This window comes from Salvia hispanica, chromosome 6, assembly GCF_029641045.1.
Source record: "Salvia hispanica isolate PSC_SH4W2 chromosome 6, Shi_PSC_v1, whole genome shotgun sequence".
NCBI classification, from domain to species: Eukaryota; Viridiplantae; Streptophyta; class Magnoliopsida; order Lamiales; family Lamiaceae; genus Salvia; species Salvia hispanica.
Genome location: NC_142697.1, coordinates 15,557,344 through 15,627,868, shown reverse-complemented (window position 1 = coordinate 15,627,868; position 70,525 = coordinate 15,557,344). Strand labels below are relative to the sequence as shown.

General features: G+C 36.5%; 10 protein-coding genes across 11 annotated transcripts in view; 6 read left to right on the top strand and 4 right to left on the bottom strand.

Annotated features, from left to right (window-relative positions):
* Positions 1 to 4,036, top strand: part of LOC125207582 (homeobox-leucine zipper protein ANTHOCYANINLESS 2-like) — a 4,774-nt gene extending 738 nt beyond the window's left edge. The window contains exons 2-9 of one of the 2 annotated variants that reach the window (XM_048106983.2): positions 53 to 234; positions 307 to 424; positions 505 to 1,053; positions 1,131 to 1,232; positions 1,330 to 1,533; positions 2,526 to 2,700; positions 2,787 to 3,157; positions 3,499 to 4,036. In XM_048106983.2, the coding sequence (XP_047962940.1) occupies positions 53 to 234; positions 307 to 424; positions 505 to 1,053; positions 1,131 to 1,232; positions 1,330 to 1,533; positions 2,526 to 2,700; positions 2,787 to 3,157; positions 3,499 to 3,825 (2,028 nt within the window). In that variant the 3' untranslated portion in view covers positions 3,826 to 4,036. Of the gene's footprint in view, positions 1 to 49; positions 235 to 306; positions 425 to 504; positions 1,054 to 1,130; positions 1,233 to 1,329; positions 1,534 to 2,525; positions 2,701 to 2,786; positions 3,158 to 3,498 lie in introns of both variants that reach the window. The other variant, XM_048106982.2, reaches the window with a different exon arrangement.
* A 9,630-nt stretch (positions 4,037 to 13,666) lies between these two features.
* Positions 13,667 to 14,854, bottom strand: LOC148923278 (protein FAR1-RELATED SEQUENCE 5-like). The gene has a single exon (XM_089061450.1). The coding sequence runs from the start codon at positions 14,852 to 14,854 to the stop codon at positions 13,667 to 13,669; it is 1,188 nt and encodes a 395-aa protein (XP_088917576.1).
* A 34-nt stretch (positions 14,855 to 14,888) lies between these two features.
* LOC148923277 (protein FAR-RED IMPAIRED RESPONSE 1-like) lies at positions 14,889 to 15,977 on the bottom strand. Its single transcript, XM_089061449.1, has one exon. The coding sequence runs from the start codon at positions 15,975 to 15,977 to the stop codon at positions 14,889 to 14,891; it is 1,089 nt and encodes a 362-aa protein (XP_088917575.1).
* Positions 15,978 to 19,710: 3,733 nt separating this feature from the next.
* LOC125203153 (E3 ubiquitin-protein ligase At1g63170-like) lies at positions 19,711 to 23,033 on the top strand. The gene is made up of 5 exons (XM_048101452.2): positions 19,711 to 20,374; positions 21,207 to 21,326; positions 21,415 to 21,547; positions 22,041 to 22,205; positions 22,496 to 23,033. Exons 1-5 carry the CDS (start codon positions 19,860 to 19,862, stop codon positions 22,670 to 22,672), a joined length of 1,110 nt encoding a protein of 369 aa, XP_047957409.1. The 5' UTR covers positions 19,711 to 19,859; the 3' UTR covers positions 22,673 to 23,033.
* A 17,211-nt stretch (positions 23,034 to 40,244) lies between these two features.
* Positions 40,245 to 41,107, bottom strand: LOC125206276 (BON1-associated protein 2-like). The gene has a single exon (XM_089060606.1). It carries the CDS (start codon positions 41,029 to 41,031, stop codon positions 40,513 to 40,515), a length of 519 nt encoding a protein of 172 aa, XP_088916732.1. The 5' UTR covers positions 41,032 to 41,107; the 3' UTR covers positions 40,245 to 40,512.
* Positions 41,108 to 55,845: 14,738 nt separating this feature from the next.
* LOC125205586 (NAD-dependent malic enzyme 59 kDa isoform, mitochondrial) lies at positions 55,846 to 61,839 on the top strand. Its single transcript, XM_048104619.2, has 20 exons — positions 55,846 to 55,993; positions 56,199 to 56,340; positions 56,832 to 56,928; positions 57,486 to 57,604; positions 57,687 to 57,854; positions 57,930 to 58,058; positions 58,425 to 58,485; positions 58,703 to 58,806; positions 58,887 to 58,970; positions 59,078 to 59,184; positions 59,300 to 59,393; positions 59,598 to 59,711; positions 59,873 to 59,938; positions 60,480 to 60,552; positions 60,644 to 60,730; positions 60,890 to 60,944; positions 61,037 to 61,108; positions 61,233 to 61,295; positions 61,451 to 61,565; positions 61,651 to 61,839. The coding sequence occupies exons 2-20, from the start codon at positions 56,209 to 56,211 to the stop codon at positions 61,720 to 61,722; spliced, it is 1,812 nt and encodes a 603-aa protein (XP_047960576.1). The 5' UTR covers positions 55,846 to 55,993; positions 56,199 to 56,208; the 3' UTR covers positions 61,723 to 61,839.
* A 110-nt stretch (positions 61,840 to 61,949) lies between these two features.
* Positions 61,950 to 63,683, top strand: LOC125205587 ((+)-neomenthol dehydrogenase-like). The gene is made up of 5 exons (XM_048104620.2): positions 61,950 to 62,112; positions 62,185 to 62,431; positions 62,756 to 62,830; positions 62,905 to 63,078; positions 63,165 to 63,683. Exons 1-5 carry the CDS (start codon positions 62,093 to 62,095, stop codon positions 63,546 to 63,548), a joined length of 900 nt encoding a protein of 299 aa, XP_047960577.1. The 5' UTR covers positions 61,950 to 62,092; the 3' UTR covers positions 63,549 to 63,683.
* A 634-nt stretch (positions 63,684 to 64,317) lies between these two features.
* LOC148923276 (uncharacterized) lies at positions 64,318 to 64,782 on the bottom strand. The gene has a single exon (XM_089061448.1). It carries the CDS (start codon positions 64,780 to 64,782, stop codon positions 64,318 to 64,320), a length of 465 nt encoding a protein of 154 aa, XP_088917574.1.
* Positions 64,783 to 66,106: 1,324 nt separating this feature from the next.
* Positions 66,107 to 67,575, top strand: LOC125204032 ((-)-isopiperitenone reductase-like). Its single transcript, XM_048102569.2, has 5 exons — positions 66,107 to 66,326; positions 66,391 to 66,628; positions 66,697 to 66,798; positions 66,870 to 67,049; positions 67,129 to 67,575. Exons 1-5 carry the CDS (start codon positions 66,307 to 66,309, stop codon positions 67,504 to 67,506), a joined length of 918 nt encoding a protein of 305 aa, XP_047958526.1. The 5' UTR covers positions 66,107 to 66,306; the 3' UTR covers positions 67,507 to 67,575.
* Positions 67,576 to 67,689: 114 nt separating this feature from the next.
* LOC125204031 ((-)-isopiperitenone reductase-like) lies at positions 67,690 to 69,361 on the top strand. The gene is made up of 3 exons (XM_048102568.2): positions 67,690 to 68,443; positions 68,534 to 68,713; positions 68,780 to 69,361. Exons 1-3 carry the CDS (start codon positions 68,069 to 68,071, stop codon positions 69,155 to 69,157), a joined length of 933 nt encoding a protein of 310 aa, XP_047958525.1. The 5' UTR covers positions 67,690 to 68,068; the 3' UTR covers positions 69,158 to 69,361.
* Positions 69,362 to 70,525: the final 1,164 nt, after the last annotated feature.

Genomic DNA, 70,525 nt, shown 5'->3' with positions numbered 1-70,525 from the left:
TTTATCTCTCTCTTTCTCTAGCATGCTTATGCTTATGTGGTGATGGCAGCAGACGAGCATGGAGGGGCAAGGAGAGATTGCGAACAATGTTGGTGGGAGAAGGAGCAGAGACGAAGAGCCCGAGAGCAGATCTGGCAGCGACGCATCTGGTGATGATCAAGACGCCGCCGACAAACCGCTGAGGAAGAAGAGATACCACCGACACACTCCTCAACAAATCCAACAGCTCGAGTCGTACGTTTCCTTTTTTTTTTTTTTTTTTTTTCTTTTTTTTTGGATTTGGTTTTGATGATTCCTTGTTTTTAGACTGTTCAAGGAGTGCCCTCACCCTGACGAAAAGCAAAGATTGGAGCTTAGCAAACGCCTCTCTCTCGATATCAAACAGGTCAAGTTCTGGTTCCAAAATCGAAGAACCCAGATGAAGGTAGTCATCTCACTGTGTGTCTGTGTTTTTTTGCTTTTTTTGAGGGAGAAGAGAATTTGAGGCCAATGCGCTCATTGCAGACGCAACTCGAGCGGCACGAGAACTCGATTCTCCGGCAAGAAAACGACAAGCTCCGAGCAGAAAACATGTCGATTAGGGAGGCGATGCGCAACCCCATGTGCACCAGCTGCGGCGGCCCCGCCGTGATCGGCGATGTTTCCCTGGAGGAGCAGCACATCAGGATCGAGAATGCCCGCCTCAAGGACGAGCTCGACCGCGTCTGCGCCCTCGCCGGGAAGTTCCTTGGCCGCCCCATGCCCAACTCCACCTTGGACCTCGGGGTCATCCCCAGCCCGCTGCCCAAGCCCGTGAATCCGGTGGAGAAGTCCATGTACTTGGAGCTGGCGTTGGCAGCAATGGATGAGTTGGTGAAGATGGCTCAAAGTGAGGAGCCGCTTTGGATTAGGGGATTGGATGGTGGGAGAGAGATGTTGAATCAAGAAGAGTACTTGAGAGCTTCCTCTCCCTGCATCGGCATGAAGCCCAGCGGCTTCGTCACCGAGGCCTCTCGGGAGATCGGGATGGTCATCATCAACAGCTTAGCTCTCGTTGAGACATTGATGGACTCTGTGAGTCAAATAAAAATTGAATCTTGATCAATCTGATTGAGCCTTGGTTTGATTTCATTTTGTGTGTTTTTTGACAGAACAAATGGGCCGAGATGTTTCCTTGTTTAATTGCAAGAACCTCAACTACACAAGTCATCTCTAGTGGCGTGGGTGGAACAAGGAATGGTGCACTTCAACTGGTAATTGATAACTACATAAAATCAATCACACGTCATTTATTTAATTAATCAAATCCACATTAGGCCTTATATATGTAAAACTATGTATGTTGTTTAGATGAATGCTGCACTTCAAGTTCTGTCGCCGTTGGTGCCGGTGAGGGAGGTGAACTTCCTCCGGTTCTGCAAGCAGCATGCGGAGGGCGTTTGGGCTGTCGTGGACGTGTCAGTCGACAACATCCGGGAGGCTCACGCGTTCCCCAGCTGCCGGAGGCTCCCCTCTGGCTGCTTGGTGCAAGATATGCCTAATGGCTATTCCAAGGTGAATAGTACTCCACTTTTTTTGCTCTCTCCCCCATTATTTTGCTCCTTGTCACTTATTGCAATTTACATAACTCCGTGCTTGTTTTAAAATTAAATCTTGCACATTTATTGAGTCTCTCAAGAGTTGGTGCATAATGTGTGATATTTGTTGGAGGCTTGGAGCAACTTACTTCAATACATTCAACCAACACCACCACCTACACACACATTGTGTGTGAATTGTTGAAGAATCTAAGCTTATTTGTTTGTTTGTTTAAGAGTGTAGAAAATGTAATGACTTGAATTCGATAAGGAACCTTCCTAAAGTGTGATAAAATAATGGTAGACAAGATGCTTCTCGTGAGACTAATAGTATGAGGCAGTCGAGGGTGCTTAAAATAATGGATGGAAGCCTCTTTTTGCGCCTTGGGACACATTAATTTTCTTATGATTTTAGCAGTAAATGCGTGTGATCAAAGGTTGGTAGAATAAAACTAAGCATTTGATGTTTCTAATTACGATTTCAGATGCTGTCTCGATCCCCGCCATCTTTTAACTACTGTATATTATTATTAATAATAATACTAATATTATTAGATACGATAAGACTATATATTACTCGGTTCCAGCCTCATCATGTCTTCATTTTTCTACATGGCCACTATTTAGTCAAATTTCAACACTCATATTCTTGTTTGCATGTGACACGTAGCATCTAATCTAGACCTATAGTCCAATAATCTAAACCCCAATTTATTATGAAACTAATAGTAGTATGTCCACATTTCACTAAATATTTTCTACCCGTTTTTCTTCACAAAGTCAAACAATTTTTTAAATCCACACCGGTCAAATATGAGAAATTTAATGGGGACTATAGGGAGTAACTAATACTACTATACTAGTAACTACTCCTATTTGTCTCTAATTATTATACTTGCAAGCAAAAAATTATTTTGTGGGGTTACATTTTGTTTTGAACATGGAGCCTTGAACTTTGACATATACTAGGTCACATGGGTGGAGCATATCGAGTATGATGAGAGCGTTGTCCACCAGCTCTACCGGCCACTGGTCAGCTCCGGCATGGGCTTCGGTGCCCAACGGTGGGTTGCCACCCTCCAACGCCAGTGCGAGTGCCTCGCCATCCTCATGTCCTCCACAGTGCCCGCCCGGGATCATTCATGTAGACGCCCCTCCATATCTTTGTAATTATGCATGCATTTTTATATAAAAATATGTTTCAAATGAGTTGATCTCTGTGGCATGCAGCTGCGATCACGGCAGGCGGCAGGCGGAGCATGCTGAAGCTGGCCCAGCGCATGACCAACAACTTCTGCGCTGGCGTGTGCGCGTCGTCGGTGCATAAGTGGAACAAGCTGCAGACGGAGAACGTGGACGAGGACGTGCAGGTCATGACCCGCAAGAGCATTGACGACCCTGGGGAGCCACCCGGGATCGTGCTCAGCGCGGCCACCTCCGTGTGGCTGCCCGTGTCTCCTCAGAGGCTGTTCGACTTCCTCCGCGATGAGCAACTGAGGAGCGAGTGGGATATACTCTCCAACGGTGGGCCCATGCAGGAGATGGCTCACATTGCCAAGGGCCAAGACCATGGCAATTGTGTCTCGCTGCTACGTGCTAGTGTAAGTCCTGTTTTTTTTATTAATCGATTTAAGTAGTAGGACAAAACACATTTCATGTAGTGGTCCAATGTGTTTGTTGTATGCATAATGCGTAGGTGAAAATAATAGAGAGCCCGAAATAGGTAAAATGACGCATGTACCCATGAGATCATGGCGAATCAGGACTGTGTTTTATAGAAAAGGGTATGATTAGGTGGGACAATTTGTCCTATTTTTCAGCATCTAGTTATTATGATCGAGTAAAAGTCAAAATATTTATATTTGACTTGTGAATCTTGGAATTGTGAATTTATGCGTTGACAGTGACATGAACTTTTTACAATGACGTATGTTGTTGGCAGGCGGTGAACACGAACCAGAGCAGTATGCTGATAGTGCAGGAAACGTGCATCGACGCGGCGGGTTCGCTTGTGGTGTACGCGCCGGTGGACATCCCAGCGATGCACGTGGTGATGAACGGCGGAGATTCGGCATACGTGGCGCTGCTGCCGTCGGGATTCGCGATCGTACCCGATGGTGTAAGCGGGTCGCTGCTGACGGTGGCGTTCCAGATTTTAGTGAACAGCCTCCCGACGGCAAAGCTGACGGTGGAGTCGGTGGAAACGGTGAATAACCTAATCACGTGCACCGTTCAAAAGATCAAGGCCGCCCTCCAATGCGAGAGCTGATGATTTCAATTTTTCGCTTTTCTTTTGAGAGTAGTACTACATTTTAACGTGTTGTATTAGTGAGTTGTTCGATTGTGTGATTGAGGGGATGAGTCAAGAACGAACCGTGGTGGTGCGGCACAATGCTGCTGGTTCGGGTATTGACTCTACCCACTTTCTGTAAACTTGATTCATTCTTCCTTTTTCACTCATTAACAATTTTTTTCAATTACGTACCAAGTTTGTTGGATGTTGTTTATAGTTGAATAAGAATTTTGACATACTCTCAAATAACACAATTTGATAAGCTTTTGTAATTTAATTAAGAACATAATTTATCTAACTGTGTGAATTTGATAAAAATTCTTACATTCGTCGGTTACTAAAACTATTTAGTTGGTCTTTCATAAAATGGATTTAATTATACGCGCGCATTCTCTAAATAACAGAGCCAAAAATGTTTTGAGATCATACACATATGTACTACCCTTTCAAAAAATAAGTTTATATTCAAAGTATCTAAAAAAGATCAAGATATTTTTTAAAAAAAGCTGAATTATTTAAACTACAGAACTTAACTTACTTAAGTATAGTAAATTATTAATTGACTTAATTAGTGTAGCATGTAGTAATTGACACCGTCTCCCTAAATGGTAGTAATAATTAACATAAAAAAAAAATTGAAATAGAGGGGCAATTTTTGAAAATATGTTCCATAATCATGCACCTATAAATTATATCCCAATTATATCTATTGAAATAATTAATGTTATGGAGTATACGAGTAAATTATATTGCACAAAATAAAGGCGAATCATCGACCACAGGGTAAATTTGAACAAAGTTGCAAACCACGACCCAGCCTGGAAAATAAACACAGACCTACTCTGATTACCAAGGCTTTTGGATAAACGTAGTATTATTTGATGTGTTAAATAAAAAAAAAAGAAAGAGAAATTGAATACTCCCTATATTAATATAAAATTTGTAATTAAAAATTGTTTTATTATTGTTGGCCGTTGGGTGATGGGAACCAAAATGCATGCTTTCATTTAATGTGTCCACACTACACTCTCATTTTCTGAGCAGCGAGTCTTCCGTGCAAATCTAATTATGCTTATTCACTCAACATTTAATTTTATTTCAATCTTTAACAATTAAGAGTATTGACGATTAGTGTCATTTTTTGGCAAAACAGCAGGGATCCACGTTCGATTATTTCATTCTCACACGTAATATTCTTATAAATTTTCTGACGAGAAAACTCGAATTAAATGCAAGTATGAATATTGCAATTTGTTACGCATTGAAAGTGTAGTATAGTGTTGTGTAATTGTGATGCGGCCACATCATTTTCAAATTATGCTAATTAGTTTGAAAAATACACTCTTCCGTTTATTCATTCTCGCAAAAAATAGCTTCAAGTATCTATGGTCAATTCCATTGTGTGGCATTCGTTGGCAATGTTTGACAGTGTGAATGCGAAAATGGAGTAAAATTTAAAGACGACAAATAGGTGTGGGATAGAATTGGCCTTTTATATTTATGAATCAAAATTCCTTTAAATTTGTTCATACACTTGGACCTTTCCTTTACCATTATTCTTCTTCTATTTCCATTATCTCATTGTCATTTCGTCCAACACATGGTATGGTAGAAGATTGTATGAGTGAGGGAGGGACCATTGTTTGGTTGAGTGTTTTTCACACACTCACTGTGTGTACTTTTCGTCATCTTCTGTGTGTGAACTATATAACCTTCCTTTATTGCTTAAAAGTTAAAACTATCAATCAATCACTGCCTCTCAATGATGAAGTTTCATATTGTATACTTGGAAATATGGAATGGGTGAATATTTCAAGTTTGAAATCTAACTCTGTTATCAGCAATTCAACCTCCAATTTTAACATCAAGATTATAAAATCTATCATTATAATCCAAGTTAAAGCTCTAAAGTACTCCCCCCGTCCCATTAAATATACAACATTTGCTTTTTGGCACGAGATTTTATGTAGTGTTGTTTTGTGAGTTAGTGAAAAGAGTGTAAAGTAAGAGAGAAGATAAAGTAGAGAGAGTATTGTTACCATTTTTAGAAACGTTTAATTTTTAATGGGACTGACTAAAAAGAAAAACATTTCATTTCTAATGGGACAAATGAAGTATTTATTTTTATATATTTGAACCCTAAGAGCACTCCCAATGGAGTTCCCTAAAAACTCCCTTATTTCTCCCTAACTCCTGCCACATCAGCGCCACATCAGCACCAAAATTTATCCCCAGTTTTTAGCCAAGTGCTACATTGGTTTCTCCCTTATTTCTCCCTTATTTCTCCCTAACTCAACATTTCATTTTTACATCATTATTTTTTATATTATTTAATTTTCCCTACAAATGTATTTAATAAATAGACTAATAATGAACAATTCATCGTTGTATTAATCATTGGAAAATATAATACAACGAGAAAAAAAAAACTACAAATAAAAAACGCAAATAAACAAAGATTTAAAAAAAAAAAATCTAAGACGGAGGGGCCGGAGGGGCGTCGGGATCGAGCCCCAGCGTACTCTGCAGGTGTTGGATGCATTTCCAGAGGGCCGCCTTTTCTTCAGGGGTCCCGCCGCCGGTGAAGTACAGCGTGTACATCTGGGTCAGATTGGCGACATTGCTCGAATAAGTGGCTTTTTCTAAGTCGATGACGGATTCCGACGCGACTTCCGACGTTGCGCCCTTCCCCTTCCGCCTCCCCTTCGCCTTCTTCACTCCCTCCGGGCGCTCGTGCGGACCATCCCCACTCAAGTCGATGTGGGCCGCGCTCCCCTCGCTCTCCGAAACGCTAAGTCGCGAGCGCACCGATTTCCCGTGCAGCGCGTCGTGCATTCCCGTCCGGAATTTGGGGAGATCCTTCAGCTTATCGTAGATGTTCCAATACTTGAAGCCCTTCGTCGACAAGTACTGGCTACTATACATCCGGATGGCCTCATCTCGGACCATGTGCTCGTTCTGGCCACTCGTCATGTGAGTCATCAAGTTAGAATAAATACCGTTGAAGTGCCCGCAGTCCCTCATGAGGCGCTCCCAATGCCGACGGATCGCCTCGCTGCCATGGTCCTTCATTGAGGCAGTCTTGTGGCTCCTGTACTTCGCGGCAATCCGCTCCCAGAATATGATCTCAGTCTGGTAGTTGCTGCGCTCCGCGTCCTGTGACGTGTCCGCCCAGCAGTCGGCTATCAGCTCGGACTCTTGCAGAGTGTAAGTAGTCCTTACCCGCTTCGGCCTCTCATCGGAACCCGTATCAGTCGCAGCCGACGACGCCGGCGCCTTCCCCCTCCCGCTCCTAGAAGGCGGCTCGGTGGGCGTTTCTTCCACCTCGAAGTCCTCCGCGCTCAGTGTCGCGGCCTGAGATTCTTGGTCGCCTGGGGTTGATCCGGGGGTGTCGAACTGGGGCCGATACACATCGTCGGCTGGAAAGGGCATTCTGCCGGCAGAGTTGAAGTACGGAGAAAGTCTCCGCGCCGGAGGAGTCTGCAAAGGAGACGGACCCCCGTATGGAAGTTGGCCGGGAGGAGAACCCATCGCCAACAACGACTGCATCCACTGCTCGTTTGCTTCATCCGTGTTGGGAATTTGTGAACTCGACTCTTTCCCCTTACCCTTATCCTTACCCGATCGGGAACTTTTCTTCCAAAAGCTCATAATTTTGATGAAAATTGAAGATTGGGAGAAGAGATTGAAAATGGAGAGAATGAAGATTGTGGGTGATGAATGGAGGAAGTGGAGGAAATATTTATAGGGGTGGAATGTAAAATAGCCGTTGGGTTCAAAAAAAAAAAAAAAAAATTTTAATTATCGCCGATTATCGCCGAGCGTCGCCACAGTGGCCGGCGATCGCTCGGCGATAATCCGGCGTTAGAACGCCACTCGGCGAAGCAACGGCAACATTATCGCCGAATTATCGCCGACTTCGCCACAATGGCCGGCGATAATTCGGCGATAACCGGCGATTTATCGCCGAGAATTCGCCACCTCCATTGGGAATGCTCTAAAACACTTAATTTACATATTGAAATTTGTATTGCTTGGTGAAGTACTCCGTATATTGGGATTTGGGATATACTAAGAATTACTCCCTCCGTTCCATAGTAATAGAGTCATTTTGGCATTTTGGTACGTTCCATAGTAATAGAGTCATTTCCCTTTTTAGTAAAAGTCAGAACATTTTTCCACACCTATTTTACTCTCTCTTATTTTTTTCTCTTTTCATCTTTCTATCTTTTTCATTTTCCACTTTATTCTCCATTTACTTAACTCACCTAACACAATTTTTCTTAATCTCCTTTCCGAAAAGAAACGCCCCCGTTACTATGGAACGGAGGGAGTATATTGAACCATTTGTTAAAACTAAAACAATAAAAAGGAGACGTGGAAAGTTTAGTATTATAGCTAAAGGGTCTTCATGTTCTCATAGGTGAAAGCTACAGTTCGAGTTTAGTGATCAAATTCTCCCAAAACAATTTGGAATTTTCATAAAAAATCCAAGTCTCAAGGATAGACTTTTTTGCTGTTTCTTTATAAAAGGTCAAATTTGGACAGTTATATGCATCTTTTCTTCGTCTTAAAATGGGAGTCAGACCACTAGAATATTGTAACTACAATTTTTGTTTGGTTTATTTATTTATTTGTTTTTATATCTTATTTACAAATATTTCCAGCATAGGTAATACTGTTTTGATTTTGACTAAAGTTTTTAGAATCTACGATCAACTTATGACATGGAGATTTAGTAATTAATGTTTATACTCATAAGTAGATCTAGTATATATGTAGAACTAAAAATATAATCTTCATAGCGAACCACTGATATGGAAACTGCATAGCAATTAAAAAAAGGAAAATGTTTTAGAGACATAATGTCTCCAAGCCATAATGCCATATTGAGGCTAAAATAGTCATTTTATATTTTTATTTAAATTTATGTTTTATACATATACCATACTACCCTTATGCATATAAAATATTTATTTATATTTAAGAATTAATTATTTAGGGAAATTGTATGTATATTTATGGAAGGCTTGATTTAAGCAAATATTGTGATTGTGATTTCTCCCTCCTCCACATTCCATCGCCCATCTTTCTTTCTCATACTCTAACTTCATTATTTCTCTCTCATCTCTACCATTTCTCTTTACAAAATTGATGCTCTAGATCTCATTCTTTTCTTTTTTCCATCTCTATCATATTTTGCAGCTTTTGAATTCGGATTTCAATGGAGACATGGAGTAGAGGGGGTGAGGGGCTTAAGCCCCTCCCAAACTTTTTTTTAATAAGATTCTACTATAAAAATTTTCAACATTCTTATAAACTATCTTTAGCCCTTCCCAAGTTAATATCTTTGGGGTTTAATGAGAAGGAGATTTAATGGGAAGGAGGGGCTGAAAAATAAAATTACAGAGAAAACTTCTTTGAATAATGGCAGCGGCATAGAGTGAGACGAGGAAGAAGATAGAAATAAATAAAAGTGTTAAATTTAAATGAATATAATAATTATAATAATAGTTGAAAAAGTCAATTCCTATTCCCTAAAACGGTGGCACGATTTTGCTTTACACAATTATGAAAACATTGAAAACTGTAACTACATTTTAACGTTATTACTTATACTAACACTTCTAAAATTGCAAACGAGATTAAACTTGCTTTTTTACTAGTATATAACTTTTAATGGGTTAGGCCTTTTTTACTTTTCTTTTGTCATAGTTCACAACTTCAAATTCATTAGTATTTTTTAATTAATATAACCATATGTGTATAGTTTTGATTGGCACATATTTTACTTTGCCACCTATGTTTTAATTTTAGATCTAGGGAAAAAATGAGAAAAATCAAAAATTCATATATTTATATTCAAATTTTAAAGTTTTAGGGAAAAAATAAAAGTAAAACTTAAAGTTAATGTATTTACATGAAAATTATCCTTCACAACTATATTAGATAATTACGCATTTTTATGTATTAGATATTTATTATTTTAGCAAAACAAATACAATAATTTTATTATTCTTTTTGTTAATATATTATATTCATTCAAGAATAAATGTCCCATTGTTGACCGTCTCTGATTTTAGAGCAAAATTGGTAAAATAAGAGAGATAAGAAGAAAAATATGTTATTGGAAAATGAATCTCACCTCGTTCGAGAGAAAGAAATTTCCTAAAATGGAAAGTTTCTATTTTCATGGAACACCAAAAACAAAAGAATTTCTATTTTTTGAGGATGACGAGAGTATGAAACATTTTTAGTGAAGCTCCTGCCAAAATTTATTTCTGCGTCCGCCATTGGCTTAAGCCCCTCCCAAGAACTTTTTTTGTGTTTTTTTCCTACTTCAATTTTTTGAAAAAAATTCGCAAACACTCTTTAGCCCTTCCCAAGTTGATATTATTGAAGAGTAAATCATCAGAATTAGAATGGTAGAAGGGGCTGAACTTTGGAATAAAAAAATTGCAGAGGTGAAATTACAGAAAAAAAAAATAGCTGCTTGTTTGAAGGAAGGAGAAGACGCTCTTTTTAAATAAAATTAATAATATAATATTATTTTAATGTAAAAGTTTCCTCTGTGAATAGTGTTGAATATGTGGACTAGATGAGCTTTAAGTAACTACCGTGTCAATATATGCATTCAAATTCAAAGTACAATTAATTTAAGTAAATATATACTCAAATCTTCAAACAAAAATATTGACTTTAATTTTAATTTTTATTTATGAAGTGTACAGAAATTTCAAAATTTTAATTACTCCAATAATGCTAAATTTTGAATTATCTTTATTTTTTGTCTAGGAAGTGTACATAGACTTCAATCATGTAATATTAGTTTATTTAAATATAATTTAATATAATGAATTAACCTTTATTTAAATAATACTATACAATATTTTTAAAATTCTAAACTTATAGTTGATTTAATAGTCAATCCTAATTTTATATTTACAAAATATTATTGAATCTGGAATTTATATTTATAAAAGTAACAAATCAATTTAATTGCATGAGTTCTTAGAGCATCAAAATTAAGATTTGACTTTAACGATTTAGAACTTTAACGATTATTTAAGAATAAAATAATTGGATGCGAACAAATACTACTATTTAATTGGGTAATAACACTAAAAATAATTTAGAATGATAACAAGTACGATATTTTACAATTTAGAATTTTAAATATTATTTAATAAAAAAATAATTTGATGTGAATAACTATACTATTTTGTTTGACGATAACACTAAGAAATTAAGTATATAAATGCATGTATTCGTTTTTTTGACTTAGAAGATTAATCATTATTTAATACTAATAAAATAATTTGATGCGAATGACTATAACTATTCCGTTGGACAATAACACTAAGAAATTAAGTATGTATTTGCATGTAGTCATTTTTATGACTTAGAATTTTAATAAATTTTTAATACTAATAAAACAATTAGATGCGAATGACTATTAGTATTTGTTAGACAATAACACTAAGAAATTAAGTATGTATACACATGTAGTTGTTTTTATGACTTTGAATTTTAATAATTACTAATAAAATAATTTGATGCAAATGACTATTATCCTTTCATTAGATGATACAAGTAGAAATTAAGTACTCCATATAACATATGTATACTACTGGAGTACTATTTTACAATTTAGAATTTTAAATTAAACATTATTATAGAAAAAAAATTGATCTGAGTAACTATTACTATTTTGTTGAACGATAACACTAAGAAATTAAGTGTATATGTACATGCAATAATTTTTACTTATGATTTTGAATTTTAGTAATTACTAATAAAATAATTTGATGCAAATGACTATTATCCTTTCATTAGATGATACAAGTAGAAATTAAGTACTCCATATAACATATGTATACTACTGGAGTACTATTTTACAATTTAGAATTTTAAATTAAACATTATTATAGAAAAAAAATTGATCTGAGTAATTTTTGTGATTCATTTTTATGACTTATAATTTTAATAATTATTTAAAAATAATACTACAATAATTTGATGCTAATGCTATTACTATTTCGTTGGACGATAACACTTAGAAATTAAGTATATATATATACATATTATTGTTTTTATGACTTATGATTTTAATAATTTTTTAATACTACTAAGAAATAATTTATGATATGGAGTATCTTTCTAAATTATTGCAAAATTAGTGCATTTATTTGAAAAGTTCACATCTTTATAAATCTTACCATCCGAAAATTTTCATATCTTTATAAATCTTACCATCCGAAAAATGGTGAATAAAATCATAGACCTTTATCAATCTTTACGGTAATAGCGCGTAAATTTGAGTAAAGTTAAATTAATTTTCCTTATTTTAAAACTTTTAACTACTATATATATGACACTTTGACATTTCATTTTTCCACACAACAGCCAAACACATTATGTCTCCGAAGTCTCCAATGTCTAGCACCACCACTCCTACCCCACAGTCGAAAAACCAGCCACTGCGGCGAAGGCTATCCTTGGGGATGCATTCCCCTTCTAAACATAAATTAGAAAATCTGTACCTATGTGAGAGGGTCGAAACTAATGACCTAAAAAAAGAGGTACGAGAAATGTTCGTGAGAATGGCGGGACTTATGGAGCCTCGTGACATACAATCTATGTTGCTTGATAACCAGCCTCTCAAGAAACTATATGCCATGTTCTGTGACTCAAAGATAGGTGATGAAGGGCCACATGGAGATGGGGACCAAGTTCGAAAAGTGGAACTAATTACCATAGATTGAACTAGTGTTCATCTTAGATATGACGATTTTCTGCTTATCGTTTGTTTTATTTCTATGTTTTTGTTGGTTTAAGTTAATGTTTTGTTGTTGACCAAGATATAGTATTATTTTGGTCTTTATCTTTATTTGAATGAAATTTTTATAACAGCTTTTATTTATTCCTTTTGATTCGCTATTTCTGCGACTTCGCATAACCTCTCCTTAACCTTAACAAGTGACTAATAGTTTAATTTTTGACAAAAAACAGTAATATTATTCCGTTCTTAATCTTTACACAAAAGAGTATCGCCGCCCATATTGATTCAATATAAACGTCAGCGTTGTTAACGACAGCAATTTGTCGAACAATTGGTGGGCAGACTATTTGTCAAACAATTGGTGGGCAGACTACTTGTCAAACAAGTTGAGATTGATCACTCACAATAATCCTCCAAGAATAGATTGATCACTCACAATAATCCTCCAGGAATAGATTGATTCAATAATCCTCCAGGAATAGATTGATTGATCACTCACAATAATCCTCCAGGAATAGATTGATTCAATTAAGAAATAGATTGATACCATCATAATTAGATTGATATCATTCCATGTATTATTGATCAATACAAAACACTATCTACCCATACTCATACAAAACACATTAATTTGATAGCTTAAGAGTTTAGAAAATAAACTGTTAAATTAGTAACTAAAATATAAATACGATAATACACCACAATACCAAGATTCAATACATTAGCTGCAGTATTGGTATTCTTGAAACTTTTAAACATATATAGAAGAAATATTAATATAATTCTCTCACGAATTTTAAAAGGTAATACTATCATAATTGTATTCTTGGAAATGAGAAGAATTGAAGAAAACTCTAAACTTTTAAATGTATTAGTAATGCACAATTCAACACACACAAAACTAATAAAAATTAAAACGTGATCTCCCTTGCCAATGTAATTAAGTTTAACAGTAATTCCAATAAAACTCAAGATCCACAAACGTTTTATTACGAAAAGAGAGAAATTCCAATAAACATAAACCAGATCACATGATCAAGCAACTCCTTGACCACGATTCGTACCTCGTCCACGAGCACCTGTTCGTCCACCACCACGCCTATTACGAGTTGTGTTAATATCAAAATTTGATCGAAGCCTCGTGTCTGCTCTCGGCCGTCCGCGAGGAATACTCACCAGCGGATCTAGTATAGCAGGCGGATCAATAGAAATGCGTGCATTCTCACCATTGGGACTTGGATTCGAAATTAACCCACCACGAATATTCATTATATCCACCAATAACTTTTCGTGGGCTTCTTTCACCATCTTTATCGCACGTGGGTCAGTTATAGCTGCATCCGCACATTTTACAAAGCTTCTTTCCATATCTTGAAACGCTTTGAACTCTTCACTCATGTGAGGATAACCACCTGCAAAAACAATACTAGAGTGCGGTCTATACTCTCTTGCCCGCCATCTTTTCATGATATAACGATCGTGTACAAGATTGATATCTTTGTACACCAAGACTTTCAAGATATGAACACAAAATATGCCTTTAAATTCATACCTACGGCAGTTGCAGCTTATATATTCCTCAAAAGGACGATACTCGACGGTGTAAGTGTATTCCTTGTGAAAAACATTCTGCACTAATCGCATCTCCTTTATCTTGCAACGATGCACACCATCTTCACCAATTGCGACATCTTCCACATTACAACTGCTAATTTTCTTGATTTCCACTTGCAACAAGAGGCCGATGTTATAAGTGTATTCACCTAGCAATTGTTTTTCCCATTGAAAAGTTGTCACAGGTAGCAACATCACGCACTTTGACTTGTAATCAGCGTTCATCTCCTTCTGAAGTTTGTCTTGAATAGCGACCTCGTATTGTTCCACAAATAGTTTCAATGTGCTCCTTGAGTTCACAAAACCATCAAAGAATGCGTGCATAGATTCACTTCGTTGGGTCGATACCATACCAGCCCAAAAAGTATGATTCAAATAGATGGGTGCCCAATTCTCCTTTTCATCAAACAAATCTTTCAGCCACCTATTGTTATGAAGACTGTGTTTAGATAGAAAATCTGTCCACCTTGACTCGAATTCCGCAATACTGAGACTGTCATATATCGTTGAGTAGAAATCAGACGAACAGCTACGAAAGTCAGCAACACCTTTGAACTTTTGTGGAATTTTACAGGCAATATGCCATAGACAAAGTCTATGTATAGTCATTGGAAAAACTGCCTTCACGGCAATCTTTATACTCTCACATTGATCTGTCAGCATTGACACCTTTCATGGCCAGTAACCAGTTGCTAAAGAACCATTTAAATGATTCGGACTGCTCATGACTTAATAGACCACATCCCAATAATATTGATTGGTTATGTTGGTTAACTCCGACAACCGTCGCCAACGGCATCTTGTATTTGTTTACAAGGTAAGTTGTATCGAAACTCACAACATCGTGGAACTCTTCGTACGCAGCTATACTACGAGGATGTACCCACATCACATTACGTAGACGTCCTTCATCGTCAACATCCATAATGTGAAAAAAGTTTTTATCTTGCAATTGCATCCTCAAAAACAGCCTGTGTATAGCTTCAGCATCCCCCTCTCCAAGTCTCAACCTTCTCCTTTTATCTATGTAGTTCCTACAGTCTCGTTGATTAACACCTAAATTCTGAGGACCTCCGGCCATAACTTCTAGAGTCCTCACGTTTTTACAAGTCCTATAGCCTGCAATATCTCGATTTTCCAGTAGGCGTTTCATGTGCAAAGTTAACTCTCGATTACCCGCCATAAACATTGACAATTCCGGCTCAAGACTGTGATTGTGATTCAACTTAACATTCGACACAATCACTTTACCATTAGTCTTTACAATGCAACTAAGACGAGCTGGACATTGCGTTTGTCTGGTAAACTTCTTAATTGCATCCTTAGGCTTTCGCCCTTTGGAGCATGCAAGCATGTAATACTTAGACGACGAGTTACGTGTTGCAATAGAAAACCCTGCTAGCTTCGCATAATCTCGATAGGCTGTCTTAAGGCTCTCTTTTGAATCATATTCCATTCCCTTCATAGGAGCCATATTGGCTATACGATCTTCACCCGAAACATCATTATCATCGTCGCCGTCTACACCATTAGAATCTAGGATCTCATTAGCTGTTTCCTCTCTGTTGTTATTTTCATCCTCCTCTTCTTCTATCCAATCATCTCCTTCTTCATCATTGTTGTTATCTTCCTCTTCCACTGTCACATCATATACTTCTTCACCATTGTTGTTACTCTCTTCCGATAACTCATGATTGTCGCCAAAAACTTCCTCAAATATCTCGTTCATCATAGACGTATGTGTATTCATCATACACGAACACAGGATGGAAATGTAACTAAAAATAATTGCAGAAAAATGGGACTTAATTAGTTTTCAGCTAATTGCAGAAAAATGAGAATGTAACTAAAAATAATTGCATTCGCGAAATTCAAAAATTCAATGGAAGCAAGGACAATATGATAGTTGACTGAAAAGTATGGATCTAAAAATTCAACTCCCACAGCCAATTGTTTAAAGCATTACAGCTATCTTCCATTTGGAATTAATAGTGCCTAATTGTCTAATTCATTATTCAGTATTTGCATAGTTAAACGGCCTCAGTTTTAAATCCATCATCGTACCTAACACGGTCTAACATTGGATACTACTACGATCCCTTATTTAATCATATTTCATATTTGCTCTCATAAATTTTTGTTTGGAGTATTCAAATAAATTAACATACACTCGTTTGAGACCAATTCTTTATTCACAGTTTCTCCAGATATTTACATTTTTTTTATGCATGACCCACCATTTTTAAGTTTCCACACACCATACCTAATAAAAAAGTTTTCAGATATTTACAAATTTATTATGCACGACACTTTCAACACACTATACCTAACAAAATGGACATTTTCTCCACTTGCAATATAATTTGCTTAATATCTATGTAGTCCCAAAATGCAAAAATCTTGAGATGTGATAATCTAGTTATATGTGAAAAATGTACAACATCCCAAAAATCTCACAAAAACCCCATGTATATTTTAATGAACATGTATAGGAGGCCTAAAACACATATAAATAAGAGAAAAGAGTGGTACCTTTGATGTTTTTTATATCGTGGCAGCAATGATTTGGATGAACGAGGCTGAAGATGCCGCAACCTGTGACGCGGAGGGCCGGACGGTGGAGGCTGGTCGACGGAGGCGGCGGAGGCTGGTCGACGGAGGGAGGAATGAAGATATTCTGCCGTGGCAATATTATTTGTGATTGCATACATTTAAAGAAAAAGATTGTAATTTGATATGTGTTTGACTTTTATATTTAGATAAAAGATATTAATTTGATATGATTATCTTTCCTTTTATATTAATTGATATAATATTCATTTATTTAATTATTATTTAATTTAAAATAAGGGTATAATAGTCCATATAATAATTTAGATTATGGCAAAGTGACATAATACCCTTATGGCTTGGAGACATTATGTCTCTAAATCACTACCCAAAAAAGAATTGTGTGAATTTTGCTGCCAAATAATGAATACAAATTATATAATATGATGGATTTGTATTTTCAGGGTTCAATATCTTGTATAATTAATATTCTGCGGTTGTTACATAAAATATAACAGAAGAATATAGAAAATAAAACAGAGAAAGGATATAGAGTGGGCCGTGCAATAGAATGGACGATATCTTGCCAACCCATCACATAGAACCGAGCCCACAAATAGTCCGAAGTCCATTATGGGTTCCGCACATCTCCATGCAAAATCAAATTTGACAATAGTTACAAAATTTAATCTCTCATTAACCGACTTTTTGTCTAAAAAAAATAATAATTTAGACATTTACTCTGTCTGATAATAGCAGGATAAATAATAATAATAATAATAATAATAATATAAAATAATGACAATATTGACAATAGAGCCTATTTTACAAATTGAATTGAGAATATTTAGCTATTCAAAAGATAAAGTAGTTTATTATTTATACCATAATAGTAAATTTATGATTTAAAAAATATATATATTAAGGAATTATGTCTACTGAACATGTTCTACCATTAATAGAAAATTTAAAATTTATATTCACTTTGAATTGAGACCTAGGTTTCTTTCTTCAATTTCAATTAAAAAAGAAAAAGAAAAAGAAAAATGCTTAATGTGGTCTCTAACCTATATTATGGTTGGCCAGGCCCAGGTGGCCTAATGAGACGAAGGAGTCTTGTAAATCGATTTTTTAATTACTTTTTTACTCACAAATGAGGTTGTGTCACTCGTCACAATCTCATTAGTCAATAAATATTTTTACTATTAAAAAAATATACTATAAATTATTGTACTAAATTTTCGTCCCTTACAACCAAATCTGCTGCTCCATAATTCTACATATAAAAGAGATCTCTTTTCTTCTCCACGTATAATCCTTTTTTTTTTTATCTCTCTTTATTCATTATAAATGATGAGAATGATAGCACTTCATTTTTTTTTTGTTAATTTATTTCCAAAATTTCAATCCTTGTCGAGAATTCCTTGATTTTAAAATTTTTCTAAATTCAAACAAATATCATATCGTATTTCAAATTAACTCTCAAAACTCACTTTAAAATAGGCTACAAACCAATATAAATTCTTCACACTCCACAAGGTTCGAGTGAGCAAGAGAAATAGCATTGATATCACAATGTACATTTTAATATTAAAAGATACTACTATGTACTCCTATAATGTGATTGGATGGTCAATGATAAACCATAAAAGAAAGAGTGAACTATATAAATGGTACTTTATCTTTCACTTTCACACATAAAATGATATCTGATCTTTATTTTATGGAGTATCATTTTTTTACTTATAAATCACATTTTTGGTATCTGATGCAATTTTCACCCCAAAATACCTTCTAAAAAAATCATTTTTCCATTTGTGTCATAAAGGGTATTTTGGAAATTGACAAAACTAGTACCAAAAATAATATTATAATATCTTCTCTCATTCTCCTCACTCTTTATACTATTATTATTAATCAATACTAATATATTTATTTTGATGTTATAAATTAAAAATTAATTTATTTTTATATATCATTTAAATATACTTAAATTATAATTATAGTTATAATCATATTTAATTATTATAATAATAATATTGTTATAATAGTAAAAACTAGTAGTAATTAATAACTAATAATTATTATTTTATATTATGTTAATAACTAATCAATATAGTCTTAATCATAAATTAAAATTGTGAATTGTATTCATAATGATAAATAGTTGAATATTTTTAGTCAGGTGTTTCAACCCTAAAATGAGTATAAATAATTTAAATAAAAATATTTAATTACTTTAAATAATTAATTTAATTATGTATTTTGTTATTGATTTATATTATGAATGCAATTAGATGTATGTATAAAACACTAAAAAGAAAGAAGAAAAAGAAGAAAAAAGAAAAGAGATGAAACATAAATTAAGGAGAAAAAAGAAAGGAAGGTAAAATACTAAAAAGGAAGAAGAATAAACTAAAGAAGAAAAAAATAAATAAGAAAGGAAGAATTTTTTTTTACATATTTGGTTCTATTTAATTGAAATTTTTAGTATGTTAATATTTGAATTTAGTATGTTATTTGACTTGGATTACGAGTTACGAATTACAATGACTTCCTAGGAAATTAGCATTATAAATTACTCTTTCTGTCTCATAAGAGTATACATTCTTTCTTTTTTAATCCATCTCATAAAAATATGCAGTTTTTAGTTCTGGAAACTATTTTCTCTCTTATGATGTGAAACACATTTTTCACTAAAAATATTTCAATTTTTTATTTTTTTTATTTATCTTTTACTCTATTAATTTCTATAGGAGGGATGAAGTAACAAGTTCCAAGTATTAGCAAGTAGCAAGGTATTTGGATTTCTTTTTGCTCAAGAAACCAACGTGGAGTATAACAAAAATCCATTTTGAAGGAGTCGAATTTATTACAAACCTTATCGCGAAAAGAAGAAATTATTAGCAACCTAATCCATCGTCAAAATTGGACCGTGCGATGAACCCCCAATTGGAAAGGGAGAGATCAGAACTTTGGAACAAAAAACAAATGGATTAATGAATCATCACTGACACCCAACCCAGAGAAACCAGAGACTCGAAATTCTCCTCCGTCCGCGACGATGTCGTCAAACAACGACAGCCCGTCTTCCCCCTCAGCCGACACTACACCGTTGCTGAGCGACCAGAGCCCCAGCAATCTCTCCCGCTTCCTCGGCCGCACGCCCAGCATCCGCGGCGCCGCCCGCTTCCTCCGCCGCGGCCGCTCCATGCGCGAGCCCTCCGTCCGCGTCCGCGAAGCTGCGGCCGAGCAAATCGAGGAGCGCCAGAGCGATTGGGCCTACTCCAAGCCCATAGTCGTATTGGACCTCGTCTGGAACCTCGCCTTCGTCGTCGTCTCCATTTCCGTTCTCATCATGAGCCGCGATGAAACCCCCTCGATGCCGCTGCGCCTTTGGATTGTCGGCTACGCGCTGCAGTGCGTCCTTCACATGATCTGCGTCTGCGCCGAGTACAGGAAGAGGTATTCCCACCGCAATTCTCAGAATTACTCGAATTCCAGCTCCGGAACCGGAAGTGATGACGTGGAATCCGGCGGTTATGCTTCCGAGCGCCAGCAGAGTGATGATGAAACTAGGTAAACTTCATGTTTTCCGATTTCAATTTTCAGTTGACTTTTTCTGCCCCTACTTTGGTTTTTCTCTGTTGCTAACATAAATGCTAATCTTGCAGCTGATAGGTTATAATCAGATTTAAACAATGTTGCTTTAATGCTTGATTTAATTGCTGTTATCATTAAAGTGAAACTGATCAACTGATTCTTATTGCATTTATTTGTCTAAGAAAAATGGAAACAAGCTATTTTCTCGTCTTTCAAAGCTGGCTATACAGAGGATGATTGTGTATAGGAATTGAAAGCTGCTATATTACTGTTTTCCCTACTTAAACCCTGGTGATTTTAAACTCACTGGAAATTCATGGGGCTGGCATTTGAGTTCTTTATGTTACATGATATTTTTGTCTGGTAGAACTGTTTTTGCATTTGCTTCGAAAGGGTGATAATCTAATCTTTGTTTTTTTTTCAAGAAAAAAAATCTGATCTTTGTTTTTTTTTTTTTTTTTTTTAATTTCAATTCCGAACTTGTTTTAAGGTGCTCTACTGATAGTCACTGTTAATACTTATCTTTTTTGAATGTTCTTCTGAATATAGATTCTTTGAGTTGTTGATGATGGACTTGCATAATTGACACAACGTAATGTTTTTTGTTATCTATATTACCAACTTACAATCACATTTTATCTCATTTCTTATGTTATACGTTTTTTTCATCGTAGTATAATTTTGGTTCTCCTTGCTTTGACTCCTAAGCATGTCACCTGTGCGCATAGAGGAGAAAATGGAATCTGTAGGTCATGTTTAGAGATAAGAAATTGATAATGGGGATAATATATTGCTTTCTTTTTGGCAGTGTTGCTAAACACCTGGAGTCTGCAAATACAATGTTCTCGTTCATTTGGTGGATAATTGGGTTCTATTGGGTATCTTCTGGTGGCCCGGATTTGACTGCTGAATCGCCACAGCTTTACTGGTGTGGACAAGTTATTTTTGTTGATTCTGCTAGGATCATGGCATGCTTTTTAGTTCTTTTTATGTATTATCAATGATGTATTTTGCAGGCTTTCCATTGCATTCTTGGCATTCGATGTTTTCTTCGTTGTGGTTTGTGTTGCTGTGGCATGTATAATTGGAATTGCTGTTTGCTGCTGTCTACCATGTATCATTGCAATCTTATATGCAGTTGCAGATCAGGTAAATTTAACATAGAATCTAGGGCTCACGCTTGCCTATGGTGATTGCTAGTTGTTTGTTTCAATGATGACTTTAATACAAAAATAAAGCAAAAAAGCTGTGAAAGCAAAGGGAAAGAACAATAGATTAAGTGTGCCTTTGGTAATTCACTGGTGATTGCCCCTCGGTTCTTAGTTTTTACTCCCTCTACTGAAAATCTCATTATTCACTTTGTTTCATTATTACTCCTATTAAGTAAAGATGCTGTATATGTATTATGTAATAATTTAAACCGTGAAAATTTTGTAGAGTTACTGTGTGTGTCACACAATTGGATGCCCCTAATCTTCTAATGTTTGTATGTGTACTTCTGCCTTCTTGGTAATAACTAATAAGTCATCGTCTTCGAAACCAAAATTTCTTATCTGACATTTCTTATCTAACTAATGTTTGCCCTTATCTGACATTTCTTATCATTGCCACTCTTTATTCATTTCTTCAACGCTATGTACAGGAAGGAGCTACTAAGGAAGATATTGAGAGACTACCAAAATTCAGATTTCGGAAAATTGGTGACTTTGAGAAGCAAAATGGTGACACTCAAGAATCATTTGGAGGAATAATAACTGAATGCGATACTGATTCTCCCACAGAGCATGTTCTACCACTTGACGATGCTGTATGTCTTTCTAGACTACTGATACATATACAAGTTCTGTAGATGTGCATTATCTAGACCATTAAGTTGCATCTGATAGACACCATAAGACAGGGTCAGGCACTGATACTTGGATAATGTTTCTTTATCTTTTAAGCTTTGATTTTATTCTAGATGTTAAGGGGGTGCATTGGTTTTCGTAAGCTATTTATCTTCGGTTCGCTAGTGTCTGGTGGGCATATCCTTGACCATGCATGATAAACCTCAGAACCTAGTTTGTTGATTACATTTAAATGTTCATCTGATTATAGGAATGTTGTATTTGCCTTTGTGCCTACGATGATGGAGCTGAGCTGCGCGAACTCCCCTGTCGGCATCATTTTCACTCAGCCTGCATAGACAAGTGGCTGCACATAAATGCAATTTGTCCACTCTGCAAATTCAACATACTGAAAACTGACAGTCACATTGACAGCGAAGAAGCATAATCGAGAAATGTATAAACAATCAACCAGGAGACTTGTTTAACTTTGATGTTGGATGACCAAAGCTTTCCTGCTTCAGGTAACGCCTTGAGAGCTGCTTGTGCTTGTTGTGTAACTTTGATGGCCTTTTGGTGCTTTCTTTACTCTGATTGTATATTTTCTCTTATAAATAGTTTTTGTGGAACTTCTTGTTTCTGCAAGACTAGAAAAAGGGAGTTGTAACTCGAAACTAAACTGCTTCATGTAACATTCCAACATATTTAGAATTAAGCTGTATGTAGTAAGTACTCATTTGCAGAAAAAGCTAAAATCATATATTGGCACCTCGGTCAAATCTGCAGGTTATATAATTCGTTTTTTCTCAGATTGATCCAGTTTGTGTTATTCAATATGTTAAATGCTTTATGTCATTGTCGCATTATTGAGGTCCACAAAGGAGTTCCGGTAATATATGGGACTGTATATTCTAATGCTTTATGACTAATTATATTCCATCATTTGAATAAGTAGTACTCTCCCAAGAAAGTTATTTTGAAAAAATCGTAAAAAATAGTTAAATTGGGGAGTATATAAATGTAGATAATACTCTTCTCTACATTATTCTTGCTTTTACTTTACTATATATCTACTTTAACTATTTATTACTTCCTCCGTCCCACAGTAAGGGTCCTGTTTTGTCATTTTCGGTCCGTCCCACAATAAAAATCCTATTTCGTTTTTACAATAAATAGTAAATAGGTCTCACATTCCGCCAACTTATTTCATTCATATTTTGTTATAAAACTAATACTCCCTTCGTCTCACATTACTTGAGTCACTTCTTTTTTGCACTCGTTTTGAAAAAATAATAATAAATAGTTAAAGTAGAGAGAAAATAAAGTAAGAAAGATAATAATATAGTTAAGATTCTTCCCTACATGGAAGTGATCAATTGCTAACTAATTAGCAATCTCAAACTAAGACTAAATCTTACCCACTAGATTAGAAGATCTAGTGGTTGAAATTAGGGCTGACAATATTTGGCACGACACGAACCCGCACGAAATTAATGTGTATGTGTCAAAGCTTATTGGGTTCGTGTCCTTATCGTGTTGACACGATAACGACACGAAAATTTCGTGTTGTGTTCGTGTCGGGTACGTATTACACGTTAATCGTGTCGTGTTCGTGTTACACGTTAAGAAATAATATTAATATATTATAATAATATTATTTTTTATTTATTTTAAAATTTTAATTATGTTTAGTCTAATCGAGCAACTTGATATTAGCGTGAAAAATATATTTTTCATTTTTTTTAGTGTCGTTATCGTGTCGTGTCATATATGTATTGTTATCGTGTCGTGTTGATCCGAAGTGGTTCGTGTCGTTAATGGGTTCGTGTCTGAGGGTAGCGGGTCGTGTTCGTGTTTGGAGTTTTCTTAATGGGTCGTGTTCGTGTCGACACGATAAAGACACAACATGCACGATTTGCCACCCCTAGTTGAAATAATGCCACATGGATTATATTTTTAATTAAGAAAATTAATAAATAAAATTAGAGGGTATTAATGTCAATTTCCTCTCATTAAAATCATCTTAAAACTTTAAATTTACGTAACTCTCTCGATTTAAATTATTTTTTCGCAAAAAATATATCAAATTAAAGATAATTTTATAAGGATTCCAACGAGATCTCAATTGCATATGTTCCGACGACGTTCGGATGATGAAATTTGATATTTTTATTTTAGTTTTCGTAAATATTGATAACCAGATTTTTATCAACAAATATATCAAAAATATCAATAAAACCATGTAAAAATGTAACACCCGTTACCCGGTAGGTAAACCCGCCGAATAAGTGATGTCACGTTTCAGTATCGACAACTCGTGCTGAATTTTTTTTTCCTTTTTCTTTTTCTTTAGATTAAACCACAATTACAAACTATTTTATCTAAAAACTTCGTAGCGGAAGATCAAAAATTAAACTATTATACACCATGCCAGGACTCTTAACCATGTTGACCACCAGTGACTTGCCAAGGATGCAAAGCTGCGCAACCACGCTGACATACTATCAACTCTAACCTGCACCTGGGGAAAGGAGAGAGGGGTGAGCTTTCCCCAGCTCAGTAGACATATCCAAATTATGAAAATTAATTCTCTAATCTAAACTATATTGAGACTTCTACAATGTTTATCTTTTACTTATAATCGTTTATTCGTAGCACTTCCCACTTTCATAAATTTTGGGTATTAATCTTTTACGCACTTCACAACATCTTTACTTCCCTTTTTAACCTCCATTGTATGGTCAGATATTTCATTTCATTACCTTCCCTCATTTTACTTTATGTCATTATCCCTTTTTCCTTTATCTATTTGTTTCATCATACGTTTCATCTTTTATCATTTCATATTATGTCTTTACAGTATCCTACCTTTATTTCATTTTACTCATCAAAATAAATTAAATTCCTGTATCACCTTCCACATATTGTCATTTCTTAAGGCATCATATATCATCATTCTTTTCTTGTATTACCACTTATCATTTCATCATGTCTTCCAAATAATATCTCATATCATTACTGCCACATCGCACCATAATTCTTTATATGCTTCCTTACCAAATACATATTTCCATGTAATCTTTAACTTTATTCAATTTGCTAATTATTATTTATCCATACTTATTCTTATTTTATAAGCATATAACTTCCCATAATCTGTCTTACGTCCTATTTCCATATCCAAAGTTATACAGTCATTTATAACTTATGTCACATTCTTATCCACACACCAAGGCAAACAAATCACCAATGTTATCACATTTCAAGCACATATAACGATCACCAAGATACTCATATACCAAAACACATATAATCATAAATAATATACAACATATATCATAAACAATTCCATATCCATATTCATATGCATATGTTTCTCTGTTCCTTTTTATTATTCTGTGACGAATCAAGCCTGATATCTGCCCGGAATTTCCAATATGCCAATATGATTTGACCCGTAGGTCCCACTATGATTTGACCCGAAGGTCCCAATATGATTTGGCCCGTAGGTCCCAACATGTTCACTATGATTTCAGATCCATGGCAAAACCATTACATATCCTATTTAATCCAATGATTCAAATATTCCAATACCATATGTCAAACATATCCATATTAAACATATCCATATTAGGTTCCCACCATATTAATCCAAATATTCACCACAATTCAACATATAACAATCAATCACATAATATATGTAAAATCAAAAGTGTGATTTGTACACACCTCCACACATATGATCACCTTTCACAACATATTATTTATATCATCATCATATAATCATATTTATATCATTTCTTTATGGAACATTCATATCAGATTTATAAACATCATATAAATCCTTATAAATTCAATTATTTTCACGTATTAACATGCATTGTCATACATTTAGTTCACATAGTTCAAACCAGAGAATAAAAGTTCATAGTAAGGATATCCTACCTCTTAGGCTTATGAACATAAGCCTATTTCACCTTGATACTTCTCTACCTTCTAGGTTCACTCCTTTGTGTTCAAATCGCAATATAGGCTTCTTCGCTTGAATTATCGGAGAATTCACAATCGGATTAACTAAACGACGAAGAATCGATGGATAGGAGCAAGCATGAAGCTCACGGCTTCATCTTCTCCATGGGTGTCGTGCTCCCTCTTCTAATGAGAGAGAAGAAGACATGTTGGCTTTTAAATGATGTCATGAAACTTCTAGAGAAGTTTAATATATATCTAGTTATTTTATTTATTTAATTTCCTTAAATTAAAATCATTTTTTTTTTGCTAATTGTCTTTATGATTTATATATATACCATCTTGTAGCAAATAAGTTCTAGTTTATTAATAAATTAGAGTCGAAGCATAATTTTTAATCGATTAAACGTTCAGTTTATCAAAAACATCACTTTGATTTCTAAAATCCCTTCACATAATTTTCTTATCGTTTCAAACCTTACATTATACTTATTTTAGCTTCTAGATTCCATATAAATTATTACTTGATGAACATTTCTAATTATTCCCGAGGAAACCATCAAAAATCTCTAATCAATGACGTTTCTCGAACACGTAATAATTCTTTCTAAAACTCAAATCTTAACTTATATAACATGTATAGCATTATTTATGACTAATTTAATCATACGATAATTTTATGCACTTATTTTAATTTATTTCATTACTATTTCCACAAAGAACTGTCGAAAACCATAGTTTTGACGATTTTCGTACCGTAAAAATTATTTTCGATCTAGTGTCATTTTTGGGATGTTACAAAAAATCTCAATAAAACCATGTAAAAATCTCAATAAATATGTGTTGATATTTTCTTGTACTAGTGTTGACATTCTTATGTCATATTGTTGATATTTGTAATACACTATGTTGATATAAAAAAACATTCATGAAAATTATCATATGATAACATAAATGACGATATTACCTTTTTGTTGATATTTTGTCTACTATTTATTGAGATTCATAAGATTTAATCTCATCCACTCATTTTAAAATCTAAGGGTGGAGATTTGGTCTTGATTTTGGATTAGGTGCTATAAGAGCATCCGCAATGGTCGGCTAATGATGTGAATCAAATTGTAGTCCTTTATTGTATTGTTTTAACACACATTTTTAGGTGAAAAATAGACTCATTTTGATATATTGTAGGACAAAAGACCAATCCATAAGAGAGAGGAGGAAGAAAACAAAGGTCCAAATCTGATCAGTAATCAGCCCTGCAAGATTAACTTAAAATGCTTCTACAAGTCCACCATTCCATTCACCTTCGAAAGAGCTTCGCGTGGATACCTCGCACGCCTCAATCGGAGTCCGGATGAAGAAGATACGACTGTTTTACGAAGACTGCGCAATGCAGTGCAAAACGCGCGACCGGGCGTTAAAACGCGCGACCTGATCGAGAGTATGACAAAACGCCCGATCGGGCGTTTTTTCAAGATGCAAATCGCCCGACCGGGCAAATGCTACTGGGCCTGTTTTTCGGGCCCTAACTATTTAAATAGCTAGGGCACGACTTCCAATGCATCTTTTGGCGGCTGGAGGCGATTCTTAGAGAGAGAAAGAGGCTTGGAGTCCATTTTTCGGAGGAAGAAGAAGAAGCTTGAGGCTAATTCTTCCCTAATCTTGCCCATATGGTAGCATTTACTTGTTTTCTTGTATTGTTGCCCACCATGAGTGGCTAGATTTTAGGGATTACTCCTAGTTTGTTAGGGAAGCTTGTAAATACTCCCTCCGTCCCGTTTAAGATGACACGTTTTCCTTTTTAGTTTGTCCCAACTAAGACGACACATTTCCTTTTTTGGTAACTTTCTCTCTCCAATTAATACACTCAACCACTTTTTCTCACTCCTATTAAAATATCCATCTTTCTTTATCTCTCTACTTTAATACTTACACCCACCTTCTCTCTCTCCAATTAAACACTTTAACCAATAACTTCTAAAACCCCGTGCCGGCTAAGCAATGTGTCATCTTAGCCGGGACGGAGGGAGTATGAATCTATGATTGTGTTTTGATAGATTTCCATGTTTTGGTTCTTGTCTATGTGTTTATTTCAATCCGTGTTGGGTTTTGGTAGCAAACTTAATCCAGTAAAGGCCTTAACTTCAATGTCTCTTTAACTTGGAGTAGGGAGCTAACATAGATAAGGAACCAAAACTGATCAGGGGATAGTCCGGGGTGGATCTTATGTGTTGAACGTTTGTAGAAGCCAATCTCGAGCTTACTATGCGACTGTAGGAGTGAGGGGTTGGTGAGTAGAGCCTAGGAGACGTGATCAGCTTATCCTAGGTGTAAAATTCCACGATCAGTGATCAGCTGCGTGAGAGCGTAAAATCAACACGATCCCGATAAATATTGGAAAGTAATTAGACTTTAGGATTCATGTGAACAAGCAACCCGAAACAAGCTAGGAATAGTCTTCCCTCTTTATCGTGATTCCCTTGTTCTTTTTCCTTCTCGTTTCGTTCTTCACTCGCCTCTAGATCAAAAAAACCCAAAATTAAATTATTTTACTGCTTTTTAGTTAGATTTACTAGTTTTAGCAATTAATCTCCTCCCTGTGGGTTCGACACCTTTTATACTGCATTGCACGTCTGTATACTTGCAGAGGTAGTATTTTTAGGGATTTATTACTTGTTTTGTGTACTTAAATTGCACCCTAAAAATCACAACAGCTAGCGACCGGCTAGCCGATTCGTCGCGCTGGCCGATCGGCTAGCCGAACCATTGCAGTCGGCGAGAGCGAAATCGGCGAGCCGATCGCTCGGCGCTGGCCGATGCGCTGGCCGCCATTGTGGCGACCCGATCGGCCAGCGCCGAATTTTGTTTTTTTTTTTAATTCTTTTTAAAAAAAAAATTCAATTTTTTTTTAAAATTTTTGAAAAAACTATATAAACGCGATTTTCTCTATCTCTAAATTTCTGTACAAGAGCAACATCTAGCGATGGACAACAACAACTAGCCCAATACAAAATTAAGACCTAAAACCCCCGTTCGGCTAGCGGCAAACTATAACAGATTCAAGGTGGCTCGTATGTGGAAGCCCGGATTTTTTTTTATTATGTTATTTTTATGATTTTTAGTTAATGTACTTTTTTTTTATTTAAATAAAATTAATGAATTTTCCCGTATATGTGTCGAAAATTTAATTCCGTAATTTAATTGTAATTTTAATTCCGTAAATGTAGTATATTTCGAATTATTTTTATTGCGGCTGGCCTATGGCTGGCCTAAATCTGACGTGGCAGGTGGATTTTTTAGTGTTGCTGACGTGGCAGGGAAGAGAATGGCTGGCATATTGCTGGCCTATGGCTGGCCTAAGCACCATTAGGCCAGCCATAGGCCAGCCATTCTCTCCTCTGCCACGTCAGCAACACTAAAAAAACCACCTGCCACGTCAGATTTAGGCCAGCCATAGGCCAGCCGCAATAAAAACAATTCAAAATATACTACATTTACGGAATTAAAATTGCGATATACGGAATTAAATTTACGACACATATACGGGAAAAATAATCCATTCCATTAAAAAAAAAGTACAAAGATTTTAAAAAAAAAGTACATGATTTTTTTTTTAAAAAAAAAGGGCTTCAACACCCGAGCCCCGCCACTCTCTACTCCTCATCGCCGTCGCCGTCGCCCTCCTCGTCGCCGCCGCCGCTGCCGCCACCCGTGGTATCTGAGCCCACGTCGGAACCCCCCAGCCGTGACCTCGCGATCTCTAAATCAGCACGCATGCTCTCGAGCATCTCGAAATGAATCCTCTTCTCCGTGGGGTCAGTGGCGTTCTTCCACTCTCGGAAGACCTGTAACATCTGAGCCCGCGTTTGGTTACGCGAATGGAGAGTGTACTCGAGTGGGGCGGCTGGGAGGGCGGAGGACTGGACCTCGCGGGGCGATAGGGGGGGATCCGCCCCTTGCAGCCCGCTGCGCCCGCTTCTGTCCAACCGGGCGGGGGCGACCAGTAAATGAAGGAGGGGATGAAAACTCCTCAGCATCCGGGGGGAGGTCATGGGATCCGCCGCTGCTGCCGCTGTAGTCGCCGCTATAGTTAAGTCGCTGCTTCTTCGGCCACCCAGCGTCGCACCCCGCCCGGAACTTCTCCGAGCCCTTCAGCAACAAGAAGCACTCCCAGAAGGTGAACTCCTTATACTTCCCCTCCAAGGGGAACTGACTCGCGGCTATCCTCCGGGCATCGTCCTCAGTCTGCCCACTTTTGAGCTGACGGAGGGCGTTGGCGTACAAATTCGCAAAACGGCCCACTGCGGCCCTGATGCGCTCCCACCCCTTCCGGACCTCCTCGTTGCTGAAGTCCTTCCCGTGCGGGCAGTGGTTCTTATAGGCAGCCCTGATCTTCGCCCACATGTTGACGACCCGCTGGTTGTTCGCAACCAGTGGATCGTCGCACACCTCCAACCACCCCTTGGCCACCGCGGCGTACTCATCCTCCGTCCACTTCCTCCGGCCGGTGGCAGTGGGCTGCGATGACTCGCCGACCGCCTTGCCCTTCCCCTTCCCCCTCGTCTTCTTCCTCGGCGCGGCCGGCGTCGCTCGAACGGGAGTATCATCGTCCCCGAGATCGATCCCCACATCATGCAATGACAGAAGGTCATCGCCAGAGAACTGCGTCTCCACCGGGGTCGACGTGTGAGACGAAGCCGTCAAAAAATCAAGCTATGGCCGATATACCGCGTCCCCTCCCGGTGACCCCTGCACCCCCCCCGGCATCCCGGGATACATGCCGTGCAGCATCCCCCCCGGCATCCCCCCCTGCCACATCATCCCCATCATCTGCTGCAACATCATCTGCTGCTGCATCTGGGGCATACCCCCCCACCCGGGCGCTGACTGCCCGCCGCTCCCCTGCCCGCCGCCCGGCATACCCCCCGGCATACCCCCCTGGTTCCCCCCCATCGCCCCCCCCCGGCGCACCAGCCATCATCCCCATCATCTGATTCCAAGGGATGTTAAATCCCGGGCCCATCTGCCCCCATCCAGATCCCACGGGTACTGTGGGAGTCTGAGAGCCGCTCGTCGCCGGACTGGACTCGTTGTTGTGATCCATCACTCGATGATGCTCTTGAACAGAAAGTTAGAGAGAGAGAAAACTCGTTAAAACAAGTGGTGCAAATGAAAATGAAACGAAAATCGCGTTTATATATGATTTAAAAAAAAAAAAAAAAAAAAAAATCGAAAATCGGCTCTGGCCGATCGCTGGCCGATCGGGCCTCCACAATGGCGGCTAGCCGATCGGCTAGCGTTTCGGCCAGCGACGAGCGATCGGCGAGCCCACGCCGATCCGCTCGCCGATTTTGCGCTGGCCGATTGCAATGGTTCGGCTAGCCGATCGGCCAACGCGAAGAATCGGCTAGCCGGTCGCTAGCCGGCCGTTGCGGATGCTCTAAGCATTAGAATATGACCCCTTCTCTACATTATCATCGTTCTTACTTTTCTTTCTCTCCACTTTAGCTATTTATTACTCCCTCCGTCCCACAAAAGATGTCACACTTTCCTTTTCAGTTTGACCCACAAAAGATGTCACTTTTTTTGAAAAAAAGTTCTCTTTCACATGAATATAAAAATTATATTTTCTCTCTCCATTTAACACACAAAACAAAATCTCCTAAAATCTTGTGCCGTCCCACAAGTGTGACATTTTTTGTGGGATGGAGAGTATTATATTTTCAAACGAGTACAAAAAAGAAATGACTCAAGTAACATGAGATAGAGGGAGTATTTATAAGTGAGATCCATATTCCACTAACTTATTCAACCCACTTTTTTTTACATTTCTTAAAACTCGTGTCATAACTAAATATGACTCTTTTTTCGAAATGAAAGGGGTATGATTTTTTCAAAACGAGTGCAAAAAAAAGTTGTTTAATTTAGTTGGAACAAAGAGAGTATACTGTAGGAAAATTTAATAGTAGAAATCAGAATACACCAGTAAACCAATTGGACATTCCAAATTTTTATATGAAATGCGTTGTCCCTCCTTGATATAATATCTTGTTTTGATTCCATGTGAATTTAAAATTTTGAAAAAAAATTAATATGCAAATTTTTATATTTTAGGATTAATAATTTTAAATTATAAATTTTGATAATTTTCGTTTTAATTGGGATATTAAATTATGAAGCTTGAGTTTTTATTCAATTATCTTATTGTCTTTTGATGATATTTCCAACTATACATTCCATTATAAGTATTTTTACTTTTACTTTCTTTCTTTTGTTTGAAGAGCCTTAGATTCAATAGAGGTTTATTATAGCTTAGCACGAAGTGATTAAGGAAAGAGCTAGTTATTTCCTTGTGTGGACTACTAAAATAAAACTCCTTCTTTCAAACGATTGACCGGGTCATAGCTCTATTCATGGCGTAGCTGGTGTTCTCCTTCGCTTCGGGAATGCATTCATATTGGTTTCTAACTGTCTTGAATACCTGAATGCGGTTAGGAAGAGTTCAATGCAACATAACATATTGAAGAAGACACTCTAGTACGTTTGGGAATATCCTAAAGAATTCTACTTTTATTTCAATAAAATATCGTCCTTTATAATTTTGTGATTTAATATTCTTATTTCAATGTAATATTGAAATATGGACTGAAATTTGATCGTGTGGAAATGTGAGTTTAATGATTTAATGAAATATGTAATTTAATTATTTAAAATTGAAAGAAGTAAACAAGATTTTTAATTGCAGACAAATGGCAAGATAGAGTTTTAATTTTCTAACTCTCCCTAAACTGTAACTACAATATATTAAAAACGGTAAGATTTTAGAGATCTAAGAATATTCACAACCCATGGCTCCTCCTGTGTCATAGCTCTCGGACACATCATCTTTCCTTTCATTTTCTGCATCAAACCACAACTTCGACAATGGAAAACCTCTTGCCACACCCTTTCCCACGCCTCTCACATTAATTTACACTATTCATTCCAAATATATATAATAACAATAACATTTATTGCTAAATTTAATAAATAATATATCAATATTATTCTCAAATCATTAATCTCATTAAATTATTAACATAATTATTCCATTGATCACGCGTCAATTACAACAATCACAAAGTAACTATTAATTGTGTTTGGGAATACAAAAAAAATCAAAATATATTCATTCATTACTTAAAGAACTAATTAAGGAATTCCACCAATTTTCATTAATTAATGGATAGTAATTAGCACTATTATTACATTAAATACAAATATTAAAGAAAAAATTATCTAGGAACCCTTGTTACCGTCCTCCACAGTGGGCGATGCTTGCTACGCCCCTCACTCAGCTTTGCACTCGTCGCCCCATCTCCACAACGCATCGCACCTCTGGCCGTGAGCTCCTTCATGCGTTGTGAGTGCTGTAATGTCAACCCTCCCTCCCCCTCATTCATGCGTTGTGACTTATGAGTGCTATATAATGTCTCTAATAGTAATATGAGTACTTTTAATTTTTATTATTTAATATTAAAAATATAATTAGCAATTATCGAATTTAGGCTATAGGATTGATATCAATATAATATATTAAAAATATCAATATAACTCGATATTGACATTATACAAGTATTATATTAAAATATTATGATCAAATATATTGACATTCAATTATCGAAATATATAAAATCCATGATACATATTTTAAAAAATGTAAAAAAAAAAGTGTAAAAAAAATTGTTGATTTCTGGATTTACAAGAGATAAACTAGCCGGGCGTAATACAACCCAAGAAGAAATACAAATGGAAAACTGAAATTAAAATTTGAAAAATCGAAACAAATAAACCGTGAAAGAATTAGTCGAGTCGAGGAGGTCTCTTTCCGCAAGACGAGATACGCCCCAGTAGTGCTCTTCGGATTGACGTTTCGTCCCCAAAGATAAAACGGCTACGTCTCTAGTGAAGCAGCACCGCTATCAGCAGAGCTCCGGCGAACTGGATGGAGGAGAGGGCAGAGCTTTCGACAGAAAAACAATGCAGAGAGAGAAGAGAGTGTATGATGCAGAGTGCTATGCGGATTCTAGTTTCTGGTGTGTAGAATGCTAGAATGACTAGCCTATTTACACGCTCAGTCCACTGCAGGGGTCATCACAGCCTTGATGGCTGTCATCAATGCTAGACAGTAACGATCGTCGGTTACGAAGCGTTACAAGCCGTGAGGCTGAATGTAGAAGCTTCTAGATGCGATCATGACGTGGACTATCACGTGTCAGCCACGTTGGCATACCGCGTCATACTGACGAGGTGTCATCTCGCTTGGCTCGCTGACGTGGAAACAGTGGTGGTCTAAAAAGAACTAGACCCACTAGCCTTGGGCCAAGCCCAAAGAACAGCCCAAAGACCAATTGCCAAGATCCAAGATCCAAGTCCAAGTCCAAGGACACGGGCACGAGCACGTGCTCGGGCTCAAGGCTCGCGGCGCGCGCACACGCGCGCGTGTGGGCTCTTACAGCCCATCTTAGTCCACTATAATTATTACATGTAATAATCCTTCTTATTAAACACTAGTTTAATAAGGTTGTAACTTCCAATGTGGGATAATTAACTCTCTTCATTATTCCATAAGCTTCTTTCATAGCTCATTAAGTTTGCAATTTTGCACAACTTTAATCCATTATTTCTCACTTATCAGGAATCGGATTTGAGAAAATGAATATACCACGGTCATCTGCTCCGAACGTAGATCGATGCTATATCATTTAATTTCACAAAATTAAGTGTCTCGTTGAAATTATAATTGGTCAAAGTCCATTGATCGGCATAGATTCCAACAAAAATTACTTCATCTATCCTCGATTATAAGGCAAGTTTTGTCGGGCATGAAATGTAATATAGTGAACTACAAAAATAGTCTCTGGTATGCGTTTATCTCACCAATGAACTCTGGACTTTAAAAATATCCTCAGACAAACCTGGACTAAGCGTTTATCTAAAAAATGGTCCTTTTTCACTGTTTCGTACCGAAAATACCCTTTTAAGGGTATGGGCAATTCGTCATTTCCAAAATTTGACTTTTTCACCATGTCAACACATGAATTGATTGTGCAGGTTGTCTGATTTTTTATATTACTCTCTCTCTCATACTTCTCCCATCTATTAAATACTCCTCTCATTCTCTCTCTCACCTTCTCTCCTCCATCTCTCTTCCCTTCTTCTTCCTCCCCTTCCTTCCTTCAGAAAAGTCGACGCAAAATCTCGACTCATTTCTTTGCCTTCATGTCTTCGCTGTCTGTTACAAAATCGGGTGATGGAGGAGGCGGGACTGGTTGTAGGTGGCTCCGATTTGAGTACGAAAATTATTTGTGCCGACAAAGAGCGATTCGCAAAATCGTTATCGACCCAAGAAAGGAATCAAATGGAATGTTGTATTTCTTTTGCGAGCAAAAGGGTAAGGTTGGAGGTTGCAAGTATTTTCGGTGGTGTTATCCCAAGTGTGTGGATTTTAAAGGCTGCGATTACTTGGTTGGGCACGGTGGGCGTGAAGACGAAGTTGGAAGAGAAGACGAAGTTGATTCCGAAGTATATCCAAATCGTTTTGAAGGTAGAAGTAAAGTGAAAGATTGTATTTTTTGGTGTTATTTGTTGGGTTTTTGTTGTTAGTTTCATTTGTAGCCATTATGGTGAGTTTGATGAAGTTGGTTTTGACAAGTACTAGATTGCAGTTTGTGGGAAAAAAATTGGTGAAGAATTGTAGTAGTGCATGAACTTGGCGAAGAATTGTAGTGTTCAAATCAATGTACTTTGATTTTGATTTATGTGTTCTAAGTACGGAGTATTAATTTTTTGAAGTTTCAAGTTTGTTTCAGATATTGTGATTTGAATAATTTATTTCTAAATCTGACAAAGAAATTAACCATGGCTGAATGAGTTTTCTTCGATGGGTATGAAATGGGTATGAAATGAGTCTTGTTGAAATAAGGAGTACTAGGAAAAGTTACTGAAATAATAACATATCTAGTATGTGGCGAAATAAACTTAAAATAATATCGTATTGGATACCTATACTTGATAGTAATATCAGATGTAGTCCAAAAAATAATATCATATCGAGTTTAAAAGAAATATCAGATGTAGTCCCTGGCAGAGTACTGTACATTTTAGACTTTTGAAAATGGCCGATTTAATTTATGTAGTCTTGGTAATTTCATTAACCCATTGTTGTTTTCATTTTGAAATATACTACTAATACTTATGAAAATATTAAAATTTTACTAAAAATTATTACCAAGTACCAGCTTACAAATTTGAGAATTCATCCAAAAAAAAGGCACTGTCTTGATATTAATGGAATCAAATCCACCGACTCACATCTTACAAGGGTGACAGATGAAAAAGCACGAAAAACAGACAATGGGTTTATTTGAAATAATCAAATAAAATTCAAGCGAATCACAAATTTTCCCAAAACTCACGAACTGCAATCTATCTATCAAACCTACTTGCTCAAATCCACGATAATGACTACAAATGAAACAAACAACTTCGTCCTCTCCTCCAACCCACCAAATGAAGGGGATGAGAGATGGAGGAGAGAAGGTGGGAGAGAGAATGAGATGAGTATTTAATAGAGGAGACAACCTGCACAATCAATTAATGTGCTATCTGAAAAAGTCAAATTTTCGAACTTCCGAAATTGCCCAAACCCCTAAAAGGGTAGTTTCAGGATGAAACAGTGAAAAAGGATCAATTTGAGATAAACGCTTAGTCCAATGTTGTCTGGGGATGTTTTTAAAGTCCAGAGTTATCTGGCGAGACGCATATTCCATGGACTATTTTTGTAGTTCACTCAATGCAATATAAAGTGAATAGAAAAAAAAATAGTGAAAGGTGGGTCCTGCTTTATATATTAATTTTATAATAAAAGGTGGGTCGGTTCATTATCAAAAGTAGTAAAAAAATAAATAAGACATTTATTGGTATATAGAAGAAAATAGCAAAATGAGAGGATTATTAGTGGACAACGGAGTAACGTAATATGTGATTGTGAGTGAATTAATGGAATGTGTGATCCATTATAAAAATAAAATAAAAAATTGGATATATAATGGAGGACAATTTATATGAACATATACAATTAGAATTATCTTATATTCTTATAAATTTATATTTAAATCAAGATAGTTAAATAAAATCAAAATTTTAGATATATTTAGTAAAAAAAATAACTTATGGGTTGGTAGTTGACATTAACGTTTTTTTTTGGGGGGGGGGGGGGGGATCATCTTGAGCGATTTTAACAATATATACTATCAATGTCCTCATCTTGAGATTTTAAAGCATATATATCTCTCCCAAAAATATCATTCATTAAAAATCACACGAAATATCTTTCACCAGAAAGAATTGAGGCGTGATTAAAGTTGGTTCATTAAGAATCACACGAAATATCTTTCATAAGAAAGAGTTAATTAAGCCGTGAATGAAGTTTGGAATATTATTTTTTGGCAAAACTAAACAAATCTTAAATAGATTATTAAATAAATAAAAACGTTCTATATCAGAAAAGAATCGATAAATTAAGTTAAAAAAAAGAAAAAAGAAACCTAAAAAATCAATACTTATGCGAAACGGGGATACCCATAACGACACCAGCAGCGCAAGGCTTTCCCTCCGCCGCCAAGGGCTTTGAGAAGCTGGCGGCGAATGGCTTTCCCTCCTTCAAGGGCTTCGAACTCTGGGCGCCGCCTCCCTTGACCCTAATGGACAGATTAATAATCCCATTCTTGTCCCCATTGGCACCCCTCATCCTGTAACTCACGAAGCTCAGGTGACCCTCGGGCAGGCATCCGCCGCAGAAATCCGTGACCGGAATGGCGGCGCCTCCACGGTTATGGAACGCGCTTGCTCGGGCAGGTCCATAGAGAACCTCTCGTTCCATGACGGGAAGCTCCGCCCTTCCGGGTCGACTCCCGTGGAATAGGAGAGGAAGGGCCCGGTCTTCACGTTCACGTACACGCTGTTCTTGCCGGCTGCCTTCTTCTTCATCACCAGATCCTCGCCGGAGATTACGGTCACCTCGATAGGTCGTGACGCCGGAGTCTTGCCATTTTCCATATATTATTACTCTCTTACTATTATGGAACGTCTTGAGTTTTTATTTTTGTTTTTGTTTTATTCTGAGATTGTGTTGTTAGTTTGTGCGTTTTATGGAATGGGAAAATATGAAGGCAGAAGGAAGGGCGGCGGAAAGTGATGCGATGTTTCTATGCGTTTTTTAATTCGTTCACTGCTGACGTGTCCCCGCGAGAGCGCATGCTGTTTATTTTATTCCTATATTTAAGGAATCCTATCCTACCTTATTCAACCTAGTATATTTGTCTCATTATAATTTATATACGACTACTAGTATTTGATTTGATTGGGTAAAGTAATCTGATTTTAAAATTTATTTTTTTGATTAAATAATGTAATTTGATTTCCAATTTATTAAATGATTATATATTTGATTTGATTAAATTAAGTAATTGAGTTTTAAATTGTCGTAATTGATTTAGTTATACGAATGCGATACTAAAAAAAAATATTATTTCCTGACTTAGAGAAAACTACCGTTAGAGTTATGATTCTTTCTCTCTCCCCAATCTAGGTAATTTTTCCCCCTATAATGAAGAATTGTAGAAATTACTCGTCTATTTTTTTGCTATTCCTCTCTTTTAATTTCTTTGTTCTCAAAGTTTTCCTTCTGTGCACACTTTTCCTCTGTTGGGTGTTGGCGATTTGTCTTTATCACATCATATTGCAGATGTAACCACACGTCTTATGTGTTTCTGTCTATCTAGTGTTTGACTCCTTAGAACTTAGATTGTTTCTTCCAATTTCCTTTCTATTTTCTCTGTGTTTTTCTTATATTGTTGTCTACTTTGTTTACCTTTTTTTTCTTCGTATTTCACTATTTCTACTGTTTTTTACAGTACAATCAACTTATTTCAGAGCTTTATGGTTTTTCTTAGTTTTCCTAATTTTTTATATTCTAGGAACAAAATTATAGTACTCTTTTTGCATTAGTAATTAATTAACTTATTTCAAAAAATGACAACATCTCTTAAAATGACATTGTGACACCACGCTACACTGCAATATCCAATACATTAGACTGCAATCTATAGATTGCAGTCCAGCGTATTGGATATTGCAGGCGGGAAAAATTGCAGTCTAGCATATTAGATATTGCAGTCGGAGAAAATTTGTCATTGAACATTTTTTTTGATTGCCACATGGCAGCTGATTATTCGTCCATGTATACAAATGATTGGCTAGCAATGGTGGTATTGTGTTACTTTAAGAGGTGTTGTCATTTTAACACAAATCTAAGGTTAAATATATAAACATACGGATATGGAACATCATATAATTAATATTGAATTTTATTTTCTGTTTTTCTGTGTTATTCTTATAGTAATATTAATTTCCTAATTTTCTTTCAGTTTTTCTTTAATTATTTGATACCCCACTAATTAATTAACTTATTTCATATAGAAGTCATTATTGATAATGTCAAATGTATAGGGGATGATCCAAACAAGAATCCATTAAAGCCATCATGAAAATATCATTATAATTTAAAAAATGTAGCTATCTTTGATTCATGTCACCTGGTTATCTTTGATTCATTTCACCTGGTTCGCGATTCACGATCAAACTGGCTGATTTTACCATTTCAAACGAATAAGAAATTACTAATTTAATGTGCGAACCAGACTGGACCAAACACAGATTGGTGGCCGAACTGACTAAATCGATCGGATTTTTCCATAATAGGCGTGACACTCAATAATATGATTAATATATGAGAATGACATTATGATTGCATTCTCAACGAGGAGACTAAATTAAATTAATAGCATTGCAAGGAATTTTCCTAGTCCAGTTACAATAGCACTCAATGTAGAGAAATTACTTTGAAACAGTCTTCTTTTTCTCCCTCCTCTGAAGATATATTTATTAGTATTATACACCATTAAATTCAAAGACATGGTAAAACGTCTACCTAATTGATCATGCTGTTTGCAACTCAAAATCAATATCTGTATTCCATTCCACGAGAAGACATACTAATACTATTAGTAAGATTTGTGCAATTCATGATTTGGAAATTTACAATATCCATCATCAAAATAAAAATAAACCACCATCGGCCTACTGAATAATCACAATATTAAAGAATTATGATCTAGTTACGCCCAAATTAAATTCAAATATTCTTGATATATATACACAAGATTAATTAAATCACTTCACAAACTTGAATTTTATGAAAATGAAGTAGTATAATTAATATCTATAGGAAACTGGAATCCCAGTTACAATCCCATGACCGGCGACGTTTCCATCGACCACCGGAACTCCTGACCATGGGCCGCCAGAACAACTGGCGGCGCAGCCTATGGCGGGGGCGGGGCGGCCTATGACCTTGACGGAGAGGTTGAGTATCCCATTCTTGGCGCCATGAGCGTCCCTCAACCTATAACTCAAGAAGCTCAAATAGTTAACGGGCAGGAAGCCGGCCGCGAAGTCGGAGACGGGTATGCTTGCTGCCCCGACGAGCCTACTGCCCGAATGGGCCTCGACCGTTAGGAAACGAGCGTTGGCGGGCAGCTCCATGAGCAGCTTCTCGTTCCATGCAGGGTAGCTCCCGCCCTCGCGATCCGTACCCGTTGTCCGGGAGTTAAACGGGTCGGATCTTAGGACGACGTAGGAGTTCTTCTTTACGGGCTGATTTTTGGTCAGCCGCAAACCCTCGGCGGAAATAACGGTGATCTCGATCACGTAGGGCGAACCCTTTCTTTCCATGCTGCACTTCTTCTTTATTTAATTTATTTTTTAAAACTAGCTGGTATTGGTTAATGTTGTGTGTGAGAGATTTGGAATATTTGCTCATTTATTTAATAGGATTTTGGAGAGAGAGAGACGCGGTCAGAGAAGGTGGAGAGAAATGTGGGGGAAGGAGGAAGGCTATTTCGGCGAATTTGAAACGGTAATAAATTGGTAAGCGTTAGTTGTGAGTATATTTTCTGTTTGATTTTTATGGTAGGAATTTTCTACTTTGGCGTGTTCCTGATTTAGTGTCTATCTTAGTCGTAACTCGTAACCATTCAAAATATTTTGAAATTTCTACAATGTGTTTTTTTCAGGATGTATAATTTTGATTTGACTTGTCAATTTTCTTATTTTGGACTCAATAATATTTTTTCGTAAATATACCTAATAACAATTTTAAAAGTGATGTACAGCTTTCAGCCTTTCACAAATAATGTCACTAGCAGTTGAACAAAAATATTTCTTCTTTCACAGGATTATTATTTATGTTGGCTATGTATTCTAGTTTTATGGTTGACGCCACAAATATATTGAAACTATTTCCAAACTGACGTAGGACTCTTATATAGTAAATGCATGCTACCTCCGGTCTCTTAAGCTCATTTTCAATGGACGGACTTTCCAAATACACCTTCTGTCACGTCATAAGGACTTCCCACCCTCCTGCCACGTCATAAGAACTTCCCACTGCACAATCCGCTCTTTCCATCGCTCTTCCCGCACGGACTTCCCGCAATTAAAAAAATTCACAAATTCACAAATATTCAATTTACGTTACGAAATTAAAATTTCGATATGGAATCGGACGGGGAAAATGCAACAACTTCATTAAAAAAAACACATAATTATATAAAAAAAATTACAATTCAAACAAAAGAAAATTAAAATATCAACGTCCACCCTTCCGCGTCCAAAGCTCTTCTATGATATCGTAAGGAAGTTGTATATGGGCTTGTGTTTGCCGCATGTCGGCAAATGCGCGCATCCGTCCGGCCTCTTCATGAGGTACCACCATACGTACATTTGCGGTGGCCATGTCGTGGCTTGGACCGGCACCGGTAGCATCTTCATTGGTCCATTGAGTCAGTTCATGACCTTCACTTTCGACAATCATGTTGTGCATAATAATACATGCGTACATGACATCGCCGATGTTGTCCACATCCATGAAGGACCCTTCACTACCGTCCATCGACTCTGGAGCACACCAAATGCCCGCTCTACGTCCTTGCGCGCAGCCTCCTGACGAGCCGCAAAGTAGATCTTCATATCTTCTAATGGGCATCTGATCGTCTTCACAAAGACGGGCCAGTTTGGGTATATCTTATCCGCCAAATAGTATCTCATATTGTGCTGGTTACCGTTGGCACGAATTTCGATGGCGGGACCAACGCCATTGCACTGATTGTTGAACATGGGCGACGACTGGAGGACGTTGATGCCATTGTTCGACCCGACTACTCCAAAAAAAACATGCCATATTGAAACAGTCCCAATTTTATCGATGTGTGTACTTGAAATATTAGTCAAACTTCTCAGATCCAGAGAATCCGCTAGATCACAGGGTCTAGGAATTCAGGGAATCCTTGAAATCCTCGGTCGTTGGGCACACAATCTTTTTCTGTTTCAAAACCCTCAACCCACGATACTAAAAACTAGTATAAGGAAGTAGGGATCGAATCCCACAAAGATGGAAGCGTAAGAAAGCATTCAAGAGACTTTGCAAAAGGGTTTTGGCTGCTGCCACGCAACTTTGGGTTGATAACTTACTACTAGACTCGGGAAATGTAAATGATCTATTCTAACAGCTAGACCTAGGAAGAGGAAAAGACAACGAAGGCATGCATGACGAAAACAGAGATGTAAACAGATCAACACTTCGGCACCAAGATTTACCAGACCTAGTGAACAACTTCCCTAAAATGCCTAGACAAATGAAGAACAGATCGTGGGGACCATTTCCTAAAACAGCAAATGTACAAATGAAAAGTTGCAAATAACTAACTATGAATTTAACTAACAACTATCTTCATCTTCACCAACGATTCATGATCACAAATGCAGAAAAAAAAACAGAGTAAACATCAAATCGGAACAGAGCATGTCGAATTTCACGATCGAATTACGATTAACTAAGAAAATAGAACAGATCTACTACCGCTAGACTAGGTAAATGAGAAAACAGGAACTAAACTTCAAAACCCATGTAGAATTTTGACAGATCTAAACATCGGACACTTCATCCGTTCCGGATCCAAGCCATCCACAATAAACCACAATACTTCCCATCTCCGATCACTCCGATCCAACCAAATTCAACCGATCAACTACAATTCCAGCACAATTCAACTTAAACAATACAGATCAAGTGCGAAAAGCATCCAAGGTAAAGCAACAATCAACGCAAACATAATACGATTATGAAAACGCAGCATAAACTTCCATAACTAAACAATTACGAATTCAACAACGATTCAACAAAACAAAGTCGAGCTTCGAACAGCGAAGACTCGGGGAATTCCAAAGCAGAAATTGAAACTGAGAATTGTAAATTGTTTCTCCGCCTCACGTAGAGATAGTGGTACACGACGATGATCAAACTACAAACCCGACCCCATGAATTTGGTAACCCCTAATGTGTGTGCAGAAGTGTGAAAAGTGAGCTAAGAGCAAAATGAGAGTGATGATGATTTCAAGTGTGTTGCGTGCTCTTATTTATAGGCGTGGAGTTGATCTTCTAGAATCTTCTCTTGAATTTTCCTTTCTGCCCTCCATCTAGAAATCTCCTCCGTCTGGGAACTTTTTTCCTTCTTCTGCTTACTTTCCCCCCAGACTCCTTCACCAGGTAATTTCCTTCGTTCTTCCTGGATCTGGCGTTTTCCTCTACACCTCGCTTAAAAGCTGTTTTAAAGTCAGGAAATCGTTGAATTTAACCCCATAACCAATGCATGAAATTAACCTTATCACATATCCACAACCGGTAGTCAGCTACAGCTTCAAGGACCATCGTGGGATGCTTGCATTTGAAGCCGCTAGTGTACATCCCTTTCCAGGCGGCGGGGTAGTTCTTCCACTCCCAATGCATACAATCTATGCTGCCCAACATCCTGGGAAACCTGTGCATATCTATCAGCTACTGGCAGTCTGCGGGGCTGGGCTTCCGAAGATACTAATCCCTGAATATCTCTCTAACGCCCTGTCAAAAATACTCCAAACACTCGATGGTTGTCGACTCGCCAATGTGGAGGTACTCGTCGAACATGTCGGCTGCGCCTCCGTACGCCAGCTTCCTGATTGCGGCAATGCACTTCTGTATGGGCGTGTGACCGGGTTTTCCAACCGCATCCCCCTGAACCTGAAATACTCGTATCGATGCTCCAAAGCACTCACGATACGTGATACGCCCGGATTTTGCACTGTTTTAAGGCCATTATTTGGTCCGTTTTTGTTATCAAAATCACTCTACATGTCCATTATTTGCATATTCTATACATTTTGGTATTTTGACGTGTTTTGTGAGAAATGTGCATATTTGAGCCGAAAAGGGGAGTAAAAACGCATAGTCTGGAAATCTGGAGTCAGACGGCGACCAGCGACCGCCGCGAAGTTGTACGGCGACCGCCGGCGCCCGGCGGTCAGAGCTATGTGGCGGCCCGCCTCGGAAATTTACGCTAGGAGAAGAGTCTCGCCCGGCGACCGCCGGAGGACATGTGGCGGTCCGCCACCGAAGGGTTAGAGTCTCTGGACTCCAACGCGGCGACCGCCGGCCAAGGTGCGGCGGCCCGCCGGAGAAAGGCGGCGAATCCGACCAGCCCTAGATTTGCTCCAAGATTTACCAAATTTTGAAGATCTTTTCCTTCTATGATGAGGAATAATCTTCCCCTATAAATAGGACCTCAAGCTTCATCAAAAAGGAGTTTTTTTTCACACAACAAGAACACATTCATAGAGAAAGAGAGTGACTACTTGCAACATTCATAGAGATCAAAAGCTAGAGTAGTTCAATTGTGCAAGGAGTTGGAGAAGGATTTCAAGAACATCAAGAACGACAAGGATTCAACCTACGGGTTTTATTTGCTTTAGTTTTATGTTCAAATTGCTTTCCCTTCAATCTATGTTTTTAGTTTATTCAGTCATGTGTAACTAAACTCATAGGATTCTAGGGATGTGTTAGTAGCAACTTTGGTTATACAATTCCGTTTTCTATTTAATATCCGTTTTGTTTTTACTTTGTTTCTTCCCTAAGTTAATCATGATGCTTCATAATTGAGTGACACAATTATGTATGATTCAATACAACTTGCTTCATAACTGTGACAGAGTTCTAGCGAGTTAGATCCACTTAGTAGACACTACAGTTAGCTTCCTTTAAAACGGCACTGTTAATTGAGAGTGAGGACTTTTCAAGGGTCTTAGGAGCTTTTTGGAGTTACGTGTTAGGATTGACAACCCTAATGTTAGTAATCAACGTTTGTATCGCATGAGCATAAGCTAGGTGACTCGTCCTTTCAAAGTATTAACTGTGCTAGGGTATTGTAGTTTGGAATTTGTATAACCATAAAAGCGAAAGCACATCCCTGGAATTCCCCTTATCTCTATACTTTTCTCTCCGTGATTTGCTTGCATTTAGTTGTTTACTGTTTTTAATATTTACTGTTTTCAAAAGTTTCCAAAAATTCTTGTTTCTCCAGATAGTAATTGAGTTCTAGTAGAATATAGACACTTTGTGTACATCTTCCCCGTGTTCGATACCCGGTACTAACCTTTTGCTATACTATACCTACTCTGTATACTTGCAGGTATTTATAGTGCAAATAAATAGTGCATCAATACGCATAAACATCGGACGATGCATCCTAAAACGTCACCGAAATAAAGCATCCCTAAAACGCGGCTCCGGAGCGAAGTAGTCCTGATACAACCGATGATGTGCAGCGATGTGGTCCCGAGGTACTATAGTTCGACGACTGATCGGCCGAGGTACCGCCGCCTGCTTCTGCCGTTGGATCGCCTGGCCTAGCAGGCGATCTATATTCCCTGTCATAGCGGCCTGTAATTCGTCATTATCACTATCACTATCGTTCCCGCCAGTGCCACTCGCACCTCTACTAGCCATTCTAGATATACTTGAGAATCAAAATTTAGAGAGAGAGAAACTTGGTAACACAAGTGGTGCGAATGAAATGAAGTTCAACGAGCCGTATATATATAGTTTTTTTAAAAATAATAATAAAAATAAAGTAAAAATAAAATACCGGACGTCCGCCCGCCCTTCCCGCGATGGCTGCGCCCTTACCGTGTCCTCACGGGAAGTCCGCGTTCTCCTCTCCGTGCCACAATGACGCCCTTCCGCGACGGACTTCTCAGAAGCCTCTCCAAAGGGAGACGGGAAGTACGCCACTGGAGATGCTCTAAAAGTAGAAACTATTTTTATTTTGGGAAGTCTGTTAAAAATAAAAATTTTCTAAGAGCATCCGCAATAGCGGATGTCCCGGAAGACGTCGAACCGGCGTGCCAGTCGTCCGTGTTGGACGTCCGCTATTGCGACGTTTGAGACGGACGCGGACGTCCCCGACGGACGAGAGGTATCTGCGGCTGTGCGCGGACGTCCCGATTTTTATTTATATATTTATTTTGAAATAAAACGGTTGTATTCTCCCCGTATTCGTGTCAAAATTTTAATTCCGCACATTGCATATTTGTAAATTTTTATTATTGTTCTTGTCCGCCAGGATGTCCTTGGGGATGTTCGCTATTGTGCAGTGAGATGTCCTTATGATGTGGCAGTGTTGAGGGATTTCCTTATGACGTGGTAGGGGGTGTTTTTGGGGTATCCGCCGGGACATCCGTCCCTATTGTGAATGCTCTAAATTTTCTATTTTAGAAAATGGACCCTGTAACCACTGACTCTATTTCAACTACTTTTTCTCTTCATCTTCTCTTATTTTACCGATTATTCTTTCTTACTTTAGCAATTGTGAATTAAAACATGTCCCATTTCAAAAGTTTCTATTTTTGAAAGTAGGAAATAGTGAACTTATCTTATCTCCATTTGTCATTAACATTTTTAGAAATGAGGTGTCATTTGGTAGTCATGTTATGTTTCGACTAGATATGATATAATCATGATAGTTATCATAGTTTTGACTAATTATTTTATCTTAATTTTGTGTTTGTTAGCTAAATAAAATTGCGAGTTATCATAACTAAATGTTTGATCCAATAAATCATAAATAAAGAAAATAATTATAATAACCTAAATTACTTTAATTATGATAACATAAATAAGGAAAATAATTATGTGAGTCAAATTTTAGAGGGTAATAATGTATTTTACTAACACTATCAAAATGAGTTGTGATCAATGTCGAACTCTTCTTAAAAACCGAAATAGAGACCAAATTTGGGTCATCCATTTTCTTAATCTTGTGGTTAGGATTAATTTATAATTAATTTAATATTTTATTCAATAAATAATTTTCTTTTTAATTTGAATTTCGTTTTAATTTTTTAAATTTTTTTTAAAACTTTTTTAATTTTTTTATTCAATAAAAACTTGTTCGAGTAAATAATGAACTATATTCACTACATAATGAACTAAATGAACGTATGTTATGAAGTAATTTTTCGCATTCATTACATACCGAATTTACTTCAAATGAAAGATAATTATGTCATAATGTGTTATGAAGTAATAAACTAATGGAATGAAGTAATAAACTAACATAATGAAGTAATAAACTAATGGAATAAAGTTATAACATGACTGAGTGATGTAATAAGTTCATTACTACCGCTTGACGTTTAATACAGTTAACATTGTATTTCAATAAAATGTCATATTTACTTCATTACTAGTGTTCATTTGGTTTATTTATTGAATATAGTTCATTACTACCGCTTACGTTTAACACTAAAATTTGTTGTATCATTACTGTATTTCAATAACATGTCAAAATTACTTTATAACATACTTCATTTAGTTCATTATTTACTCCGGCAAGTTTTTATTGAATAAAAAAAATTAAAAAATTATAATTTTAAAAAAAAATTTTAATGAAAAAGTTTTTATTGAATAAAATATTGAATTAGTTGTAAATTAATTCTAACTATAAGATTAAGAAAATGGATAGCTATAATTTGGTATCTAGTTCTGTCTTTAAGAGTGGATTTGTGGATGATGGAAAACCTATCCAAATAGTATAATACTCGAGACATAGGTTTTCTAGTTGAAATAGTATAATTTGGCTTCCAAATAGTATAATACTCGAGACATAGGTTTTCTAGTTGAAATAGTATAATTTAGCCAAATTGAAAGTTAGTTTTCTAGTTGAAACATAGGTTTTTAGTGGGATAAATCGCATTATATTGCTGTAATATAGCCACCTAACAATAACTTAAAATCGACAAAATCTTATAACGCCGTGCCATCTTCATTTTTTCAATAACAAAGACCATATTTAGAAATGTCCTTAAGCCTTTAAGGTATCTCACATGGCACTTAAGGCACCCAAAATTGGCGGTCATATCCTAACCGAAAGTGGGTAAATCCACAATAGATGCACAACTAATTATTTCAACTTATTGGATGATTATATATTGTTTATTAATGCTATAATAATATGAGTTTAAAATTTTGAAATATTTTTAAATCGTTAGTTATAACTAACAAAATTCAGTTTTCATTAATATCTCTGATTAATATTGTTACAATAGCTAGCTAGTTGTCATCGCGTAAAAATTGTTCCTGGCCGTTTGTTTTTAAATCGGATAAACTAGATTTGATAGTAGTTATTAATTGAAGAGTGTTATATTGCTAACTACAATTAAATAACAACAATTAGATATTCAAATCAAGAGCCTAGATTATCAGTCCTAGAATGTCAATACAATAATAAAAAAAAAACGTAATAAGGATATTAAAGTCAATTTACAACAAATTAGTTATAACTAACTTTTGAAAAATATCCATAACTTTAAAACGCATAACTTTCTCAATTTAAATTATATTTTCACACAACATATATCAAATTAAATATAATTTCATAAGGATTCTAACGAGATTTCACTTGCATATGTTCTGACATCAAAATTTGAAAAAAAAATCGAATTTTTTTTTTATTTTTTCGTAAAGCAACAAATGTCAACATAATATATAAAATATGTCAATATAATACGTGTAGAATGTCAATATAAGCAATGTGTTAACATTCGCAAAGCATTGTATTGACATTCACAAAGCATTGTGTTGATATATTCAAAACACTATATTGACATTTTCATCCAAAACCCTAATTTGGTTGTTTTTTTTTATCTTTTTCAATTTAATTAATAAAAATGAAAATTACACGTAACAAATTTTAGACTCCAAGATTTCTAAAATCCTATGATTTTAAATTAGTTTAATTATAATTAAATGATGAATTGACAATTCATCACTCCTCATTATTAATTTAAGTGTAGTTAGTTATTTAGAATTCTAAAAAACTATAAGGCCCAATACTGTGACTCATATTAACCGAAGGTGGGTAAATTAATTAGAACACCCTTTGTTGATTATAATTTAAAAAACAGTTTGCAATGTGGAAGTGATCATATCCATTAGATTGTCATATTCAATAATTGGTATTAGCTTTGCATTAAGACGTGGTATGTATTTGATTATATATACCATGAAAATTGAGAACAATTACTTAAATCAGTATACAAACCTCGTTTAGTCGTATAGAAGGAGTGATAGCTAAAGTTTGTACTGTACCTATGCGATTGTAAGTACCACAAATACTCTCAGCATGACAATGGAAGGGGAGATCTTGCTGTAATGAGCTTGGGTTCGAATTCCACTATTGTCGTGTAGTTGCTTCCATCTCTCAGGCATAAATATGAGGCCTTGAGAGATGAACTTCTGGTTAGTGGGTTAAAGCCTCCTCCTTAACGAGCTACTACGTACCCTAATTGAACCTCCTCATATGATGTCGGACCGAAATGTGAAAGCCGCTAGATGAATAAATCGCCTTTTGCTGCAGTAACTACCACAAATACAAGTCATAACATTAATATTTGCATTTATAGCATAGGCCATAGTGGATATGTGCCTTTCAACCTCCAATAAAATAAACAAGTTGACCTCCCGGTCTCCTAAAAAAAGAAAAACTTGAGCTGATGAGCTGATGGATTTAACAATATTAATAAATTTATTCTTTGTAGTATTTGCATATTTATAAAAGAGAAAACATATTTTTTAGTACATCAACTATCCAAAATAAGTAAATTTGATTCGTAATATTTCATAATATCTTTTGAAGTTCATTAACTATAAGTTAATATAAATTCAATTATTTTTTAGCTATTTTCAATATTTTCATGACCAAAGTACCCTTAAGGCCATGAAGGACAATTCAATCTATTTATCCTCTCATTTTTATATAATTTGAAATAGTTGATGTGCTAAAAAAGTTCCTCTAATTTTAATTTCAAAATAAAAATATCTTAACGACTTTAATATTCTATTGATATTAATTATTTACGTTAGTTTTACTTATTTGTAATATTTTAATATTTAACATTAATAGTAAAATAACTTAAGTGTAAAACATGTAAACATTATACTTGTAAAACATCTGTATATAAAAGTAGTTCAATTTATTAGATGGAATATTAATTTTTCAATCTTAAAGCTATACATAAACTGACAGAAGAATATATTATTTTTTAAGTGCAATACAAAATTGACAATTAAAAATAAATTAAAATTCATTAACATACACAGAATCTTAAATAATTCAAAAAGCTAAGTTTTATTTTATCTACTCTTATGTAGTAATTGTAGTAAAAAAAAATTAGTTCAAAATTTGAAATTATTAATAAACAATTTAATAAAAAAGACAATGCCATTCATAGATGAATATATGATTAATTTAGATGGTTTAATTAAATAAAAAATTAATAGTTGCTATCAATTGTTTAATATCACAATGTCGTGTCTTAATATTATCATTAGGCCATTTACAACAATATCATGAAAACTAGGGCTGACAATTTTTGGCACGACACGATAATACGACACGATATGTGTCAAGGCTTATTGGGTTCGTGTCCTTATCGTGTCGACACGATAAGGACATGAAAACTTCGTGTCGTGTTCGTGTTACACGTTAAGAAAAAATATTAATATATTATAATAGTATTATTTTATTATTTATTTTAAAATTTTAAAATTAAAATTTAAAATTTAATATAAGAAATAATATTTATATATTATAATAATATTATTATAGTGTTGTTATTGTGTCGTGTCATATATTTGTTGTTATCGTGTCGTGTTGACCCGAAGTGGTTCATGTCTTGTTCGTGTCTGAGGGTAGTGGATCGTGTTCGTGTTTGGAGTTTTCTTAACGGGTCGTGTTTGTGTTTGTTGTTATCGTATCGTGTCGTTATCATGTCGACACGATAACGACACAACACGCACGATTTGCCACCCCTAATGAAAATTGTTCATAGTTCTCATATCTATTCCTTTGACTATTCGTGAATCGTATTTTTTCTACTATATTAAATTTTTATTTCAATGTAATATATATTATATATTATGATTAACTTAAATTTTCAGTTTCATAAAATTCCGAGATTCATTAAATAAAATATTTATCTAAATACATGAGAATGTAACCATATAAAAGTATTAACTAGCACTAAAAATTAATATCATAATATTCAAATAAGGTATGGTATATATTAATAATAATAGTATTCGAAACTATTAAACTTAATCCCAAATAAATTAGAAGAAAGAAGAAAGTGGATGAATACTTAAAGAAACATATTTTAATGAAAATGAGAGAATAAATAGATTAAATTGTCCTTCATGGCCTTAAGGGTACTTTGTTCATAAAAATATTGGAAATAGCCAAAAAGGAATTGAATTGATATTAACTTATAGCTCAAAAGATATTTTGAGAACCAAATTTTGCTCATTTGGGATAGTTGATGTACTAAAAAAATATGTTCTCTCTTTATAAAAAAGGATATTGACCTCTAATATCATGGAACTTTCAAAATGTTAGGTTTTTCCCATGAACTTTCAAATTGGCAAATAATATCATGAACTTTACCTGTGTTTGTTATTTCCCACCGGCGAAATAATTTCGGCAAATAATATCATAATGCGGATTTTTTATTCGTAATTTTTCGAGAACAACTTCGAGAGCTTCAAGTTTTTCAATCTTTGACGATAGTTTTTCTTAAATCACAATCACCATAATTGGTCTTAAATCCATTACTATAACTGAAATTTTTTCGCTGGTGGAAGTAACAAACTCATGTAAAGCTCAATATATTATTTACCAATTTAAAAGTTAAGTGGGAAAAACCAACTTTTAAAAAGTTCCATAATATAGGCCAATATCCCTTATAAAAATACTAGTACTAGAATTGCTTTATATAGGTAAGCCACTTTTTCTATTGAGGATGTGGAAGGGTGGAAGGCATCAGCAGCAATGGATTGATGACGAAGCGAAGTTTCTGTTTCAGCATCTTGAGCAAGATTCTTGTATTGAATTTCATTTTACCAACTGCATTGTTTTATTGAGCACAACAATTTCAGTAAAGTGTTAGAAGTTGTTTGATCTCTTTGGTTGATGATAATTGTTGATAGTAGTATGTTTTTTTTTTCTTCGAAGGATTTGTTGTATGATACATGGATTCTGATTTGCAAGGAAATACGGGTTTATATTCGCGCATTTCTGATTGGTTTTTTCAGACAATTTTGGCCAAACAAATGGAACATATTGAACAACAAGATGAGAAGTATGCAAGTCATTCTAAAAAACAATCTGTTTTAATACAATTACCAACAAAGAGAAGAGACAATATGAATACAGGTGGTTATTGAAAACGAATGGATGAATAGGCAAAATTGTGTTTTGCTTGTCATTTGGCTTTTCACCTCCATGATCTTATGTTTGGTTTTATGCTCATGATCCTTCAACTCCATTATTTGGCCTATAAATAGACATAAGCTTTGGGATGGAAACACACTACACATCTACATCTTCATCATCTTTAACTCAAAGTTCTTTTGCATTTTTCATTTAGAGCATTAGAACTTTATTTGCTCGATTTACGGAATGCAGCTCAAATTTTCCGGTTTCAAGTGTTTCTACATGTTACGAAGAAGTCATTTTATCTTTAAGGATAATGCATCAATTTGATAGCACTAGCCGGTATGCAATGTCTTGTAGAAATAAGGTTTTTCTAGACTCTGACTTACAATTGATTTTTATTATTGTTTGCATTGCAATTTTCATCTTCGTTCTATTTTGTTCATCTTTAAGCCCTGCCAAAACATTTTTTGATGGTCGCTGTGAGTAGGGTGAAGGTGGAACGAAGGGAGCATAATTAAAGATTAATGTACCGGGTGAATACAAGTCTTGATTTGAGATGGTATTATCAATGGTGGTGGAGAAGAGACTGAAGATCAGATCTGCCATCCTTAAAAAGAATGGATACACAAGAGCATAAGATGCATCCATGCTATTGCTCGATCGCCTTTAGTTCTGACTTTTTCTGTCGATTCGAATAATCGAATACGCCGCCGCCAAAAAATTGCCATCCTTTTCCAATACTTCTTTAACAAGCTTTGATTGTGAATTGACGATAATCTGTTTTTTGGGTTCTTTTTTTTAATTTTTTTTTTATTTTAATAAACTTTGAATCTGTTGAAACCTGCTCTTATTTCTGTTGAATATTGGTGAAACCTCCACCTGTACCATCTCCAAGGGTACATTAAAACTTAAAATAGAGATAGTTAATTAGCTTCAATAGTACTCCAGAACTAATTCTATTTTTGAATTTTGGGAAAAAATTGCCTATCCTTAGGTTTACACTAAACTTAAACCCAAAAGGTTTTTCAAATTTTGTTTGTAATAAAAGTATAATATAAAGAATATTATTTTAAATTTGAGTTTAGTGTAAATAATTGGAGTGAAATCATATTTGATAGTACATTAAGCTAAAATGAGTCTGGGTTTAGAATTATATTTTGTTTCTAAAATGAAAAAAAGGTGGGTAAAGGAATTATTAGTAGGAAATTAGTGAATATTGCTTTTCACATTTCCATAGAGATATAATGGAAATACATCCACGAATTTTGTGGTTAAACAAGTACTAAAATATAAAAAGTGCATATGCTCAGAAGTAATAATTGGCATATAAATGTTGGAAAGTGACAAAATAATGTTGAATGTTTCCAAGTACTATTTGCAATAAAATAAAAAGGTAAATTGTGAAATTTTACCATCTGATTTTTATCATAATTTTAGAAAAATTATGAAATTTGATTTTATTTTTAATTGTTCCAAAAAAAAAAAGAACCCTTCGTATGATATATCAATAAAGCTTTTGTATCTAACAAAGTCATTTTATTTATGAATAGATGACATTGTTTAACTTATTAGTGGGAGCTAAATGACATTTGGTAATTAAATGGAACATAAAGATTTACCCTCAATTCTATCTCCTCACTGTCTCTCGATTCTCTCAACTCGTCTCTCCAATCTTTCAAACAAACATGGAATTTGCGGAATTTGAATTTGGTTTGGATACCAAGTTGGGCAACTTGAACTCTTAAGTGCTAGGCTTAAATTTAATATGGCTTGGACTTGCAACAAATGATCCAAGGTAGCACAGAGCAATTTCCTTCTTCCTCAAGATGATGCTGGAAGCAAACGGAAGGGGAGGAGCATATAAAATTTATATCCAGCTTCATATCAACTGGCACTTAGATTTGTCACTGGCTATAATAATGTGCATATCTTATTGAGAAGTAGTAATACTTATTTATCAAAATTTTATCATCACAACATATTATGTGATGAATTCGATAAAGCTGCATGCATCTACACTGAACAAACTAAATAAAATTATCACATTTGCTCACCTCGAAGCTCGAACTATTATTAGGTTATGTTGTATTGATCCTTCAACCTGTTTATTATGGAACTCAAATTAATAATTTATGGAATCACTTCTCAAACAATTAATTACACATACTAAAAGGAACTGTAAAATATATCCCAAATGTCACTGAAGTCAAACTCTAACCTAAAACATTTTCCCTTTAAAAAAGGGAACCCAGCGATTAAATAAAACAGAACTTAGTTTGGTGGATGATGAAAATGGTTGATTGTCGATTTTGCAAAAATTTCCACTGAATTTGCAATTGTAGTAAATTAATAGTACTACTATAACTTTAAAACACTCTAGTTACATTACTTATTTGAAATTATAACACCATCCACGTTAAGTAGAACACAATGTTTTTTTGAAAGGAGCTATATTCTCTAAATATTATTTAAAAATATAGTACATTTTTTTAGATGATTCAGGAGTAAAACTTTGTACATAATAATTTACACAAAATTCGAAAATTTTAAAAGATTTATAAAAGATTAAAAAAAAAGTTTGATAGAATACTCAAGGCAGAATTTTTAAAAAATGTATCTTGATTGAAAGCGTGTAGAGTAAGTAACTATAATATTGAAAAATTACTATCGTACATTTGTAATTTTGACACTGATTTGAAAAATATTTTTATGTATTGAAGAAAATGGAATAATATCTTTGCAACAAGTAATTTTAAGACATAGCTAAAATACAGTTTTTTCCAAAAATAACTGGGAACATTGATTCATTGATACCTCCTCCCCAATGAACAAGTGCTACCCTCGATTGATTACTGGTTGCCGCGTTTGGGCCCACTCCTCAACCCTATAAATGACAGATTTACCCTCTTTCCTTTCATTGTCAAGCACAATTCATTCTCATTCCTGCCCGTTTTCTTCGGGCAGATACTGCCTACTTCGCGTCTCAGTCTTCACTCTCAATCTCAACAATCACCTCTTTCAACGCAATCTCCTTTTTCAGTCTAGCAAAAAAGGTGAATTCCAAATTCCGTTATCTATATATGTATGATGTATTTAAATATATATGTTCATGGTTGTCCGCACTTGATATTCTGATACAAGTTGACTGACTCGTTTTGTGTATATAAATGTTTGCACGCACATTGTTGGCAATTTGTGGAGGTGTGGAGAATCAGTTGAGTTATAGTTTGGTTGAATTGCTCCGATTTTGGATTTCAGGAGCTTAGGAATGTGGAGAGTGGCGCGATCTGCTGCGTCGAGCCTCCGCCAGTCGCGGCGGCGGATGTCGACGGCGATACCCGGGCCGTGTATTGTACACAAGCGCGGCGCTGATATTCTCCACGATCCTTGGTTTAACAAGGTCTCGTCTTATCCGTTTCACTTGTTTTCTAGCTTGCTATTGAGCCTGTCGGTTGCCGACGTCATTTGATCCGATTGGACTTGGTCGAATTTGTCATGTTTAGCCGCTCACTGTTTCAGTCTTTCAGAGAGTTTTTGCTGACTTTGAGATCTATTTTGTTTTCCTTGTTTTTGATCATGTTTGAACTGTTTGAGTTTGTGCTAGCCTTCACTGTGGAATATTAAATGAATACAGTTTCATGTTTTTGATCTACTCTGTTGATTGTAAGCTTTTATTTAAGTAGGTGGACAAATAAACAGTTGTTTGTAATGTATTCTAAGTTCTGCTGTCATTGGAAAATAATGTATTTGCAGTGAGTTGCTAAAAACCTATGTCACTTGAGACGTTTCTTTGTTACTTTGAGTAGACATAGTTCATACATTCCTGGTTTAGGAGCATGCTCAATCATACAATGCTGACAAGGTGTAACTGTTAAAATTCGAAACAATCAGGACACAGGTTTCCCGTTGACGGAAAGAGATAGACTGGGACTACGTGGTCTGCTTCCACCACGAGTGATATCATTTGAGCAGCAATATGACCGTTTCAGTAAGTCACTAATTCTGTGTCTTGACTCTTTTGAATTGGTAAAATAGTTATTCATTTGGACTGCTTGTTCTTCATTTCATTTTCTGTTACTGCAGTTGCCTCCAACCAATGCTTCTAAATGAAAGATTAACCGATGTTGTTTTTGCTCTTTTAAATTAGGACACCTTCTTTTATTTGTAGAGGGAGATTAGCTGATTAGGACATAGTCTAGTAGAGAATATTACCCGAACTTTTGTTTTTGTGCATAGTAAGTTCCTTCAACCTTAAATTAAGCACCATTCAAAAGAATTTGGAGTATTACAATATTTACATATGCATTACCCTTTCCAACCATATAGTTTGGGGTACATGATAACACTAGGAATTGGCTTTTACTCAATCTAGTAGCTGAATTTAGTTATGTTTTTCTGGTATAAGTTGAGTCTGTGCAGGTGTTATTTGTTCATGTATGGAGTTTGGGGTGATTGAATTTTTCATGTAATCTCTGGTTAGTTTTGCTACTAGTTATAGGGGTTTTGACTTTTAAACTTCTCTTTTCTTCTTTCTGGTATTATTAGTGGAATCATATAGATCTCTGGAAAAAAATACCCAAGGTCAACCAGATAATGTTGTTTCCCTTGCAAAATGGAGAATTTTGAACAGACTCCATGACAGAAATGAAACACTGTACTACCGAGTAAGTTTACTGACCCACAGCTTCTATGGATGATAAAAGTATGGCAAATAGTTAACTTGCTGGTATTCACTCAACCTTGAAGGTACTGATAGACAATATCAAGGATTTTGCTCCGACTATATATACTCCTACAGTAGGATTGGTATGTCAAAACTATTCCGGGTTGTTTCGGCGTCCACGTGGAATGTATTTCAGTGCCAAAGATAAGGGAGAGATGATGTCGATGATCTATAATTGGCCTGCACAGCAGGTATCATGTCAAACTTAACGTAATCTTGCCTGTATAATTTTTGAGTAGAGTAATTTTAACATGATTTTTATGCAGGTTGATATGATTGTTCTGACAGATGGTAGTCGTATTCTTGGTCTTGGTGATCTTGGAGTTCAGGGAATAGGTATTCCAATTGGGAAACTTGACATGTATGTTGCCGCTGCTGGTATCAATCCACAAAGAGTATGTCCAACATACCTCTTGTTTACATATGTAAATGGATGAGAGGAGACTTGGTGTTCACATACATAGTAGTTTATATCAAGTAATCATTACATATGCAGAGACACCAAATCCTTAATGAGCATCCATTACGCAGGAACCTTTTTTATAGTATATGTTAGTTAGTGTCCACCTGCATATGCATTTGTGATTTGACAGTACCTTTTAGCTAAAAATATTTGGTTCATGTTACAGAAGTCAGCATATACTTAATAACCACAATATGATATCATTCACAGTATGGTGTCAGAGACTATGCTTTATGATTTTTGGCTGTTATTTTGTCGTAGGAGTCTTACATTTTTCTTATTTATATTTGCTGTTCAGATATTGCCAGTTATGCTTGATGTAGGCACAAACAATGAGAAGCTACTTGCAGACAGGCTTTGTGAGTTGACTTTTGTTAAGCTCACTTATATTTTCTTTGTCATTTAATTATATATTTTTTGCCAGAAGTAATTTTATCTTCAATGTGCTCTGCGTCTAAATCTAATTTCCTTACTATGCTTCCAAGTAATTAACTCACTTTTGGAATTGATGCGTCAAGAAAAGTGAAAATTTTGTAATTATAGTTTTATTTTAGTTTACCTGAACATTTTTTACAGATTTGGGGCTCAGACAACATAGGCTGGAAGGCGATGAATATTTGGCGATTGTTGATGAGTTAATGGAAGCTGTTCATGCACGTTGGCCAAAGGCTATTGTGCAGGTCGTTTTATTCTGAAATTTTTTAAAGATATCCTGGTAGAAATGCATACTTACAATTTATGATTGGAACTAACTACACAGTTTGAGGATTTTCAAATGAAGTGGGCTTTTGAGACACTAGAACGTTACCGCAAGAGGTTTTGCATGTTCAATGATGACGTACAGGTAAACTACTCCACTTTATATAACCACAAGAACAGTAGGTTAAAAGAAGATGTCTCTTAAAGTGAAGCTTGAACTGATGTTCTTATGCCTGGCTCGAAAAAGTACAGGGAACAGCTGGTGTTGCTTTGGCTGGGCTACTTGGTTCGGTTAGAGCACAAGGACGACCTTTGACGGATTTTGCAAACCAAAAAATCGTTGTGGTTGGGGCTGGAAGGTAGCTTAGGGTCTTTGGTTTAGTGGATCATGTGTCTATAAACAATGTTCTGAAAAAGTATATGGTCTGTTGGCAGTTGTTTCTCTATTTTCTTATTCCAAACTTGACATTGCAGTGCAGGACTTGGTGTTCTCAAGATGGCATTACAGGCTGTTTCTAGAATGGCCGGACCACATGCAGATCCTCATTTTTTCCTTCTTGACAAAGATGTACCAACTCAAATCTCTAAGTTCAAATGTCTCTGGGGGGTGAAAAGTTATATTAAATTTTTAATGGACTGGTAAAGTAGACTAAGCAGTCATTGCTGGATAGGGAAATAGTACAAAGAAAGATGGGAGAGTGAATATCTTCATCTGAAGTCTTGTCTAGATGTTTCTGCTTTCTCTTAGAATTTTCACTCTGTACATTTGCAGGGTCTCATAACAAAAGAGAGAAAATGCATTGATCCTGCAGCTACTCCGTTTGCTAAATCTCAAGGCGAGACTAAAGAATTTGGACTTTGCGAGGGTTCCAGTCTGCTTGAAGTGGTAAGTATTTTCTTAAAATTCTCTAACCCTTATATTTTCTAGAGAGGAACTGCTGGCTTGTTAGCTAGAATACCGAATAACCACTCTTAATTATTTTTACCTTTCACCAGCAGAATTTTATTGCATCGAGATTATAATTTTAGCATTCTAATCATCTGCAGATTAAAAAGGTTAAGCCACATGTGCTTCTTGGTTTATCTGGAGTTGGTGGTGTCTTTAACGAAGAGGTTGATTAACGATTCCTAGAACTTTTTACCTTTGTGTTTCATGCACCCTTAGATTGTCTATGTTTTGCGCATGCCTGTATGTGTGTGTGTTACCTGTATCTGAAATGTGGCTGCAATGTTCTCCTCAAGAGACCACTTGGTCAATCTTTCTTTGACAAAACGATCCGAGAACTTATAATGCATCTACTGTTTTATTACAAGAAAACCTGTAATCATTACAGGTCATAAATCCTTCTGTTTCACTCGGATCACATTACTTCATTGTACTCCTGTGGACACATTCATTTTGGCTTCATATGAGCATTCTTCATTTGAAGCGTATTAATTTTTTTAACATTTGCTATCTGGCCTCCCAATACTGACTCATTTTCTGCTTATATATTTTAACGTGATACCTTTTTAACGTTTTTTGTATGTAAGTGTTGAGCCTATCCTTATCAAAGTTAATTCAGTAGATATTCATTTCCCGTTTGTCTTTACTGGCTATTTAAATGCTCTAAAAGTAATTGATTTATTTTTATTAATTTGATCATGTAATCAGATTCTAAGGGCCATGAAAGACTCAGACTCCACCAAACCAGCTATTTTTGCAATGTCTAATCCTACAGCAAATGGTTTGTTTTTGCTACTTCAATCCCTCTTGAAACTCATAATACCTGATGGGCATGAAGAGATAAACATTTGTATTTGCTTTATGGTACACAGCTGAATGCACTGCTGAGGAGGCTTTTAAACATGCTGGCGAAAATATTGTCTTTGCAAGTGGAAGCCCTTTTAATAATGTTGATCTAGGTATTGTCTTTGCAAGTGGAAGCCCTTAATAATATTGTCGATGATAGTTGGTTGAATTAGTTTCTTTCCAGTGTCTTTCGTGGTGGAGGATGGGCTCATAGTAATATCACTATTTAGTAGTAGTATTTTGATTAGTGCCAATTTGTTCCTTTTTTTCAGGGAATGGGAAGACAGGGCATGTGAATCAAGCAAATAACATGTACCTCTTTCCGGGGTATGTTATTACTATGGCTGACAGGAAATATTCCTCCATCTTTTACTATTTTGGAGGTTATGATTTCTAACTTGGTTATTCTGCATATCTAGAATTGGCTTGGGAAGTCTTCTCTGTGGTGCTCGTATAATAACCGACGATATGCTGCAAGCAGCTGCAGAGTGGTAAGATTAAGAACTTGGCTGGGCTTGATCTTTATTCACTATCGTAACCCATTTTCTATTACAATGATTGCATATTCACAATGCTTAATCAGAACAAATGTCTTAATCGGGGTTGTTCTTGCAGCCTTGCTTCATACATCACAGACGAAGAAATTCAGATGGGTATCCTGTATCCATCCATTGATAGGTATGTAAGTGTATCAAGTTCCTCTCAGTGAGGAGAAATCACTGTTATATTGTGTTGAAGTAATTCAATATGCTACATTCCATGCTCCTCATCCTTTTATCGGTTCACATACCTATTATTGAACTGTAGCTGAATCTATAGTTTTGTGTGGTCAGTATACGGGATATCACAGCTGAGGTTGGAGCTGCAGTTGTGAGGGCAGCAGTTGCTGAAGGTTTGGCTGATGGACGCGGCGAGGTGGGCCCCAAAGATTTGAAATACATGTCAAAGGTATACTTCATCTTCTAGGCATCTTATTTTTTCCTAAAGCTAAAAATAAAATATGTAACGTGGATATAATTTATGTGGGATGCAGGAACAAACAATCAAGTATGTGAAGGAGAACATGTGGTTTCCTGTGTACAGCCCTCTTGTGCACGAAAAGTGACGCTGTTCCCTTTGTTTTACTAGTTTTTAGCTGATTATTTATGCAGAACTCTGCAGGCCATTGTAAGAAAACAAACTAGTCTTTAACACGTATCTACTTTGTTATTGACAGCTGAAATATTTTACAAGCAGACGCACACATCACTGACCTTTAGTGCATCGTATGATTCGTATTTTAATAAAATTAAATGTTGAGAAGCAAATATTTTGAAAGAAGTTAAAGAATTGGGTTGGAAAAAGAAAAGAACAAACACAATAATAGCAAAAATCGCATTGATGAATAAAAAAAATCACCTCGATCTCAACCGAATAAAATCAACATTGGGGGCAGCTTGAGCTCTCATCTCATCTCATCCCATCCCATCCCATCCATGGCGGAAACAAAAACCAAGTAATTAACTACTCACTGACTCACTTAGAGGATACTGCTTACTTCATTCATCTGAATTTCTTTGTGATGCAGGTATGCCGTGGTTACAGGATCAAACAAAGGGATAGGATTCGAGATTTGCAGGCAGCTGGCGTCACAAGGCGTGACGGTAGTGGTGACAGCCAGAGACGAGAAGAGAGGCCTCGAAGCTGTTGAAAAACTCAAAGGGCTTGGCCTTTCTGATTTTGTCATCTTTCATCAGCTTGATGTAACCGACCAACCAAGCATCGCTTCTTTCGCTCAATTCATTCACTCCCGTTTCGGCAAGCTTGATATCTTGGTAACATGGATTCCAACCCATTATTTTCACTTTCTTGTTTGACAATTCAATGCGTTAAAGGTTGTTTTCGCTTTCTTAGATAAAATAGTACCAAAATATAATCTATGATTGAATTGTGAGATTATTTTAGTCGTAAGGGATTGACTATGACTAATTATCACATGATTATCTATCTAGGATTGAGTTGTGAGATTCATTCTCGTGAACCAAACACACTAGATATTTGATCGCGAGATATAATCTTGCAAACTGAATAGCCCCAATTGTTTGAATATTCATTATGTGAGAGCTATGTAGTAAGTAGAGGTCACCTTGGTTTGGCAGATTAACAATGCTGGGATCGGTGGAACCCTGCTCGACGATGATGCTTTCCGAGCCTCGTCTGCGGCTGGTGGTGGTGTAAGTCCGGTTTGAGTCAATGTGGATTTGGAACTTCTTGTTTAGGCTATGTTTGTTTTTGTGTGTGACAACAGAGTGCTCAAATAAATTGGAAAGGGTTGTTGTGTGAGAACTACGAGTTAGCATTAGCATGTCTGCAAACAAACTATTACGGCGCTAAACTCACTATTGAAGCACTGCTTCCCTTACTCCATCTCTCTGCTTCACCAACAATTGTCAATGTCTCATCTGCATCAGGCAAGCTCAAGGTAACTTGGCATCTTTTAAAGGCACTCTTTTCCAATTATGGTCTTGTCCTGTGTTTATTGCTTGGGATTGGTCTTCCTTGATTCAGTACGTAGGCAACGAGTGGGCCAAAGGGGTGCTCAAGGACGTCGAGAATCTGACAGAAGATAAAATCGACGAGGTGGTGAATGAGTTTCTGGGAGACATGAAAGAGGGGTGTTTAGAAGCCAAAGAATGGCCTCAGCTACTTGCTGCTTACACAGTCTCGAAAGCAGCCATGAACGCCTACACGAGGCTTCTTGCCAAGAAGAAACCTGATATCCGGATTAACAGCGTGTGCCCGGGATATGTTAAAACTGACCTCAACTACAGCACGGGGGTGCGGACAGTGGAACAAGGAGCAGAATGTCCAGTGATGGCTGCATTGCTGCCAGATGATGGCCCTTCCGGCTTATTCTTTGATGAGAAGGAAATCTCATCTTTTGAGGAATAAATTTTTGTTATAATCTGTCATTGCCATGTTTTGCACCTTTACACCAACCATTGTTGTCATGTAACCCTCGGCAATTGATGTCTTTATTTTATTAGAGCATCCCCATCCATGTGGGCCCAGACCCACTTTTATTAATTTTTTACTCCCTACTCTTCTCTAAAAGCACAACCCCCACACTCATGCTCTTCCGCAAGGACATACTCAAAGGTTCCACCATTCCATTATTTAATTTAAATACTTCAATTACTAAAAACATTTCTACAATATAAAAATACATTAAAAATACTCAAACTACTATTACAAATTTAAAAAAAATAAAAATTACATAATTAAAATCCTACAAATTAAAAATTACATAATTAAAGGATAAAAAATACCCCCGTGGAAGACTAGTTCTCTGGCCTATCCCCAATGTGTGTCGAAGACCTCGTACCATTGCCCGATGTGCTTCAAGTTGCTCGGGAGACATGTGAGACTCGGCCATATTAAGTTGAGCCAAAAGGGTCCACAACGAGTTGGTGGGCGGTTGAGGTGGCACAAAGGGAGCAGGAGCGGCGCGACGGCGATTGGCTGTTGCCTGTTTCCTTCCTTGCGGTCGGCGTTGGGAACTGCTCGGGCCGGCGTTGGGGCTACCCAAGTTAGCTCCGGCGTTGGCTAGCCACCTCATCCTCGCCGGCGTCGGATAGGTCTATCGACCCGACCGTTTGTTGGAGGAGCTGGAGGAGGATGATACACCTCCCTTATACTTCGGGTGTGCACGCACCTCCTGTCAAGCGTTGAGGTACTTGAATGGTTTGTAATATTGGGATTGGTAGGTTGCCAGGGCGGCACTGATGATGTCGAGCTTGCTCTTGTTACCCGCCGACTGCTCTTCCTGGAGGTAATACCCCTGGAACTTTTGGATTTCTTCGTTGACTCTGAAGATGGCATTGCGCACCATACTCTCATTGCGCTCGATGGTTCCCTTCGGTCGGTTTTCATTGTACCGGCGAGAGACGCGGAACCAAAACCTATCCTCGCTTTGGTTCGTGCCAATCTCCGAATCTTCGGAGATTGCCAAATAGGTTTTGAATAATTGATCCATCTCCCCCGAAGTGTACGGGGTGCGGACGTGAGTGTCACCGGCACGACCCCGAACACGAACACCACGAGGAGTAGGAGTAGGAGGAGTTTGAGTGTCGCCGCTCCCTCTTGATTTAGGTTCGGGTGCCCACCGTATCGCCCATCGGGGCATCTTGGTCGTCCACCGGGTAAGGCCGGTAGCCACCCGGAATTTGAGAACCTTGGGTTTGAGGAGGGGTCGAGAATTGCGTTTCCGGAATAGGGAATGATGTTGAATCGAACCATTAGTGGTCCAACCGCGGAGTCGGAGGGGTGATCGTCGGAGCCGGACATTTTTTCTGTAAGAGAGAGAGATTGAGAATTGATGAGAGAATTTAGATGAGAATTCTGTAGTGTGGTGGGAAATTTTTTGTGTGGAAATGAGGGTATTAATAGATGAAATGTGAATTTTGGAGAAAAAATAAATTGAAAAAAAAAATTAAAAGTGGAGAGAAAACGGATACTCCCTCCGTCCACCAAAAGTTGTCCCATTTTTCCATTTCCGTTCGTCCCCCAAAATTTGTCCCATTTCACTTTTACCATTTTTGGTAGTGGAACTCATATTCCACTAACTCATTCCTACTCACATTTTATTATAAAACTAATATATAAAAGTAGGATCCACAATCCAACTTTTTCAACCCACTTTCTATTATATTTCTTAAAATCCGTGCCCGGTCAAATCGGGACGAATTTTCGTGGACAGAGGGAGTATAATTTATTGGGAAGTGAGAAAATATTTTTTTTAATTTAAAAACGAATTTTTAATTAAAATTCGAAATTTAAAAAAAAATGCCAACGGCATAGTGCTCGATGCATCGAGCAGCACCGTGCCAGCGGTAAGAGCACAACGGCAGACAGCACAAAGCCGCGCCAGCGGCATGGATGCCGCCCTTCAGGGAAAGCAGCAATGCGGATGCGCAATATTAAATATGTAGACACTCCACACCTCCAGACCCAGGGGGGAATGGAAATTTCATACTTGTATTTGAGTATAAAACTAAAAACTAAATATTCTACTCATTTAATAAAATTTTATTTCAGGAAAAATCGAAGCAATGGCACATGATTACACGAGTAGTGCTCGCCATATCTTTTTACTGTAATGTTCAGCTATGCATTAATGCATAGGCTCGCCTCATCCATCCCCTTCCTTTTGAGATATAAGCTGATTAAAGCAAAGCATATAATCTTTAAAACAATCAGAATCTCCTCAGCTTTTAACATCTTATCTCAAGAATAAAGTAAAAATAAAAGAATGGCACATGCAGTCACCCACTCACTACTGTGCAATACCAATGTGATCGATATTTAGTTCGACAGAAATTAATTACTGTACTAATTAAGTTGACATAGTAAAAAGAAAATGACCTTCCATATTCAGTATGGACAATTTTGTTGGATAAATATTTTATTAAGATTAAGTTGATGACGAAGAATTGAAACCGTCTGTTTGGAGCATTAAGGAATAAAAGTGTGAAACAAGAAACTGCCATAGGAAAATCATTGTTGTTGTCAACTTAATTTTGTGGGGTATACTTTGTCAAGGTCGAAATGTCATGACAAACCTTACAGTTATAAAGGTAGAACAATTGATTGAAACAAGAAGCTTGTTATTACTAGTCTGGTTTCAGACAGAATACAAAGGGAAAAAACAATGGCGGATGCAACACAAAGGTAGTTAAGATTTAGTTGAGTGAAATTAAATGAATTATATTTACAAATTTTATTATTGGTGCAGGTACGCTTTGGTTACAGGAGCAAACAAAGGAATCGGGTTCGAAATCTGCAGGCAGCTAGCATCTAAAGGAGTAGTGGTGGTTTTAGCAGCAAGAGATGAAAAGAGAGGTATTGAAGCTCGAGAGAAGCTTAAGGAATTGGATAATGTGGTTTTTCATCAATTAGACATCGTTGATCCTGCTAGCGTTGCCGCTGCTTTTGAGTTCATCAAGTCAAGATTCGGAAGGCTCGACATTTTGGTAAATCAGCTGTGATCATTCTTGATTTCAATATTTTTTGTATTTGATGCTTGCATTTGTGTGAGCAGGTGAATAATGCAGGAATTCGCGGGGCAGAGGTGGATGGAGATGTTTCAGTGCTTCAAGAGTATATTGAGGCAGATGGCGCCTCATTCCTTGCTGGCGGACAGGTTTCTTTCTAATCGAAGATTCTCCTTCCTATTCGTATATCTGTTTCTTAACGCGTCTACTTGGCTGGCAGGCAGAGCCATTTCACGCGAAGGCAAGTGGAAAGCTTATCGAGACATTGAAGGGGGCGGAAGAATGCATTGAGACAAACTACTATGGTGTAAAAAGAGTAACAGAAGCCCTCATTCCTCTGCTGCAACTCTCCCATTCACCAAGAATTGTCAATGTCACCTCCACTCTAGGCTGTTTAGTGGTACTAATCTTCATTTTGTAAGAGAAGCACTTCATTAAATTGTGTGTGTATCTGATTGATCATGTACATTTATCTTCAGCTTCAGCCTAACGAATGGGCGAAAGGAGTGTTGAGCAGCAAAGAGAGGCTAACAGAAGAGAGAGTAGATGAAGTTATGCAGCAATTTCTCAACAACTTCAAAGATGGTAAATTGGAAGAGAAGCAGTGGCCTCCTCACCTTGCAGCCTACAAAGTGTCGAAAGCAGCTCTTAACGCGTATACTTGGCTTGCAGCTCAAAAATACCCCAATATCTGCATCAATGCTGTGTGTCCTGGTTTTGCTAGAACAGATATAACCTTCAACGCAGGCCCTCTAAGTGAAGTCGAAGCTGCTGAAGCTCCGGTCAAGATGGCATTGCTTCCCCATGGAGGCCCCTCGGGTTCCTTCTTCCATCGGTCCGATGCCTTGTCTTTCTAAGAAACAATCCAACTAGCCTTTTCTCTTGTACTAACAATTAATAATTGTGTTTGTAGGAGTCTTCACTTCTTTGTTATCCTCATTTCATATCACTGGACGCTTATTAATTTTCACAAGATTCATATATAATTAATCTGATTGGATATTAAAAATTTAAAAGAATGGATGTGAATGGTGTAGCCGTATGTAGTGAAAACTATAGTTTATTAATTTTGTTAGAATGTTCTACTCTATCAAAATCTATCTGTTTATAATTTAGAAAAAAACAGACTTTACATTAATATACTCTCATAAGCGCGTTTACATCCCATTACACCATGTTTCCAACAAGGAAATTGTAGGTATGTGCATAATATAAATATTAAATGTGGTCGGCTGTCGCTTTCTTCCAATGATACAATCATAGAATAATAGAATGTATATAGAATGCAAAAATTGGCATACTGATTTGGAATGAGAATCCTAAGCTTGACTTTGCCGGGTTTGATGAGCACTATATATTGTAAAAACAAAGAGAGAATCTGGTGTCATCTCATCTCAAGGGAAATTACGGTTAGTATCAATGGCGGAGGCAGGTGGGCGGTATGCATTAGTTACGGGAGGGAACAAAGGGATCGGGTTGGAGATATGTAGGCAGTTAGCGTCGAAAGGAATTGTGGTAATTTTAGGTGCAAGGGATGAGAAGAGAGGCCTTGAAGCAGTGGAAAGCCTCAAGGACTCTGGCCTTTCTGACTATGTGGTTTTCCATCAACTCAATGTTGTAGACGCTGCAAGCATCGCTGCTGCTGTCCAATTCCTCACAACAACATACGGGAAGCTTGACATTCTGGTGAACAATGCAGGCATCGGAGGAATAGGACTGGAGGGAGATGCTTCAATTATTCAACAAATTATACAAGCAGATGTTGCTTCACTCCTTGCTAATGCAAATGGAGAGGTAGTACTATATCTTTATTCTTTTTTCACTCTTTTTGTGCAAATGGAGAGGTAGTACTAAATAGTAGCAACTCATACCTCGTTTGCGCAGGCAGAGCCACTGCAGCTCAAGGCAGGGTCAACTCTGATCCAGACATACGAGGCCGCAGAAGAGTGCATACAAACAAACTTCTACGGTGCAAAGAGAGTAACAGAAGCCTTCATTCCTCTCCTTCGACTGTCTGATTCGCCAACTATTGTCAATGTGTCCTCCTTATTAGGCCACCTAAAGGTATACTTATATTATATACACCAAAACTCATATTCTCAACTCTACTAACTCTGTTGGCGCCTTCAGCTCTTGCAGAATGAGCGCGCTAAAGCTGTCTTGAGCAACGAGGCATGCCTCACGGAAGAGAGCATAGAAGGGGTGGTGCGAGAATTCCTCAACGACTTCAAAGAGGGGAGATTGGAGGAGAACAAGTGGCCTACTCATGTTACAGCTTATAAAGTCTCTAAAGCGGCTTTGATTGCATACACAAAAGTGTTGGCTAAAAAACACACAGATATCCGCGTCAACTGCCTCTGCCCTGGCTTTGCTAGAACAAATATTACTTGCAATCTTGGCCCACTCAGCGCCGAGGAGGCTGCTCAGAACGTGGTCAGGGTGGCGCTGCTGCCACGTGGAGGGCCTTCGGGCGCCTTTTTTTACGAGGATGCTCTGTATTCTACTTGATGGATAGTGAGTGTGCGCGTGTGGAAGTCTTGCAATCACACTGTTCATGATTTGGTCTTGTTTTTTTTCTTAAGGATTTTGTGTTTGTTTGTGAGCAGGTTTTGATGCTTTTGTTGTGATAGATTTGTAAAGAGTGAAAATGACTTTGTGTTTGTTTGTGTGATTTGATGATTTTGTTCATGAAAAACATTGTTCATTCATGTTTGTCTGAGCGTGTGAAAATGACTTGATTTCACATAGTAGAAGTTGCAACTTGCATGTCTTTCACTAAAAAAAAAGATTGCATATCAGCACATGTAACACCGTATTAATATTATAACTGTTTCATACTTTTATAAGTGTGGACGGACATTATTAATTCAAGGTCAATTGGATCATACTGTAAAACATTTCAAAATATTTTAAAATCAGAATTCCAAAATAATAAATCCCAGTTAAAACTATAATTAATGCCTAGTTAATCTCAATCTCTACACAATTTATACTGATAATTACAAAAGTACCCACTAATATCCTCCATGGCTTGGGGGGACATTTAAGTTCGAAACTATTTTTAAAAGTGCCAAACGATTAAAAAGAAGTGAATACATTAAAGCTCATGGATTATCTAAGATGTTTTTAAAATTCAAAGACTGCAAAGATGCAAAATAACAAAATTTAGGGACTATTTTTATAATTCAATCTATTTTTTGTATTTACATAAGTATAATTAAAAATGGGTTTTTTTTTTCTTGGTAATTACCAGGGATATCCATCGGTGGGCCTATTGACTATTCTCTGTAATTTGTAGACACCTTAATGGGTGAGAACATTACTAATTAATGTAGTGTATTAGACTATTAGTATGATAATAATAGTGTGGTAATGTCTGACTATCACACCTTAAGGGGTGGGAACATTAATAAGTAATGTGGTGTATTAGACTATTAGTATGATAATAATAGTGTGGTAGTGTCTGACTATCTAAGGACAAAATTTTCAGGTTCGAGTCTATAGAGGATGGTCATTAAATTAATAGTACTACTATTTATTCATTTAAAAAAAAATACAAGCGAGTGAAAAAATTACCCCTCCGTCCCGCTTAAAATGACACGTTTTCCTTTTTAGTTTGTTCCAACTAAGATGACACATTTCCTTTTTTGGTAACTTTCTCTCTCCAATTAATACACTCAACCATTTTTTCTCACTCCTATTAAAATATCCTTCTTTCTTTATCTCTCTACTTTAATACTTACACCCACTTTCTCTCTCTTCAATTAAACACTTTAACCAATAACTCCTAAAATCCCGTGCCGGCTAAGCAATGTGTCATCTTAGCCGGGACGGAGGGAGTAACAGTTAACAAAATTTTAGAAAATACTCACTCTA

Coding starts and splice junctions, on each gene's coding strand:
- LOC125205586 (XM_048104619.2), top strand. CDS start 56,209: ATGTGGAGAGTGGCGCGATCTGCTGCGTCGAGCCTCCGCCAGTCGCGG. Junction 59,939..60,479: donor GTGGTGTCTTTAACGAAGAG/GTTGATTAACGA, acceptor TCATGTAATCAG/ATTCTAAGGGCCATGAAAGA. Junction 61,109..61,232: donor CTGCAAGCAGCTGCAGAGTG/GTAAGATTAAGA, acceptor TTGTTCTTGCAG/CCTTGCTTCATACATCACAG.
- LOC148923277 (XM_089061449.1), bottom strand. CDS start 15,977: ATGATGAACGAGATATTTGAGGAAGTTTTTGGCGACAATCATGAGTTA.
- LOC125204031 (XM_048102568.2), top strand. CDS start 68,069: ATGGCGGAGGCAGGTGGGCGGTATGCATTAGTTACGGGAGGGAACAAA. Junction 68,444..68,533: donor TTGCTAATGCAAATGGAGAG/GTAGTACTATAT, acceptor TCGTTTGCGCAG/GCAGAGCCACTGCAGCTCAA. Junction 68,714..68,779: donor CCTTATTAGGCCACCTAAAG/GTATACTTATAT, acceptor TGGCGCCTTCAG/CTCTTGCAGAATGAGCGCGC.
- LOC125204032 (XM_048102569.2), top strand. CDS start 66,307: ATGGCGGATGCAACACAAAG. Junction 66,799..66,869: donor CATTCCTTGCTGGCGGACAG/GTTTCTTTCTAA, acceptor CTTGGCTGGCAG/GCAGAGCCATTTCACGCGAA. Junction 67,050..67,128: donor CCACTCTAGGCTGTTTAGTG/GTACTAATCTTC, acceptor ATTTATCTTCAG/CTTCAGCCTAACGAATGGGC.
- LOC148923278 (XM_089061450.1), bottom strand. CDS start 14,854: ATGACTATACATAGACTTTGTCTATGGCATATTGCCTGTAAAATTCCA.
- LOC125203153 (XM_048101452.2), top strand. CDS start 19,860: ATGTCGTCAAACAACGACAGCCCGTCTTCCCCCTCAGCCGACACTACA. Junction 21,548..22,040: donor TATATGCAGTTGCAGATCAG/GTAAATTTAACA, acceptor CGCTATGTACAG/GAAGGAGCTACTAAGGAAGA. Junction 22,206..22,495: donor TTCTACCACTTGACGATGCT/GTATGTCTTTCT, acceptor ATCTGATTATAG/GAATGTTGTATTTGCCTTTG.
- LOC148923276 (XM_089061448.1), bottom strand. CDS start 64,782: ATGCCCCGATGGGCGATACGGTGGGCACCCGAACCTAAATCAAGAGGG.
- LOC125206276 (XM_089060606.1), bottom strand. CDS start 41,031: ATGGAAAGAAAGGGTTCGCCCTACGTGATCGAGATCACCGTTATTTCC.
- LOC125205587 (XM_048104620.2), top strand. CDS start 62,093: ATGGCGGAAACAAAAACCAA. Junction 62,113..62,184: donor ATGGCGGAAACAAAAACCAA/GTAATTAACTAC, acceptor TTTGTGATGCAG/GTATGCCGTGGTTACAGGAT. Junction 62,831..62,904: donor CGTCTGCGGCTGGTGGTGGT/GTAAGTCCGGTT, acceptor GTGTGACAACAG/AGTGCTCAAATAAATTGGAA.